The sequence below is a fragment of the Humulus lupulus genome, chromosome 2, assembly GCF_963169125.1.
Source record: "Humulus lupulus chromosome 2, drHumLupu1.1, whole genome shotgun sequence".
In the NCBI taxonomy this organism is placed as follows: Eukaryota; Viridiplantae; Streptophyta; class Magnoliopsida; order Rosales; family Cannabaceae; genus Humulus; species Humulus lupulus.
The window spans coordinates 225469812-225541900 of NC_084794.1; positions in this window are offsets into that span (position 1 = coordinate 225469812).

The following is a 72089-nucleotide window of genomic DNA, read 5'->3' on the forward strand; positions in this document are numbered from 1 at the left end:
GAGAGTATTTGATAAGAGATACTGGATGAATCTCATACTACACCATACTCACTCCATCCGGGCACTACGAAGATGTATCAGGATCTACAGACGTTATATTGGTGGCCTGGAATGAAGAAGGATGTAGTGGAGTACGTGGCCATGTGTTTGACCTGTCAACAGGTGAGCTGAGCATCAGCGACCAACGAGGTTGCTACAGCCTTTGGGTATTCTCGAGTGGAAGTGGGAGGACATGACTATGGATTTTGTAGGAGGTTTACCCAGGACAGTGGGACTACATGACTCAGTGTGGGTGATAGTGGATAAATACACTAAGTCAACTCACTTTCTGCCAGTAAAGACAACCTATACTGTGGATTAGCACGTGGAGTTGTACGTGAGGGAGATTGTACGTCTCCATTGGGTTCCTAAGTCTATAGTATCAGATCGGGATCCCATATTCACCTCCAAGTTTTGGGGTATTTTGCAGAAAGCTATGGGGACTCAGTTGAAGTTTAGTACAACTTTTCATCCTCAGATAGATGGACAGCCTGAGAAAACGATTCAGGTATTGGAAGACATGCTTAGGGTGTGTGTGATAGACTTTGAGGGATCTTGGAGTAAGTATCTCCCGTTGATTGAGTTTTCATACAACAATAGTTATCAATAAACGATTGGAGTAGCTCCATACGAGATGTTATATGGAAGAAGGTGTAAATTGCCCATTCATTGGGATGAGATGGGTGAGAGGAAGTATTTGGGACCGAAGATGGTTCAGAATACTAATGAGTCTATTGAGAAGATTCAAGCTCGAATGCTCGCTTCGCAGAGTAGACAGAAAAGCTATGCTGATCCTAAGCGTAGGGATGTGGAGTTCTAGGTAGGGGACCCCGTGTTTCTGCGAGTCTCACCACTGCGAGGGTTGAGAAGGTTTGGGAAAAAGGGCAAGCTGAGCCCTAGATTCATAGGACCTTTTGAGATCCTAGAGAGGATCAGGCTAGTGGCCTACAGATTGGCACTACCATCGTCCTTATCGAGAGTTCATGATGTATTCCACATTTCTATGCTTCAAAAGTATGTCTCAGATACAACTCATGTATTGAAGTATGAAGATTTAGAGTTGCAGACAGATTTGTCATATGAGGAGCAACTGGTTCAGGTCCTAGACAGGAAAGACAAGGTTCTACGGAAGAAGACGATTCCTAAAGTGCTATGGGGGAATAGCAAGGTCAAGGAAGCAACCTAGGAGCTTGAGTTAGCGATGCAAGATCAGTATCCCGAGTTAGCGTGCCAAAATTGCTAATAGGGCTTAGTGCATTGGTTAGCGTGCCAGGAGGGCCTAATTGGATATATGTATGTTTAATTGGTTAAATGCATGATTATGTGGCATGCATGATTAATATGATTATATGAATGTATTATAATGCATGTTTATGAGTATTAGATATGCATGTGGGTCCTTTATAGCTTATAAGGACATATTTGTTACTTTGGCCCGTTGAGGGCATAAATGTGATTTTACATGGTATATGGTTGAGACCACTTTATTATGTGGATATATTTGCAGCATATGGCTCGAGACGATCCTAGTGAGAGAATTGGCAAAATAGTCACAACAGGGTTTAAATACCCGGCTCGGGGGGAGCCTAGAGGTATTTTGGGAATTTTGAGAATATTTTGGGATTTATTGAGTAATGAATAAATAATTGGTAATTAGTTGGATGATGAGATTTAGTGGATAAATATTAGGAACACTTGAGGAATTAGCGGGAACTGAGGGAAATTACTATTTTAACCTTAGAGCAATTAAATGGCTAAGTAATACAAGGGATGGAATTTTAGTCATTGTATTTGTTAACGATGATATCAACTAAGGTCCTAGAAAAAGTCGGAACCCACTAGACACAAAGGAAGCCTCACTCTCTCTCTCCCTTTCCTTTTATACGATTCCCCATATCTCTCTCTCACTCTTAAAGAAATTTGGATGAACTAAAGCTTTGAAACCAAGGGGATTCAGCTGGGGAAACTTGGAGGTGTAAGCTCAAGGGTAGAAGGCTGGAATCTTGTGAGGATTCAATCATAATTGAGGTTTATTGCTAAGGCTCAGGATGTAGGATCGTGCTCGGGACCGTTCTTAATCCTCCGCTCGAAAATTCAAGGTAAGAAAATTGCACCCTTCTGTGGCTGTGTTGGGACTGAGATTCCCTATAATGGGGTTAGCTAAAAAAACAATGGACTCAGCCTAAGCGAGCCAGAGTCGGTTGAGTAAACAGAGGGCTTGGCCAAAGGGCGCTGACCTTGAGCATTTGTATATTGATTGAGATATATTTATGAACGTACATGTTTACTAATAATACTATGATGCTTATGATTTGCTGAACTTCTGGATGATTGTCTTATGATTGATTTGATGCTACCATTGATTATGTATTTGCTGTTATGGTTTTCTTACTGGGCCTTGGATCACGGGTGATACGTGATGCAGTTAAAGGAAAGGGTAAGCTGGGCCAACCATGAGTTGGAGAGCTCTAGGGGCGAGGTGTACATTGTCAGCTGCTCATCTGCCACGGTCGAGGAAAAGTACAGGGACAGAGCCTAAAATTTGTATTTTTCCATTAGAGTGGCCACTGGTTGTACATAACTTTTGAGAATTGTAAATTGTTTCTTAAATCCTGTTTTTCTGGGATCCCATGTACCAAATATCTATTTTATTGAAAATTAACTGTTTACGACCAAAATCTTTTAAACCTAACTAGATAGTTGACTTTAGGATCACATTTTTATTCAAACGACTTGATTAGCAAGTCTTGCACTATTTCAAATACATAGTGTAACTGTCTTGGTTATCCAGAGCATTACAGGAACCCTCTTTCTTCTCCTCCTCATAATGTTTCAATTGATTTTGCATGTCCTTCTGAACTCCTCTAATAACCTTCTTAAAGAATAACTTCCCCATGGATACTTGAAAAAGTAATCAAGATCCTCAACCATCTTCAGGGAATCACTCCATATGCTCGTTGTCTTCTTTGGGGCATTCAGTACCCCTCAATCAAATAGCATAAACCCAACTTAAATGCATCTTCTGGGTTTGTCGAGGCCTTCAAAGCATCTTCCAACTGACCAAAACTAACCTTCGAATCACCATTAAAATATTCCTAGATGATTCGATCACTTGAAAGATGCTCTCTCAACTCATCTCGGGATGGTGAGTTCCAAAATTTCAGCCTGGTAACTAGGGCAAACTCTGCAATCCCAAATCTACAAAGAGTGTTGCCCAAGTAGAACTAGCCCTCTTTAGGCTTCTTGCTTTCCACCTTACGCAACATCAGCTGATGGAGTAGATCCCCAGAAAAACTAAAGGGCTTCACCTTAAAGAACTGTCCCAACGAGCATGCCTCTGCCCATTCAATAAGCCCATGCCTCATAAATTGCTCTATAAGGGTATCAAAGTAAGCACCACCCCTATAAGTGACACGAGCAGGAAAGTGCTTCTCCAACGGTACAATAAGGTCAGACCTCTGAAAAAATAACAAAAAAAATTGTTTAAAATACAATTTTAAACAATCTGGTAACCATCGAGGACCATCGAGGTAAAAAAATTCAAAGGCTACAAAAATCACCAAGGCATCTTGAGGTTTCACACAATATTAATGTTGACTACTTACATCGAGTACCATCGAGGCTTGTCGAGGCTCATCAAGGCACAAATCCAACTAAAATTTAAAATGCAAACATCGAGACCCATCGAGTACTATCGAGGCTTGTCGAGGCCTCACCCAACTCTATCTTCAATTGAGGCCTATCGAGACCCATCGAGATTTGTCGAGGCCTCACCCAACTCTATCTTCAATAGCTACCTAAACCTATCAAGGCCTACCAAGGCATGTCGAGGGCCTTCAACTCCTACAATTCATAAATTTCACCAGTTTCCATCGAGGCTTGTCAAGACCAGTCGAGGCCTTTCGGGGCCTCAGTAATTGAGGCCTATCAAGGCTTGTTGATTTCTATCGAGTTGACTAAAAAATCTAAAAAAAAAAAAACAGATTTCTTCATTTTCAGGCCCTGATCTATTGTATGAACAAAAAATTAACAAAAAGAAAAAAAATAGATTCAAACAATTTATTCAAGAATAAACATGTAAATTTCTCACCTTTGCCTATTTCGGGGTTTACACGCCTCTCCGTCTACTCTGGTCATCCCCTTTGACGATTTTCTGGGCACTGGTGCGTGGTTGTGGTTGTGGTCGTGGAAGACAAGGCCCAAAGTTACAACAAAGAATGCGAAGGGAGGTGAGGGATTTTGTGGATTTCGGTTGGGATTTTGATTTTTTAAGAATAGAGAGAACAGAGAGTGAGTGAGAGAAAATGGAGAGTTCGAGAGAGTAGAGAGAGAATGAGTCCAACAAATGCCAAAGGTATTTACAGAACTAAGGGAAATAATGGAATCAATTTGACACTTGAATAGTGGGTAGGATATTTTTGTTATGGGACCCCAAATAATGCATAATTACCCAAATTTCTCGTCTTGAGTTCTATTCTCCATTTGTGCTATAAGAATATGTATATGTATATATATATATACTATGTGCAAGCAAAGCAATGTGCTGCACATTTGTTTAGTTTTATAAAAAAAAATTATTAAATATTTATTATGTTTTTATGATTGTCATGTAAATTTTAAATAAATAAATATTATTATTATATATAAAAGAATGACATAAACATATTAAAAGAAAAATTATACATAAACACTGTTTATGGTTTTTTTAAATATATATATATATGATAACATTTTAGATCATAAACTACACTATTTAATGTATAATGTTACGAAAATGAATGCCTTATTTAGATAATCCAATATTTAGATTTCTTAATATAGTTTTACTCAATTAAGAAAATGTTATATTAATTATTATATATAGGATGACTAAATTGTGATAGTCATAATCCCGTGATCCTAAGGGGAAAGACTAGGTAAAAGCTGTGCAATCCCACATCGCCTGGGGAAGGTCAAGTGTGATGATTCTAAGACTATCTAGGTATGGGACTACACAGTTGAAGAGAGATTAAATGGATTGATGGGTACTACCTATGCCAACAAGACGCATCTTCTTTTCGGTAGCCCATCACTTGAGAACTCCAAAGTTAAGCTTGCTTAACCTGAAGTAGTCTCATGATGGGTGACCTCCTTGGAAGTTTTCCCAGGAAGCATGCGAGTGAGGACAAAGCAGGCTGGAAAGATTCATGTTGGTTTGCAGGGCCAGTCATCATTCTAGGAAGCAACCATAGTGATGTGGGGCGTTACAAAATGGTATTAGAGCCTCGACCCAGCCGGAAGTGTGGCCGACGGGCACGTCAGACCCCTATGGTTGAGTGATTGTGACAGTCAGAATCCCGTGATCCCTAGGGGAAAAGACCGGGTAAAAGTTGTGCAATCCCACATCGCCTGGGGAAGGTCAAGTGTGATGATTCTAAGACTGTCTAGGTATGGGACTACACAATTGAAGATGGCTTTAATGGATTGATGGGTACTACTTATGCCAACAAGATGCATCTTCTTTTCGGTAGCCCATCACTTGAGAACTACAAAGTTAAGTGTGCTTGACCTGGAGTAGTCTCATGATGAGTGACCTCCTGGGAAGTTTTCCCAGGTTGCATGCGAGTGAGGACAAAGCACACTAGAAAGACTCGTGTTGGTTTGCAGGGCCAATCGTCATTCCAGGAAGCAACCATAGTGATGTGGGGCGTTACATAAATATTTTGCGGTTTATATGGTTTAGAGAAACCTATAATTTAAGGTATTTTTTTCTTTCTTATATATCCCAAAATAAAAGAGAGAAAGAAAAACTTAAAAAGAGAGAAGCTTTTGAGAGAATTTTTGTGAGAAAAATTCTTGGGTGTAATTTGGGTATGGGTTGTGAGTTGAAAGTGTTGTAAACACTTTGTATATGTTTATCTTTCTAGTAAGAGATTTGCAGCAGATTCAGAGACATAGGCACAAATCTAATTCATAAGGAAAGTTGAGTAACCTTCCTAAGAAATAAAGCATTCATGATATTATTCAAATCACACATATATAATTAGAGAAGAAACTTGTTTATTCTTCATTGAAGATAAATGTTATTCTAATTTCTTATATAGCTACACGGTCATACTATTTGTACACACACGACACATATATATAATGTATTTATAATGTCTGTTGTTATTTAATACAAATATATATTTAGCTAAATTACATTAAGTAATAAATAAATATGTTTTCTTTATAAATATAAATAATAAATTTTTTTAATAAAAATTAAGATCATGTATTATATATTACTATAATAATGATATTTTATAATATTTGAATTGATATTAATATAATTATTAAATATCTAGTCTTGTATTAAATATTATTATAATAATGATATTTTATAATATTTGAATTTATATTAATATAATTAATAAATATCTATTTTTAATAATTTTTAAAGGTATATTTCGTTAAATGTTTGTAATATTCTGTTAAAGTTAAAAAAAGAGTTAGAACCAAGAACTTATGCTATCTACACACTTTTTATATAGAAGAGATATAATGTGTTTCTAGTATTAGGCGATTATTTTAATTAGAAGAATTTCTTTTTTTTTCCCCTTGATATAATATAATCGGATTATCTTCACTGAATACTTTTATTGCTACAAAATATATATATATATATTTGGTAAGGGTGAATATTGAGCGAGTTTGTTGGGTTCGGGTGCATCAGGTTTCGGATTTGGAAAACACATACCGAACCCGCCTAAATGGAAGTCGGATTTAGGTTGGGTTTGGGTTCAGATTTATCGGGTGTGGTCAGTTGGGTTCGGGCTGTGAAAAACTTGGGAATCGGGTTTGGGCCATACATGGGCCTCATTTAACCTCTCCATTGCTTAATGCTTGTTGCCGATCTTGAGAGAGGGAGAATAGAATGCACCTTCTTCTTGTCAAATGCTCACTCACTCACACTAACCTCTCCATTGTCGCCAATCTTGAGAGAGGGAGAAGGTTGTTGCTGCTTGGTGTGCTCACGACTTGCCTCCACGCAGTGGTCCTCATCAGGGTGTCGTGAACTCGTGGTTGTGGAGGTGTGAAGCTCCACCTGCAACTGATGTCGTTGATGTCAGTTCTTAGCGGTGAGTCGATGAGGGAGGGAGAGATCTAGTCCGATAAAGTCAACTTAGGTGAGAGTGAAGAGGAAGAGGGAGGAGGCGATCCGATCGGGTAAGGTAGCAAAAAATTAGGGTTTTGTGTATTTTTAAACATATATTATTAATTTTCTATTTATTAATATTAATAATAACTTAAAAAATGATTTTTTTTTTCAAAATTTTCGAATGCGGTCGCGTGTAACCCGAATCCTAGAAACCCCATTGTCCACATTTGAACTCGAACCGAAATAGGTATCGGGTCTAATCCGACCCGACAGTTTGTGTTTGGGCTTATTTTTGGTCCTTTGGGTGCGGGTTGGGCGAGTTTTTCGGGTCCAAATGTTCACCCATAATATTTGGGACATATGTTCAAAATTACATGCATGTCAAATAAAGTTGGACTAGAAAAATGTATTTAGTATGAATTTTTTAAAAAAAACTTATCAATAAGAAAGTTGAAAAGATAATATGATTGTTTAAAAATGTATAAATTTATGTTTGTTCTTATATGCATTGAAAATTTAGATTAAACTTGTAGAATTTCAATAAAATTAGAGTCAATATATTTGACCCCAAAATTTGATTAAGACATGTCATTTTTACTAAAAATTAATATATAATATATATATTTATCAACTTATGCTCACATTTTTCTAATTTTTTTCTTTTTCATATTCTAAAGAATATATATAAATAATATATATTTTAAATATATATAAAAAATATATATTTTAAATATTTAAATAAAATAAAATTGTAAACAAAAAATATAAAACTTTGTTAAAGTAAGAATTTTGTTTCTAGAAATTATACATTAATTAAAAAAAATATGAAAAAAAATAAAATAAAATTATTGAAATTAACAAAAAAAGAATTTAAAGAATGTCAAAAATAATATTGAGAAAAAGTATTGGTAATATTTTTTTTAATTAATGGGGTGCATATATATATATATATTTGGGGTGCAAATATAATGCCACGAACATTTTTGAGTTGCACATAAATCTTAATAACATTATTAATTGTGTAAGAATTTTATACGATCGATCTCATTGGAATATAAATTAAATCATTATTAGATGGCATATCGTGTAGTTATTATGCTCATAAACTCTTCGACCTATCTTAGCTTATTTGTTACCTAGTTTAGCTTAGCTATTTATGTAAATATTCTTGTTGTACAAAAAATATATAGTTTTAGTTTTGTACATATATCAAAGCTCCGGGCCAAAGTTAATAACATAAATCAGTTCCACAAAACTCTTTATGGTACTAGAGCCACTCAAGAAAATGAGATCTATTGTTTTTTTCAATCGTTTGCCAACGATTGACACCTTTGATCTTCAACCACGAAATCTGACTATCGACACCTCGTAATGGGTGACAACAAGACCACGCATGATGATGACAAGACCATGAAATTATTCAACTCCACCCCTCCATACTACCTCCATAATGCCATACTAATCCATGACTGTTACATCGTGTGTTTAAAATAGTGCTTAACTCGTTAAGCGAGTTATTTGAACTTAAAAGTGTAATACACATGGCGCTGACGTGGCAATGACAAGTGACCAAATAGTCACGTCAATAATTCGTTAGCCACATAGGATAAAACATAATAGAAGTCCATTTTACAATACTGTGAATAGTTCTGGGGTAATTTTTAACGGGTCGAAAAAATCAGGGGGCACAGTAATGTATATGTCATAGTTCGGGGGGCAAAAATCATAAATAGCCTAAAATTAAATAGTGGTGTACGTAATAAAAATTTCGGTAAAAGGAATAGAATTTTCATTAAATCTTTAAAAATTTACATGGGATCCCAAAAAGGTTTATCAAAATATAATTACATTCAGAGTTTACAAAAATAGTCGCCATGGTCGAGGGAGTTTACAAATCCCTTGACCATGGCAGTTGAGCAGGCCGAACATGTAAGTGCTGCTCCAAAGCCCTCCAACTCATTGCTTGTCGACATTTTCGTTGCCCTTACCTACATGATAGAGTACCCGTGAGCCGAGGCCCAGCCAGAAAAGTTCCACAAGACATACACAATAATCTCAGGATGAATATATAACAATTCATATAAATAACAATTCACATAACTCATAAGCTATAGCCACATATATTCAATAATCATATTAGCATTCAATATCAACTATACAAAGTAATTCACATCACCAGCACTATATGTATGGTCGATGCCCAGTAAAGTGCATCTCTCGACACTAAGCTTACGGTAATAACCGCGTAATTTGCATCACCATCACCATTTGTAAGGTCAATGCATAGTAAAGTGTGTCCCTCGGCACTAAGCTTACGGTAATAACTTTATGCCCATAACCAAATGAGTTACTAATAAGCACAATAAACAAAGCATGCAATATGGATACACAACTCTAGCTCATTTCAACATTATATGGTTATAACCCTAGCTAAAGAGAATGCGATCCCTCTTACCGAGCCCACAGAATCCCTAATCACAACATAAATGGTAGGCTTATTAAGGATTAAATTCAAATCATGGGTTTCAAAACTAAATCCTAGCTCATGGGACCTCCAATTTCATTCAACAAGGTTATGGAATGGTGCCTCGAGCCCCCAAGTAGGTCCCTAAATCATATCCACTAAGCCCCGAGCCTAATTCCCATAAATAAATAAAATTGGGTTTTCTGGGCACTTGGTACGGTCGCACCCACATAAATTTTGGGGTTTCTAGACCCATAGTGCAGTCACGCTATTGAAAAGTACTAGGCTTTCTAGGACACTAGTGCGATCGCGCTAGGTCCTTGGAACCTAAAAAATCAAGCCAAGAATTTTAGTTTTTCCCCAATTTCGTACCTTACGAATTCTGCACCTCAAATCCAGCAAAAACAGACTTGAAACTTATATTTTCTTCCAACCCATAGGCCGAAATAACCATAAAACACTTACACCACCAACATACACCCTATAGACATCAATCAAACACATAATTCAAGCCAAAAATTAGAAATAACAAGTTTTGAGTTGTGAACTCAACTTTTGCCTCAAAATTTGAGACTCAAACTCCAAATTCCCTACTTCAATCTAGATTCAAGCCTCAATTATCCTCCTAAATAGGTTTCTAACATCATTATACACATCCTAATGACCTTAAACCCCCAAATTTTGAAACCCAAGTAAAACCCAAATTCTATCAAGAACACCAAGGCAAAGAATTAAGAACATGAAGGAAATCATTTACCTCTTGCTGCAAAAATTGAATTCCTAGCTATGAGGGTGACTTTAATAGTTGTTAACTTCAATTATCCTTAGAGCCTAAAAAATTCAAAGCTTTGATCTTACTTTTTTTTGGTGGTTTCTGCTCATGGGGAGTCTTGAAAGGCACCAAAGAGGAAGGGAGGGATTTCTCTAGAATGTGAAAGGAGAGTCCTTCAACTCTTGGTGATTTTTGGTCTAACTATTGGTCAATTGAGCATTTTACCCCTCCCCTTAACTTTATTCTCAAAGCACCACAAGGGTAAAATGGGCATTTAGCTTAAAATTCCTACTAAACCTCAAATTACACCACTAATTCCCAAATTTAATCCACTAATCTTACAAATACAAATACTTCCCCCAATTTATTTGTTGACGGTAAGAACTCGTCAACTAAGTTAGATCAAGAACTTCGTGAGTTGTAAAAGAAGTAGATTCAAATCAAATGAACTTCAAGCAAACTTTCTTATGATTACAAGAACACAAAATGTAAATGCTGAAATTTTAGAATGAAAAATAGAGAGAATGTAGAGTGTCTATTTCTATTAACAATGAGTGGTTACAAAATTCTCCCCAAAATTCCCCCCTTTCTCAAATGAAGGGAGGTCATATTTATAGTAGAGCACTAATGACTCTTAGTACATTTTGGTCCCTGGGGACACGACCCTGCATATGCAGTTTACAGGTGGTAATGGTGCCATGAGCGTGGTGGTTGGTTCTAGTACATGTAGAGACTTTGTTGGAGCACCTCAACTTCAGTACCTGGATCTACCTCCAACACTTGTTCAGTACGAGTGTCAGAGATTGGCTGATGAGGACCACATCAGGTACCTTACTTGTACGACCACTACTTGTCTAGCATGTACATCGTGTCCGTACTCCAACTTCTCTTGGTTTGTATGTGCAATCTGTATTTGTACGAGCCCCTCAAGTCACAGGTTTTCACCCTTGCAAGGTACGTTATTCCTAAGGGCTTCAAGTGTTAAAATCCTTACATGTTATTCCAAGAAGCTTGGAAATCAAGGACCTCGCGAGAGGGCCCTATGAAAATGAGATGAGAGGGGCCTCTCCACCCTACGCGCACATTCTTGGCGCAGAGTATGGATCCGTAGGTGAGGCATGTGTCTCGCGAGACCCTCGGCGTGAGGCAGTGGTGCGAGGCCCTTGGCGCGAGACCCTTGGCGTGAGGCCGTGGTACGAGGCCCTTGGCGTGAGACCCTCGGCGTGAGGCCGTGGTGCGAGGCCCTTGGCATGAGACCATCATCGTGAGGCTGTGGTGCCACACCCTTGGCGCGAAGCCTTGGTGCGAGGCCCTTGGCATAAGGCTGTGGTGTGACACCCTTGGTGCGAGACCCTCGGTGCGAGGCCCTGGTGCGAGACCCTTGGCGTAAGGCCCTCATCATGAGGTTGTGGTGTGACACCCTTGGCACGAGGCCATGGTACGAGGCCCTTGGTGCGAGACCCTCGGCGTGAGGCGCTTGGCGCGAGACCCTCAACGTGAGGCTGTGGTGCGAGGCCCTTGGCGCGAGACCCTTGGTGTGAGGCCCTTGGCACGAGATGCTCTGATTGAGGCCGTGGTGCGAGGCCCTTGGCGTAAGACCCTCAACGTGAGGCCCTTGGTACGAGACCCTCAGCATGAGGTCATGGTACGAAGCTCTGTCTTGAGGCCATGGTTCGAGGCCCTTGGTGCCAGACCCTCGGCTCGAGGCCCTTGGTACGAGGCCCTTGGTGTGAGACCCTCGGCGTGAGGCCATGGTGCGATACCCTTGGTGTGAGACCCTCAGCGCAAGGCCGTGGCATGAGACCCTGGTGTGAGGCCCTTAGCACGAGACCCTCGGAATGAGGCCATGGTGAGAGGCCCTGGCGTGAGGCCGTGGTGTGAGGGCCTTGGCACGAGACTCTCGGCTTGAGACCGTGGTGCGAGGCCATGGTGCGCTTGGTGCTATTGCGGGGCTTTTAGTGCAAGACGCAAGGTCGGGCTTCGCCGTTTCCATCTCAAGCCTATAGTTTGAATGGCATAAGGCGGGAGCCTCGTGCCTATAATTTTGGCATCAACACTTGATCCCAAGTCTATGGGAGGGCCTTTAGGTGCTCCAGTAGACTCCTTAGGATGATGCCTTCAAACCACTTGCGATGTTAGTGTGATTCTTTTCTCTGGTGGTGTGAAGTAACACACTTTGGAGGTGGTGATGCTCATGATCCTTTGAGATTGAATGTGAGCCTCTCATTTGGCTTCGCGGATCCCAGTGTAGGTGTTTGGCTCCATTTTTGACCATAGATCAAGCATTGGATTCAACGGCTAGGATGAGTTTGAGCTTCATATAAATAGATCTTCATCTTAAGCATAATGACTATACTTTCTTTTCTTAGCTTGGTGGTATTTGTGTCTTCACAACCTCCAAGAGGTAAGTGGTTCCATTCCTCACAAGGTCACTTTGGCTTTCTTTCCTCCTCCTTATTATTATTATATATTTATCTTTTTTATATGTATATATGTAAATGTCTATATAGGTGCTAGGAGATTGAAACACCTTTCTCCTTTCTTTTTGCAGACGTGTACTTTCGACCCTTTGCATTCCTTCGACTACGACGGTGCTTTCAACCCTTGTCATTCCTTCAACCACGACGGTGCTTTCGACCCTTGGCATTCCTTCGACCGCGACTGTGCTAGAATTTACCCGCTCAAGGTAAACTTTCTTCCTTTCTTATGTTCAATAGGTTTAAATTAGCATTACTCGAGATGGGTTGTCTTGGCTGAAGCTCCTCGTGAGCGAATCCACATACATACCCCTGCTTGCACATATACCCTTCCTTGTACCCTGTAGTTGGTCATTTCAAGCACTTGTATCTAGATGTTTTGAGCTTATTCCTTTGTGTTTTATAGCACCCTTTCCACCTACACTTGCACCCCTATTACAAACAAGATGAAGCTTTATGGAATGTGAGGGATCATCTAGCGTTCCTCCATGAGTCGAGTTTGTCGACTTATCTTCAGACTCGGGGTTTCTCGAGAACAACCCTTACCAAGACTATGACACCTTGAGGAGAGCCCGTATAGGTCACCTTGAGCGCATGGTCGAGCTTAGGCATAAAATATGGGTGGGGGAGAGCGAGATAGATTCGGCTTTGAGGGGTGATGGAGTCTCTTTCCCCTTTGACCTTAATGACCACATTACAAGCCTTCAAGTGAGCCTTTTTGAGCTACTAAAGGAATTGGAGTTCATGGAGGGAAACCTCCCTCCCGAACCTCCTGCCCCATTCTCTCCCTATAGTAGCCCTGAGGTCACCCTTGGTCCCCTCAACCCTTGTCTTCAATCCACCCATGTTCGATGCTTCCACACTCAATGCCTCGGTGGAAAACTCTCGCAAGAAGGAAAAAATGGAGGGTGTGCCCTGTTTTGACCTCACATTTTCCCTTGGGTTTTGCCGATATATCAAAGAGAATGCGACGATAGGTGGCTCCTGAGAAGTCAGATTCTGGTTCTCTGTTGGTGTCCACCATTGTGTCCAACGTGTCAGAAAACTGGTTGTTAGAATTATCTGAGAAGTATCACATTGGCAAAGAGTACAAGCTATACGTACCCTCCAAAAAGTGTCAGGTCGATAATCCCCCCAGGGTTACGTGGCCTTGATCGAGCACATCTTGAAGGCGGGTGGAACCATTCCCTTACACCTGTTCTTTGTCATGGTCCTCAACCATTTCGACCTTGCTCCGCTTCAACTGGCACCTAGCAACTGGTTGACTTTAAGCTGCCTATATATGGCATTTGTGGAGCTTAATGATTGTGCTCCTACGACCCAAGAGGTGCATTTTATGTATAATCTCATGCCCACCCCTAAGTCCAAAGGCTTCTATTTCCTGCAAAAATCCAATTCTCAGGTCTCCCTAATAGAGGGTTCCGTGTCCAACCCGGGTTCCTGGAAGCAGGACTTTTTCTTTGTGAGAGGTCCCCTTTCCATCAGTGAACATTTTCTCTCATCACCAAGTAAGTACTTCAAGCTTTTTCTTTTTACATTGAACTTGCTATTTTGGAACTTATACTCATATTGATAACTGAGTTGATTGTTTAGAGAGCTTCAGTATCCCCGACGTTCCTGAGTCGGAGGCAGCACCAGTAGACGTCTTTCTCGATGCTGACCCTGCTATGAAAATGGTTGCCCCTTTCTTTGCTATGGCCAACCTTAACCACTATGGTTTATCCAGGTTTTCGGAGCCCGACCTACTGTGGCATATTTCTGAGCGAAAGAAGAAGGCGACTTTAGCCGAGCCTCACTCGGACGAGGGTGATGTAGAATGGGTGCCTTGGGAGGTTTCCCCAGAATCTAGGCATCCAGCTCGGTAATCTCCGTCCCCCAGGGGGTGCCCTCCTTTTGTCCCTACGGACTGCGATAGGGTTTCTCATTCCCGCAATCCACAGACCTTGCCAGGGTGCTTCGTTGTGCCTTTCTCCGAGGACTATGATAATCTTCCTTACACTCCCACTAATCATGGCCCGTCGAGGCCCCCTTTTTCCGATGTTCTTGTGCCTCCTCCTCCCTCGGTGAGTGGGTCATCTGTCCCTGCTCACCTGGGTGCCACTGATTTGGATGGGACATCCTGGGTGGGTCGCATGACAGCCCCTTACATGCAAAGGTATACCCAAGTCGCCGAGGGTATTCCAGAGACCGAGTGGAGAGGTCTTGGGAATTTTACCATGGTGGAGCTTGGGGAGACCCTTGTGCATGTTAGGAAAAATTGTTTTGCCTCAATGGAAATTGATAATAATATTACAACTCTATGCAATATATTACAAATAAATAATTATTGATTGAATAAGATTTCAACTCTATAACTGAAAATACAAATAAACTAAAGAACAAGAAGAAGAGAAGAAGAATAGAATGGTGAAAATACAACTCAAAGCAAAATGTTACAAGTAAAGTAAAATTTTTGAAATAAAGAAAAGAAGATTACAACTCAAAACAATAAATACAAATAAACAAAAGAGAAGAATATGAAGATGAAGAGAAATAGAATAGAAAGAAAGAACAAACAAACTAAATAGAAGCAACTCTCACTCACACTACCAAAGTGAAGAGTGTTGGGGATCACCAACTTGAACAAGGTTTGAAACCTTTGTCCAAAAACTTATTTCCCCCTAACTCAAGCACTAAGGGATCTCTCACAGATTATAGGAAATGCTTTATGGAATTATCAAGCCTCAAGGTGTTTCTAGCCAAGTGCTCTAATGGATAGAAAATGTTGTGTCTTTCAAGTGAGCTATAGGGTCCTATTTATAGAGTTTAGAGACACCCTTTGAATTTCAAATTCCACCAACCCCCATGGCTGTTACCAATGTTTAATTGGATTAATACGGAATTAAAAATGAGATTTGGGAGTTATTTGGGTTTTTTGAGCCGTTCAACAAAGATTGAAAAAATTGAAAAATTGGTCAGTTTTGGCCTGTGGCCGCAGCCAGAGACATTAGTGGCCGCGACCACTGAATGTTGGTGGCCTTTGCCACCGACCAATTTCAGCACAAAAAATGTGATGTTTTTCCAAACGGTTCCAAACCCTCCCAAATGATTTTGTAATTCCCAAAACACATTATTGGGGTTAAAATCATATCTCTAACAGCCATATCACATATGGCTTTATGAAATTCATCTCAATATTGTGTAACAACAAATTTACACAATAAAGGGTAATATTTGGAAGTTACACATTTGTAACACCAAATATGTTACATTATTTGGATATATCTTATATATCTAAATATTGTAACTCTCTATTATATGTTACAATATGTGACACACTTTGTCACATTTATTTAATCTAAAACATTATATTATAATCTAATATAATATTACATTATATTATAAAATAATATAACAGTGCACTCCACAACCCGGGTGAGTTCATGCGTCTTACATTGGTCTTTCTTATTTTTTTTGTTTTGGGCTCTTTGTTTGCTCATTTTTTTTCTTTTTGCTTCCTTGCAGGCTTCTCTGGTGGCTCAACACTTCGTAGACTCGGCATAGGACCTCTCTTCGTTGAACGCTGAAAGGGACCATCTAGCGGTCAAAGTTTAGAAGCTCGAGGGATAGCTTACTGACACCAACCTTAAGCTGGAGAAGGCCCTGGCAAAGGCCTCTTCGTTGTCAAAAAAGAAGAGGAGAGTGAAAGCCAAGGCTGCGATGTTGAAGGAGAGGGTCACTCGCCTGGAGGCTGGTTTGGGGAGAGCGGAAGCCAAGGATGCAATGCTGTAGGAGAGGGTCACTCTCCTAGAGGCTAATTTGCCCGAGGTCAAGTACAAGTCCATAGAGCACACCCTCTATGGAATGTGGAGGTAGAATCCTAGCTTCAATTTCTCCTCCTTTGGTGACCATGCCATTGCCAAGGTGTCTGAGTGGAATGCTCGCGGCGGGAGGTCTTGAGATTTTGCTTCTACAGCTTTTACCTTTTAATTCGATTTGGTTGTATGCTCATTTGAACCTCATTTTTTTTGGGAACTTTTCTAAGTCCTACTATGGCTGATGCCGATTTTATTTTGCAACATTATTGCAACTTTCCTTTTATATATATGTGATCATTTGTTTTTGCTTCTTTATGCTTGAGGTCCTTTTGAGCCCACCCCTGTATACATGAGCCAAATGGGTTCAATAGGTCTCTCTTTTTCCTAATAACTCATCGATACTTTATTTGGACCGGTAGTGATGGTCTCTTTGGTGCACCTTGATTTTATTTGTAAGGATATGTTGACCATTTGGGTTCTAGCCATCCTTTTATATATTTTTGCACGCGCTGGTTATTTCTTGCGAGAAGCGTCCTTCTCATCATTATGCATAATACTATTTTTATAAGGGTCTCTTTTAGGACCCTTTTTGGCTACATGTGTTGGTGGCCGCTCTAGGATTATTGGTGGATGCTCTTCTTGAGGCCTTTCCCCTGTGGAGGTATCAGCCTTTATTAGGAGGCTCTTCTTGTAGGACCCTTTGACAGATCTCTTTTAGGACCCTTTTTGGCTAGAAGACTTGGTGGCATCTCTAGGCTTATTGGTGGATGCTCTTTGTGAGGCCTTTCCTCTCGTGGAGGTATAAACCTTTATTAGGAGGCTCTTCCTATAGGACCTTTTGACCCTCTTGATGTTCATAAGGGTAGCTAATCCTCGTGAACTCAAGAGATGCCTTGCAAGGTTTTCTTCCTTATTTCCTTTTTTTTATAAGGGTCTCTTCTAGGACCTTTTTTGGCTGTATACCCTGCCCCCCAAGTGGTTGGTGAGATTTATCTCATTGGGCACTTTGTTCATTTTGCTCATGCACTTTGATAATCCCAATTGGTGTTGGGTAATCCAGAGTTAGATATGTGTTCACGTAAATGAGGGGGTGTCATGCCAATAAGAAACATATTAATTAAAAATAAGTAGAGTACATATGTATCTATGGCAACATTATTCTTACTACACATCAGGGCATCTAGGTTACCCTTCTAATCCATAGCTGCTTTTAAGGGGAAGACTCACAACTATGTCGGGGGGCTAACTATGTTAACCCTTTTGATTTATCACACTAAAAGTTGAGCTTTACCTAATGCTCCCTCTCAGGTACGTATGCACAACCATCGATTATGATCTTCTTAGTCACTTTGGGATTGAACTCACACGGGTTTGCGCTCTCATGAACTACCATCGCCATAGGTTCTGGCAGTTTCATGACTGTGTGGAGGGACATGTTATAACATTCCCTTGCTTTTTTCTGTTCCCTTTTCACGCTCGCTACTCCCCCAAGAGTTGGGAAGTTTATGGCCAAGTGGTATACCGAGGTTATCACCTTCAATTCTCTCAGGGAGGGTCTCCCTAATACTGCATTGAAGGCTGAGGAACAGCTTACTATGACAAAGTTTGACATTACAATGGTCTGTCTAGGCAGCTCTCCCATGGTGAGGGCCAACTCGATTCTGCCCAGGGGCTGTATCGAGTCTCTTGTAAACCCATACAGGGAGGTGTTGTAGGGCTTTAAGTTCCTCATGCCCAGTCCCATCTTCTCTAAGGCCGAGCGATATAGGATGTCTACGGAGCTCCCATTGTCTACCAGAACCCGATGTACCTTCATGTTGGCCAGCTATACACTTAACACCAATGGGCCATTGTGTGGAAAATGCACACCCTGCACGTCTTCTTCGGTGAAGGTTATCGAGTCATTTTCCCCTTTAAAGTTTTTTGGGGGTCGTTTTTCTAAGCTTAGCATGCATGGGGGTGGACTTTGTCTGGCTTCCTTGACGTATCTATCTCGCCCCTTTCTCGATTCTCCTCCGAATCATGGTCCTCTGAAGATCATCCTCACCTCTCCTTGCACCTCTGGGGCTACATCTCGTGCTCGTGGTGAGGGTGGTGTATCATCTGGTCTTTCATTTTCTCTTCGGATGTATCTATCCAAGTGCCCCTGCGTATGAGTTCTTCTATTTCCACCTTTAAATGAGTGTATTCCATTGTGGTGTGGCCAATGTCTTTATGATACTGACAGTACTTTCTAGGGTCTCTTTTTGACCAATCTCTCTTCATTGGTGGGGGTCTCCTAAAGGGGACCTGATTCTCGTTTGCTACGAAGATATGCTCCCTAGTATGTGTTAGGTCAGTGTAGAAGGTGTGGGATGTTTGCCTAGGATTACCTCCGTGCTTGTGCTTCCTCTGGTGGCCATCTCTTGGGCCTTCGTACACCTTTTTCTTTTTTGCGTCATTCGAACCTTCAGGGGCTGAGGGCTTGACAATTGATGCCTTCAGGTTCTCATTTCTGTCTTCGACACGAATGTACTTTTGTGCTTGTTCGTAGAAATCGTCTAAGCCAGTGACCTCCCTTTTGAGCATATTATCCCAAAGCTTACTGTCTGGGTGCATTCCAACCGTGATTGCCATCTTGAGTTCTCCCCTGGTCAGGCTTCCCACTTTATCCGCCTCCATGTTGAACCTATGGATGTATCTCTTCAAGCTTTCTCCTTCACCTTGCTTTTATATTAGCGAGGCTAGTGCCCGACATGGTATAATCGCATACACCATGATGTTGTTGGAGAAACTCATCGGAAAGTTGTTGCCATGACCTAATGGTCCCCGGCCTTAGCCTCTTGAACCACTTGTCTGCAGGCCCCTTCAGCATGACATTGAAACAGTGACACCTTGCTCTGCTATTGTTTCCTCTTAGCTTCATTAAATTGTTAAAGGCGTCCAAGTGGTACTTGGGGTCTGAGGTGCCCTCATATGGGGTCATATGAGGTTCTTTAAAGTTAGCCGGGAGTCATTCCAACTGGATTTCTCTTGTGAAGGGTGACTCATAGTCGAACTCTTCATCGGTAATGTGCCCCTAGACGCCGTGATGATCTTGCTCCGAAGGCTCCTCATCTCGGTGTCTATCTTTTGTCGCCTCCTATTCAAGGAGTCCCTCAACTTGGTAGGGTTGGCAGTTCTCTTCTCTCTACCCTTTAGAGGGGCCATAGGAGGTGTCGCCCTTACTTTTGACCTCCTTTCATTGAGCTTTTCTCTTAGGTCAAGTGGCGCCTCCTTAGAGGTGACTTCGGCTTCGTTATGAGGGATAGCATTGTTCTTCTGCTCTGGCCTCTGGGGCTACTTCACTTGTCCGGGATGTCCACGCTGCTTCGTCCGAGGGGTATTACTAGTGGAGGGTTAAGTCCTCCCATCATCGATAGGGACTGTGGTTTCTACACCCTCTTGGCCTTTCTCCCTTCGTCTAGGAAGAGGCATGCTTGATTTCCCCTGTAGCAGGCCATTCAACACCTCTTGCATATTCTCTAAGGTGGTTTCTAGCCTTTGGTTCTTTCGGTGTAACTTGCGTATCTCCTCTTCGTAACATCGAGACCTATAGCTCGAGCTTATGGATGTACTCAGGGACTCTTGTCTGGCCGACGCGTTGATGGACCCAGATCTCGCCGACTGGAGTTCGGCACCTGCGGTGGCCTTGGGGGTGAAAAATCTCTGGTATCTTTCGTGGGAGCAGCCGATGGTCTCAGATGGTTCTCATCAGGCTAGACAGCTGGGGGCAAGGCCTCCCTTTCATCTCCAGAAACCATGGGCTCCTTTGGTGCATCCACATTTTTGGGTGGCGGAGGATTCTTCATGGAGGCCTTCAGCTGATCTCTGTCGTGGTGGACCTCCACCTCTTGTGGTTCTCTCAGTCGCTTAGAGCATCTTGTATCTTTCTCTGGCGGAATCAATGGAAGAATAGTGGCTTGGCACTTATCCTTCCCACAGACGGTGCCAAGTTGTTGACGGTAAGAACATTGCGTGAGGCCCTCGGTATGAGGCCATGGTGCGACACCCTTGGCACGAGGTCATGGTGCGAGGCCCTTGACGCAAGGTCGTGGTGCGAGGCCCTTGGCACGAGATCCTCGGCTTAAGGCCCTTGGTGCGAGACCCTCGGCGTGAGGCCCTTGGCGCAAGGCCTTCGGCGTGAAGTCATGGTGCGAGACCCTTGGCACGAGACCCTCGATGCGAGGCCGTGGCGTGTGGCCATGGTGCGAGGCCCTTGGCGCGAGACCCTCGACGTGAGGTCGTGGTGCGAGGCTCTTGGTCTGAGGCCCTTGGCGCAAAACTCTCGGCGTGAGGCCGTGGTGCGAGGCCCTGGCGTGAGGCCGTAGTGCAAGGCCCTTGGTGCGAGTCCATGGTGCGAGGCCATGGTGCGCTTGGTGCTATTGCGAGGCTCTTAGTGCAAGACGCAAGGTCAAGCTTCGCCGTTTCCATCTCAAGTCTATGGTTTGAAGGGAACAAGGCGGGATCCTCGTGCCTAGAATTTTCGCATCCACACTATTTTATTTACCGAAAATTCCCAAAATACCCCTAGGCTCGACTGAAGCTGGGCATTTATTCCCATTGTGACTCTTCTACTAAACTTGTTTGAAAGGACTTACTCATGCCGAATATCACATATATATCCACATAATAATGTGGTCTCAAGCATATAGAACATAAAATTACAATTATACCCTCAACAGGTCGAAATTACGAAAATGCCTATTTTTAACAAAAGTGGGTCTTTAAACACATTTAACACACATAATAATGCATAATCAATTATATAATAATATAATTCACATAATTACCCCCACGTGCTTTCTTGACACGCTAACCAAAGTAACAAATCCTAGAACTTCAAAGGTAAAATTCTTGTGTTTTGGTAACAGTTTATGTTTAATCTTCTGATTTGTGTTTTTAAGATGCATGGAAGGTTTTTATCTCTTGTTTTGTTGTAATAAGGTGTGTGATAGCATTATACGATGCATGCATGTGTGCTATGTTGATCTTTTAGTGGAAATCAAATGTTTCCATAGGAAATTTATAAAAATTTCTTGCTGCCAGATTTTATGGGTGACTTCCAACGAGTCAAACCCTGATTTTACAATCTGTCCTCATGAATAGGTTTTCACCATTGTTAAATATGGGAAAAGTACATAACTTTAGGTTTTTGAGCCACTGAAAAACGTTTTGTATAACTCAAGTAATGAGCATTTTGGGATTGCATGTGCAATCTGAAATGTTGATTAGCAGTTTTAATACTAAGATTTGAGAAATGATCTGAATGAGTTAAAATAATTATTTGTATGGTTAAAAGTTTAACTGGAAATTCTTGGTATATTTAATATTAAAACTATGAAACACTTTTTAAAAATTCACTATAGTTTGGGAGTTATGAATTTTCTAACTTAGATGCCCAAAACGGTTTGCTGCCAAGATGGTGTTGTTACAATGACTCCCAAACACTAGGTTATTGGTCAAATTTTCAAATGAGACTTTCATAATTTCATTATTTAGGAAGATAACTTGATTTAGCATTTTGAAACACTAAAAAACATTATGTCTAGGTCAAGTTATAACATTTTTGTGATTGATGTGCAAGCTGGAGTGAAAAACTAACAGCTTGAAGAGTGCATGTTTGAACAACGTTTTGGCAAGTTTAAAATCAATATTTTTAGCTGAGTTTATTATGTAGATTCCTTTTATATTAATTAATTTATCTGCAAGATTTGACAAAGAAATAATTCATAGATTGTGAGTTTTGATTTTTCTAAAAATGTTGTCAAATGAAGCTATGTTTTGGACATATTTGGTTTTTAAACTTTAAGTCATAATTCATAAGTCAAATCATGTTTTTTTTTTCTTAAAGTAAATAAAAGATAACTTTCTATGAATTAAGGTTTAAGATTTAAGCGGCTTAAAATATAATGAAGTTTTATATTTTATTGAAAATTCTTAAGATAGTATCCTTGTGTGAGTTAAGACTTTATTTAATAATTTTATTTTATAAGGAAAATAAGAAAGCGACAATGACAGTTTTCTTTAGGCTTAAGAGTGTGGTTTCTTTATGCAATTGAGAATTTATTTCCGGCACCATTATTTGTAGTCATATTTTTATGAATAATGTGATAAGGCTATAAATTCACGAGTTTAGTCTAAGCTTAGAGATTTAAGAACAAGTGCTTTTAATGTATTGAAAATTAGTTAAGTTAAGTTCCTCCCTAATCGCTCAACTTAAAGACTTTAACTTAATTAATCAAACACCATAATTAATCAAGTCACTATATGAATTCCATTACAGTGTTATTTGCACAGGAAAGCTCATTTTTGGACTCAGGAATCCTGCTAATCTGCTAATGAAAAATGGTAAGACAACTTATGAATGTTTGGCTACAATATGACATGACTATTTTTAATTTAAGACTCAAGTACACAGTCGAAAAACTAGTTCTAGAAGGTTACTTAAGACTGTTGTCCTAAGGGGGTTCACATACTCATAAGTAAGGTAAGCAGTTATGATTATGATATCTGGCTAGCTACCGGTATCAAGTAAGAACTGGCTAGCTCTTGATAAGTAAGTAAGCAAGCATCGGACGCCTCCGGTGACTTTTTAAGTAAGCTTGGTTGGCCATCGTTATAGGTAAGACGTTTAGTTTAACACTCACGTCATAAGATTTCGGTTAAACTACGTGACATGTAAGTAAGACGTCCGGTTTAACACCCATGACATAAGAGTCTGGTTAAACTCCATGCCACATATGTAAATTGATTTTGGAATCAAGCCATTAAGATTATGAGAGTATGTTGAATCCTCCTAAGAGTCTTAGTAACCGGTATATTTTAAGTATACACCCGTGTTTGTGCTGAGTAAGTTAAGTATGATAAGATGATAAGTACGATATGTATGATATGAAAGTTAAGTATGATAAGATGATAAGTACGATATGTATGATATGCATGTTAAGTATGATAAGATGATAAGTAAGTTAAGTATGATAAGATGATAAGTACGATATGTATGATAAGTAAGTTAAGTATGATAAGTACAATATGTATGATATTTAAGTTAGTATGATAAGATGATAAGTACGATATGTATGATATGCATGTTAAGTATAATAAGATGATAAGTACGATATGTATGATATGCATGTTAAGTATGATAAGATGATAAATATGATATGTATGATATGCATGTTATGTATGAAAAGTAGGTTATGAGTTGAGATCATATGTAATATACACTTGCTCTGGGATTATCTGCGTGCAGGTTTACTTAGTTACGGAATCTGGTTATTGCGCATGATAATAAGTTTGTGAGGACGTTCACACGTTCTTGAATTGTATGGTATGGTTCGGTCTTCCAAAACCCTATTTATGGTTGAATATTTGTATGATTGTTGTTAGGGCTTCCTGTTTGTCTTCTTTATGCTATGTATATTAAGTTGTTCTTACTAAGCATTTCACTTACCTAGTTGTTTCATGTTGTAGGTATGCAAAAATGCAAGATGGATCAGTGAGCGCTGGAGTCTGTCATACGGAATGTACATGTGGCTCGACTATGTTAGTCGCTATGCTTTTGTCAAGTTTTAAGTTGTGTAAAAATTTTATGTCGTTTATGTTTAGGTTGTTTTAAAGTTTCAAATATTGTAATCTTATTTTAAGCATACACATGCTTCTAAACTAAGTAAGTATTTAAAGGTTTTTTTTATTTGTATTTTTGGGTCTTTTAATTAAATGAAAGTAAGATGCTTTCCACAAATGATGTATTTTTTCGGCAATTATATTGGTCATTTTGACTGGGTTGTTACAATTGGTATCAAAGCTCGAGTTGAGCCGATTTTGTAGACAACCCACATGTACATTCGTAGCGATACACCGACACTCACTATAAGTATTGCTTTTCTTGTATTGTTTGTATTTCTGTATGTTTTTTTACCTACTTAAATACTATAAATTGTAGGTTAAATGGCTGACCTACATGAGTTTAAAAAAACGTATATTAATCAACCCACCCATAAAGTACACCTTGGAGCAAAGGATCAATATTTACATGTCATACAAATGCATGGGTCCTCGTTTATACGCCAGAGAGGTGGGTGACTGCACTTATGATGTCTTGTCTTTTACATAATCCATGGCCCTTATCCTCGAGGAAATTGGTACACCCCTGAGCTTTATGGTTAGGTTAACTGTCCTATGTCTGAGGGGCAGAGCTCTTCGTTGGTATCACATTTTTCTAGCTAACATAGAGTGGCCTTCCTTTCCGTTATCTATGGAGTTGTACTTTGGACCACCTATGGAGAGGTAAAGCGGGTACCTGAGATGTCAAAGATTCTTTGGAGCATGGAATGCTCAGGCAGAGGGCATCAAAAGAAAGGGAGAAGCATGTGGTGAAAGTGAATTAGGAGATTGCGGAGAACCCCATTAGGGTAGAAGATTGGAAAGGCCAGAAAAACGGTGAAGATATAGAAGTCAATGAACACTCCGAGGAAGAAGATCCTGAAGAAGATACAGAAGAGGATCTTGAGGAGGATCCAGGAAATAGGACAGATGACGATGGCATTGTCTGTGAGATACCTGAGGTCTCCGACGAGGACACCAATACCGACAAGGACATACTCCTCTAACTTAGGATGGTAATTTCTCGGTGTTAAATCCTTATGTACATAAGGCTATGTTTACTTTGACTCGATTGCTCACATCTGATCGCGGTTAGGGTGGATCCAAGTAGGAAACCTAGTGGCGGTGTGACATCTAGGTCAAAAACTACGTATTCTAATTACGGGCTTTCTTGGTTTTTACAATTGGATGCTTATGTTAAATTTATGCTTTGTATGAAGAAACCCATTATAGTTGCTATTACAATGTGTATCCCACAATTTACTCCCTATTAAAGTATTGGAGTATACTATAGTAGCTAATGCTATGTCTACTTGGAGTAGAGCGCGTGGGGATAAGCTCTTGGGGCTAGTAACTCAAGTAGGACCGATTGATGGAAAATCAAATCAACGCTGTAAGGCGAGCATCTAGACTAGCAGAATAACTAAAAGAATTATGATGAGTAGTGAAAAGACGAGGTGCTCGGAGTGAAATGTAAAGGAGATGCAGATGGTATGACAACTCACTAGAGAGAGGTGGTTGCAGTTACAAACTTAAAGCAAAGATTGTTGAGCATGCTGTAAACGTTTAAATATTTGACTAGTTGTTCAGGTTTGCATATTACCTAATAAGCACCGAGGCATCTAAGATGTGAAGGTTTATAAACTGACTATAATGGAATATAGTGAAATTTGTGGACTCTTGGAAGATTTGGTCCATAATCTGAAGCAGGTGTTGCGGAGCATGCTATTAACCAAGAGTCATGAGCTGGATTAGAGAAGAAAGAATCATAAAATATTGAGGAGTTGACGAGCAACACCAGTAGCCTTAGGCAGTTCCAATCTGGTTAAAACTAGAACAAGGGAAGTTTTGCTACAAGGACAACTCAAGACTCAGGGAGACAAAGTAATCAAGGTCGCTTGAAGTTAGCCAATTATGGCAATAACAAAGGGAAATGAGGCTTTGCTAACCAGGGATAAGCTAATCCCAACAAGCATCCAGGCTTGAGTTTGAGTACTTGCTAATTTGCAAGAAGTGCAATTGATGAAATCAAGGCAAACATAATGCAAAGGGGTGTTATAGTTCCGCGAAGTCGGGACACTTCTCCAAGGAACACCCAAACTCGAGGAGGAAGGATGGGAACAGTAAGTAAAGGTGGATATGAGTATCATCGCTTGTTTATGCACTCACATGAGGTGACATGAGAGTCATGCCATTTGAGGTGGTGTTAGGTAAAATTCTTATCACCCGAACCTCAATATGTGCATTAATGGATATTTGGGCATCACATTCGTTTGTAGATACTACCTACATTAAGAACTAGATGGAGCACCTGAATATACAAAATATTTGTAGTGTATCATTGCCTTCAAGGAATGTTATGATGGTTCAGTTTTGGCTTAGAGTTGTACCAATTAGGGTAGTTGATCACGAACTAATGGTTGATTTGTTAGTATCGAACTAATGCGAGTACAACATAATTTTTGTATGGATTGGCTATCTATGTATGGTGCAGTGGTCACTTTCAAGAAGAGGAAAATAGTCTATCATCCGGCAGGCGAGGAACTGTGCACTTTTCAAGGAATGTCCAAAGACAAGAAGTTTCCATGGTCTCAACAATGAAGGCAAGTAATATTTTGGAGGACGAAAGTATTGGATATCTAGCTCATGTTGTGGATATGAACCAAGAGGAACATGCGGTGCATCTGGAAATGGTTCTCCAGCATTTGAAGGAACATGAACTTTATGCTAAATTTTCCAAGTGTGAATTTTGGCAGGAAAAGTAAGCTTCATAGGTCATGGGGTGTCGAACGAAGGGATATCCATGGATCCTACCAAGATAAAGGCAGTGAGTCGGTGGAAACCCCTGAAAAATGCCCATGAGGTGGGAGTTTCCTCGGGTTAGCAGGGTATTATAGGTGGTTCATAGAAGGGTTCTCGTAGATAGCTACACCCATGACAGCCCTTACCCATAAAAAAGTTCGTATGGACTGAACAATGTGAAAGGAGTTTCCAAGAGCTGAAAATGAGACAGACCACCGCGTCGACGTTAACTATCCCTAGCGGGATGAAAGGATACATGGTTTATAATGATGCCTTAAGACAAGGAATAGGGGTAGTTCTGATGCAACATGGCATGGTGATCGCTTACGCGTCGCGACAGCTAAAGAATTACGAGAAGAACTACCCAACACATGACCTAGAGCGGGTTGCTGTGGTGTTCGCACTGAAATATCTCGAGGCATTATCTCTATGGAGTACATTGTGATATTTACATCGATCACAAGAGCCTGAAGTACTTCTTCACTCAAAAGGAACTGAACATGAGGCAGCGCTGATGGTTAGAATTATTCAATGATTATGATTGCGATATTCTGTGTCATCCCAAAAAGGCCAATAAGGTGGCAGATTCTCTGAGTCGACAGGCGATGGCATACGTGATGATGGTATGAGAAATATCATCAGAGTTTCCAACTGACATCTCTACGCTGGATCTCAAAGTGACAGTAGGCAGATTAGCAAACCTTTTGGTGCAACCCACCATTATGGAAGACATACAAGGAGGGAAAATAATGGATCGCTAGTATGAGCAAATCAAACACAAAGTGAGGAAGGATATGCTCCCAGCCTTTTTGGATTTCACTAACATATCATCAACATAAACCTCCATGTTATTTCCAATCTGATCCTTGAACATACGGTTTACCAGTCATTGATATGTGGCTCCAACATTTTTGAGACCAAATGACATGACCCTGTAGCAGTACAACCCTACGTTTGTTCAGAAACTGGTGTGCTCCTGGTCAGGGGATGCATGCTGATTTGGTTATACCCCGAGTAGGCATCCATAAACATTAAAATCTCGTGACCGGCTGTAGCATCCACCAGCTGGTCAATTCTTGGAAGTGGGAAGCAGTCTTTTGGGCATGCTTTATTTAAGTCTGTGAAGTCTATATATACCCTCCATTTGCCATTAGATTTTGGCACCTATATGGGGTTGGACACCCATAATGGGTAGAAAGCTTCCTTAATGAAATTGTTATTCTGAAGTTTCTCCACCTCCTTCTTTAACGCCTTAGCCGTATCTTTATCAAGTAACCTCACCTTTTGTTGTACGGGCTTGAAGTGGTCGATATTAAGATTAAGGGTGTGGCTTATAACAGCTGGGCAGATCCCGACCATATCATCATGGGACAAGGCAAAAACATCTTGGTTGTCATGAAGGAACTGGATCAAAGCGGATCTTATGTCCCCAGACAACCCTTTCCCCATCTTGATAACCTTGGTCGGGTACTTTGGGTCAAGTGGGACTTCTAATTCTTTGACTGGGCCTACTTCTGTATCAATATCCCCAAAACAGGGGTCTATGTCCTCCCCCCCTCCCCCATTTTGGGCTGCATCTTATTTCTGGTTACTGGTACCTGCAGGCTACACGGTGGAGACTGTTTTTCTTGCTTTTTTCTACTAAAGAGTTATAGCACTCCCTAGCCACCAATTGATTCCCCTTGAGACATTCGATACCTACCCGAGTTGGAAACTTGACGAGTAGATGGAAGATTCAAGTTACTTCTCAGAGGCCATACAGGGCTGGTCGGCCTATCATGGCATTAAATGGAGAAGGGATGTTGATTACAGCGAACAAAGCCATAATAGTGTTGCTCTTAGGTGTCGCCCCCACCGTTATAAGCAGCCTTATGCTTCTTGGTGGGGCCATGCCACTTCCTGTGAACCTTTATAGAAACTGTTCACATGGCTCCAGATCTTTGATGCTCAAATTCATTCTCTCCATTGTATTGTTGAACAAGATGTTGGAAGATGACCCATGGTCGATCATTATTCAGGCAACAATCATGTTGGCAATCTAGACTTCTACAACCAAAGGGTCATTACGTGGATGACAGACATGACTAGTGTCTTCCTCATGGAATATGACGGGCTCACACTCATAGCGATGTTGTTTGGGAGTACATTCCTTGACAGCCAGTATGTCATCATCCTGATCGCATCTAAGGGAGCGAGCATATTTTTCTTGTGCCTTGCAAGTATTACTGGCCAAATGTGGTCCTCCATAGATCATATCTAGCTGACCAGTGACTGGTGGTGGTAAGAGAGGTTGGTTACCTTGATACTGAGGATGTTGGTCGGAAGTCGGCCGTACATACCTCTTCAGATGAGCATTATTCTGTCGAATGAGGAATTCTATCTCTTCCTTCAGGTGGTTACATTCATTGGTTTCATGACCATATTCATTGTGAAACCTACATAATTTAGTCATATCCCATCTGTTAACATCCTTCCTCATCGGTGGAGGTCTTCTGTAGGGTACAACCGTCTGGGTAGCGTTGAAAAAATCTGCCCAGGTCTCCATCAGGATGGAGTAGGTAGTAAACTTAGGAACATATTCTCGTGGTTTGGGCTGCTCATTAGTTTTAGGCTATTTGCTGTCATTCTGATTATTACTACTTCCAGCCCCGTTACCACGTTTGCAGTTTTTGGCCCCATTTTTACTTTCTTCTGCTGTGTTAGTGGTATTCCCAGCTTCTGTTTTCCCCTCCTCAGCGGCTTCTTGGTTAGGGTTATCCACCTTCAGCTCAGCTTCCTCACGCGTAATAAATTCTTCTACCCAGTCAAGGAATTCTTGGGTGGTATTCGCAGACTTCCTCTTCAAGCTGCTCCAAAATGGACTTTTTACTTTGATTCCCGAGTTGATGGCTATCAATTTACCATCATCGCTCAGAGATTTCACCCTGGTGGCTTCCTACATAAGACTTTGAATGTAGTCCAATAAAGGTTCATTGTCTCTTTGTTTTATGTCCACCAGGTCATTCGACTCGGTTGGAAGGGGCATTGCCGAAGAAAATTAGAAATAGAATATGTGTACAAATCCATCCCAAGATGTAATCGACTCTGGAACCACTGCAAAGCGGTTTCTGATAGGGTGGTCTGGAAGATCCTGCACCTAGCATCATCTCGAACTCTCTGGAGATCAGTTTGTACTTCAAATTTGTGAACATGGGACACTGGGTCTTCCCGCCCAGTGTACATCTTCAATGTTGGCTTCTTGAATTTGACTGGTATGAGCAGCTAGTTAATACGTTTTGAAAATGGGAAACCTCTCTGGCTTTCCATTTCAATATTCGCTAAGTTGGGAGCTGTCAAGTCATTTATCAATCACGTTAACAGATCTAGTTGGGCCTGGACGTTTGGGTCTGCAGCTGCCAGGGGCTGCGCTCTATTGCAGAACTCATGCATTAAGAGCATCTCGGAACTCATTCTCGGGTCCCGAATAGGCTCAGGCGGAGCTATGTTATTCGAGTCCCAGTTTTCCCTACTATGATTAAGAGCATCTCGGAGGTCTTCACCTCCCATGGGGCCCATTCGGTTGAATACAGAGTTTGGCCGAGGCTTTCCCCCAGCATTTTGGCTATCTGCTCGACATGGTACTGGAGGTACTCCCTGAAACCCTCCACCCCAGGGTGGCTGGTTGATCGAGACATTCTGCCCCTGTAGAACAAATGGTCCTTCGGGCTGGTTACCCCTATGATCTTGATTATTCTGTTGGCGGACATAGCTCGTTGCCTCATCATGGTCATATCCATCGACATAGTGAGGTCTATACACACTGCTAACCTCTGGCTCCTCCTTTCTGGATCTCGGTCGGATGTCTTGGTGTTGTCTATAACGACCAGGTTGTTTCTGGTTGTTTTAGGATTGACCACTCCTATTTGGCGCTAGTGCTCGGGGGTTGCCATCCCGTCTTGCAGCATCAAGATTTCTTTCATGACCACTTCCTTGAGATCTCGGCCGAAAGTTTCTTTCTCAATACTGTCCCATGTAGCACTCTGGAAGGACATGTTCGTCAGATGGTAAGGGATGCCTGTTGTTGTTGGCTTGGGCACCCCGACCAGATCGGTGACTCATGGTCGGACCCTCATTCCCATTCTGAGGTCGAGCCTCTGGTCCATTCATGATTCCATTACCAAAACCAAAAACAGGAGTACACTGTTGGTTGTGAGCGGTAGTTCTAGCTGCAGTCCCGATACCCTGAGTCTGCTGCTATTGCATATAATTACCGATGGATTCAACAGCCTCCCTGGTTTGGCATTCCATGTCTTCCTAGTGGGCCTGCATCTCCCGAGCATTCCAATCCATCCATTCTTGGAAATCTCTTCCTCTGCTTTTTGAAAGCCTCATTAATGGCCTCTTGGGCAGTAGCCCACCCCTAGTTCATGGTGGCAAGCTGATCGTGCATCTTTCCAACGACCTCCCTTATCTGCTCAATTTCGGGGTCAAGTCCTTCAATATCCACATGGGGTTCATACCGTCCAAGACCTCCAGCTCTCAGCCCTAGTTGGTCAGTACCCCTTGCAGCACCTCCACCTGAAGTTCCTGTGTTAGTAACTCCTGTATAGGTAGTAGCCTTGTGCCCGACTGTAGTGGGCCCTGTAGCCTGCCCCCCGGCACCAGGCGGGTTTCTGGGTGGCAAATCAGCTCGCCCCCCATTCAGATTGCTCATTGAGGGAACTCAGTGCGACGATTTAGCTTCTCGCTCCAAAGGTTCTTGACCTCATCTTCTTGTTGAAATCACCATCTGTTATCCAAAAAACAGGCACGGATGACATGGCAGACGTTTAGTACACGTGGCTGACATCTGGCAGAATTCTTATTCGACCATCGACCAGAAAGATGTCTATGGCGCAACGCTCAATCTTTATATAGGCTCCCATGATTTCCTGAGTATCCGATTATTTAGGAAAGGATATCTATAACAAATTAATGTAATCTTCCTTGAGCCTATAAATAGAGAAAGATAGCTCAAGGAAGGGACTTTGGGCTTTCTAATTATCTGAGATTAGAGTTTTATGAGTGTATTAGAGCTATCATATTTGATATATTGTTTTGTTCTTCAGAGATTGGTGAAACTCATTGAACCCTAGTTCCTTGATCACTCCTTTGAAATATTATATCAATAACAACTCAAGTGGACGTAGGTTATTACCAGATTCTGGGGCCGAACCACTATAAATTCTTGTGTGCTTTATTGTTTTTGTCATCATTCTCATTTCAACATATCTGTCCACATCAAGCATTTTTGACTCCGTGTCAGTTGACCAAAATCAGGGTCAACACCATCTTTTTAGCAATGAAATCTGAATGTGATTGTTCTTGCTCTCAATGAAAGCACCAAAATGTTGATTGATTTTTTAGTCAACTGACACGGAGTCAAAATAATCAATTCGAGAGATTTCAGTAGAACAATCAATGAGTAAAAAACCTAATAATAATGAGCAATAAATAATAAAGAACACCGAGATTTATAGAGGTTCAGCCCCAAGAATTGGTAATGACCTACTTCCTCTTAGTTTGTATTAATCTTGAAGGTTTACACAAGATCACAAAGGATTACAAGTGGATTTCTATGTGTAAAAGACAATACAGTAAGGCAGAATCACTGTTAAGTGTAAAAATAGGTTGTTTGATATATTTATGAACATTGGTCAGTAGGCGAGTGGAGGGTTTGTATTTATATCGATCTAATGGCCCATAGGTTATGCCCGAGTGTACTGATGGGAAAATATCCATATATTCTCGCAAGCAATTGTTGCCCTATTCTTTAGGAGCTCTGACCTAGTTTTCAGCCTGTTAGGTGCGTGGTGGGTGTAACTGCTTTCCACCGACCAGGGTTTATCTATCTGTCACACTGACCAGTGGGTTTTCTGGTGGTCCTGCCGAGCAGTAATTATTATATATTATGTGAGCATACTCTGACCAGCCTGCCCGGCCTAATGCCATGTGTCTAAATCATAATGCTACGTGTCCAAGACTAGTGCCACGTTAGATATGCCAATTTTTGGTATAACAATAGGTTTAAGGATTCCTTTGGTTATTTAAATTATAAGCATGAAAAAGTTATTATATAAGGAGCATGCTAGAATTTCTTTTGAGATAATAACAAAAACGCATTTGAGTTTAATATTGATTATATTGTAATGCTTTGGTTGTGAATATGTTAAGGATGTATGTTTGAGTTAGGAAGCATGGTAGAAATGTCTTAAATTTTTTTTCATTTTTCATTTGTGCCTATTAGGTGTCTCGACCAAGGTGTAATACTTGGATTTTTTGTTCCTAAAATGATTTAGTTGTTTAATTGCATGCCAATGGTAATATCAAAATACAAATTTGATTAGACACGTGCATAGGGTTCGACCTAGAGCTTTAAAGGGTTGTAAATTTTATTTGGTTTCTTGACTTTACTTTTGAATTTTGGGTAATGATTATGTTGTTAATTAATCAAATATTTAGATCTTGTTTCATAACAACTGAGAATTACTTAGTAGAATTGGTATTATTCTTTTATGAATTTATGTGAACTTGTTGTATGATTTCAAGTTGTGGTGCAACTTGTCCCACGTGTGCATGGCCCATGCACACATGGGGTATGCTTGTACAATATGCTTAGTTTCACTTGATATTGAGACAAGTGCTTGACTGTTATTCTAGGCTCGTTGTGAAGTATCCCGCTCTTTAAATTGCTTGGACTTGAGGTAAGGAAGTTAACTACAATTCTTATGCTATTATGTTGAATTGTATGCGCTATTAGTTATGAGATATATTGTTACATATGTATGTGTTGTATGACTGTATGAAAAGAAGAGTGTTGTTAGCGTGCTGAATGCAACACAACAATAGAGTTATTAAGGTATGACATAACTCATAAGGCAGACCTGTCGAGATTATTCTAGGACCAGAGCTCCTGAATACCTCACAGAAGATGATTTACAGGTTTATGCTTTACTGGTTACCTAATAGAATTGTTTGCTTTATTAGTTATGATGAAATATTCAGATAAAGTGATTGAGAATATAATATGTCTATGATAAGCTATTTTAAGCTTAAGTACGATGGGAATATTTTTGTATTGTACTTATGTGAATTGTTGTTCTTGTTTGTACTTCTTTATTGGGCTTTTAGCTCACCCCCTTACTTTCCCCCTTTTAGAAGGCAATAGGATTTCTCATTGACACACATGGTGATGTAGGGTGTTGTAATGTCCCAAATTTCCTAATGTGGTTTATTGCCTGTATTAGGGGGCCAGGAAGGCCATAATTGATTTATTATGCAATTATATGATTAAATGCATGATTATATGATTATATGATGATAATTGCATGCATGTGGGTCCACTTATTATTAGAAGGGAATTTTCGTAATTTGGCTCGTTGAGGGCATATCTTTATATTTATGTGCATGTTTATGATTTATGGATGAGACCACATTATAATGTGAATATTTTCGAGCTATTCGGCATGAGACGATCTTATAATGCAAATTGGCGGTTTGGTCATGATGGGGTAATTTACCGGGCTCAGGGTGAGCCTGGAGGTAATTTGATGCTTAGTACATTACTGGGAATGAACGGGTAATGAGATATGACTTAATCATTATTTGAGAATATTATGAATAATGAGAATCAGAGGACGTTAATTATAATTAACGGGATTAACGGGAAATGACTGTTTTGCCATTGGGTGGCTATAAAGGAATTAAATGGGCTTAGGGGCATTTTGGTCTTTTGACCATGGGATATGCTTAAGTTAGAAAGTTGTAGAAGGAAGTAGGCTGAAAACTCTTTTCCTTTGGAATTTTGAAGCTTAACCTGAGGATTCAAGCTAGGAGATCAAGGCTTGGAGACTCAGGACCTTAGTTCAACCATTGAAGGGGATTCAATTCTGTGTTAAGGTAAGGTTTCCAGCTGAAGTTTAAGGTTTTTGTTCTGCTTTAAGGTTATGTTTAAGCTTTGAATCTTGATTGTAGAATTGGGAATTTGATGAGGTTTTAAGTGTTATAATACTTGGGTTTTGCTGTTTAAATGTTGGTTGTGTTATGATGATAATTGGTGTTGATTTTGGGATTGTTTTGATGAAGGTTTGATTGAGGTTAAAATTGAGAAATAGGCAGGGGAGCTGGGTTCGCAGGGTCAAGTCACGACCAAGTTCATGCAAGTCGTGACTTGAACCCATTCCAGAGCCTCCCCTGTGCTCTGTTAAGCAGGCGCGCCGCGACCTAATAGGCCAAGTCGCAGCGTGCCCTTGGTACCCCAGACAGATGCCCTTTGTCTTGGGGGCACGCAGCGACTCACTAGGCCAAGTCGCGGTCCACCCCCTACTTTTGTGCCAGGAGGTTTTTTCATAAGGTTTAAGCGCGGGTTTTCATTTCCTAAGGCTCGAGATCGAATCTACTAACCGTTTTAGTATGATTTGAGGCCCCGGGAGCGGAGTTTAGACCATGAACCTTTTATTGATTTATTTTATTAATGGAATTCCGTATTTGGTTATGACTAGGTGACCGCTAAAGGAACTTAAGGACCAATTTTTCTCAAAGGTCGTTCTTTTATTATTTCACGCTCGAACCAGAGGTAAGAAAACTGCACCCAGTATGTGACATGCATGGTTATTCATGAAGCATGTTGAGCGCTCTATATATGGACATCGATTGCATAGTAAATGCATAACAACTTTGCTTATCTATGTATGGCACTGACTTATTAGTCAGGAAACAACAATGGTGTTTAGTATTGATTATGAAGTTGTGACTTATTAGTCAAGTTCAGCGGTAGTATTGAGCAATAGTCGTATAATATTGGCTTAAGAGTCAAGAATGACATTAATGTATTTAGTACATGCCAAAATGATTAGATCTAATCAACATGAACATGAAATGCTTGACCGACCCCAAGTTCGAAGAAAACTAAAAGCGCTTGTCTAGTCTAAAGGCTAATTACGTAGAGTCAGGGCCAACAGGCTCAAGTGACTGAATGTCACATGGCTTAGGGAGCGGATCCCCAGAGATAGACTTAATAGTCATCTATTTAAGGAGCAGATCCCCAGAGATAGACTTATTATTCATCTATTCAGAGAGTTACTTATTAGTCATCTATCTGGTTAGGGTGCGGAGCCCCAGAGTGTGACTCACTATCTGATTAGGGATGCAAGCCCCAATATGATTACCAGAATCATTTATTGATATTACATACATGCAGTAATAAGTTTTCTTGCTGAGCCTTGGCTCACGGGTGCTATGTGGAGCACGTAAAGGGAAAGAAAAGCTCACCCAGCCTTGAGTGGAGAGCTTAGGTGGCAATGTGTACATATGCGACTGCTTGACCACCACAACCAAGGTGTTTCTCAGAGGAACTAGGGGTTAACCCTATTTTTGCCGCTTAGGTCAGCAGGTTGTAATTTTTATACTGTAATGGCCATTTTGGATTGTAAATAACTTTGTAAACACTTTTATGGGCCCATGTACAGTTTAATGTTTTAAATAAAATATATCCATTCCTTTTGATTGAGATTTTCACCTTGGCCTATTAATGACACCTAGATGCACGCTTATAACCAAATGACTCGTTTAGCGAGTTAAGCACTGTTTAAAGTGCATAGTAATGGTCTTGGAGTAACCAGGGCATTACAACTTGGTATCAGAGCGTACCAAGGTTTAGGGTTCCTGTAGACTGGCTGGGTATGTACACTTGCCACTGAAGACAAGCTCGACTCATGGTTTGGTAACTATTTATGTGGGTATGTTATTAACTGCTTAAATAGAAAATAAATGTTTTACCTGCTTACATGGGATACATTGATAAGGCTGGGCCTTGACTGTTGCATCATAAGCAAGAACGTGGTTATTATAACTGATATTGCTAGAACATGCTTATTAGTATTGCTAGTTGTTGAACTACTAACTGATAAGTGTTAAATGCTAAATGTTATGATCATGTCTCAATATGTTTATCTATATGATTGTGGAACATGGATGAATATCTGCTTGATCTTGGACCATGAGGCGACAAGAGGTTTAGTTATCACTTCCTAACTGGCCGCATTGATTGTTTCAGCACAGTATAAGCTATAACTATGATTCCAAGGCAGACAAATTCATCAGCTGGCCAGGAAGATCAGGGCCAGAATGACAGACAGGGTCAGGAAAATGACCAGAGCCAGATTCCTCAGCCAACTCCTGATAACTGGCAGCAGTTGTTTGCTGATTTACAAGTCAGAGTTATGAGGCAGGAAGAAGAAATTCGCCTCCTGAGACAGCAACAGGTTCTTGCAGGGAACGTCTTACCAGAGGCACCACCTGTAGTTGTGCCATTAGTTGAGCAGCTGCCAAAGGCTAGAAGTAAATGGGAACCTCTTTATGAAAGGTTCAGAAAAGAACAACCTCCAGTTTTTTAGGGCATTGCAGATCCAGCTAAGGCATAGCAGTGGATGAGCATGATTACCACCATCATTAACTTTATGAGGGTGTTTGGTAATGAGAGGGTGGCTTGTGCCACGTATATGTTTTGGAAGGATGCCCGAATTTGGTGGGAAGTGATATCCCGGACCAGAAATGTCAATGCCATGAGTTGGGAAGAGTTTCATACTCTGTTTAATGAGAAGTACTATAATGATGTCATCAGGGCTGCAAAATCTGAAGAGTTCAGTAGATTACTTCAGGGGAGTAAGTCAGTGACTGAATATGCTCTGAAGTTTGATAGATTGGCAAAGTTTTCCATGGATTTGGCGCCCACTGATGGGACCAGGAGGGAGAGGTTTCTCCATGGGCTACAACCCAAAATAGCCTGGGATGTTCGTATCACCACTGTGGCTGGAGTTACTACTTATGCGAAGGTGGTTGAGAAGGCACTCACAGCTGAGAGCGTAGAGAACAAGATTTGGCGGGACAATGCAGCCAGAAGAGAGTTTAGGAGGACAGGACCTCCATCTATGGATTCAGGTAGGGGGAGGCCCTAGTGATCAAAAGAGGAAGGCTCCTCATACCTTCCCAGCTCCAGGTCCTGACAGGCGACCACGTGGCATTTCAATGGGCCGCCAGGGTGGCACTGAGGCCTGGAGGACTTATCCAGAGTGCCCTAGGTGCAAGAGGCGCCATATGGGGGAGTGTAGGGAAAAGGGTTGCTTTTTATGTGGGGCAGTGGGACATTTCAAGAAAGATTGCCCGAAAGCAAGAAAGGAAGAACCCATAATGGAACAACTCGGCCTTAGCTTGAGTGTTCGCATTGACTCAGGCAAAGCTGAGGCTTCACCCTTAGTAGTTACAGGTCAGCTTTTTAGTGCTGAAACCCCTTATACTATTTTGATTGATTCTGGTGCTACACATTCTTTTGTTTTTAGTAGAATTATTGATAGACTGCGTAGACCATGTGATTATTATGCTGTGGGGTTCGGGACCTTATTACCCACTGGGGAGCTTGTAGTATCAAGGAGATGGGTCAGATCTTTGCTAGTGACAATATAGGGCAGAGAATTGTCAGTTGATTTGATAGAGTTGGTTATGACTGACTTTGACATGATTCAGGGAATGGATTGGTTAGTGAAGTATGGGGCAACCATAGATTGCAGAAGGAAGATGGTAACCTTTGAGCCTGAAGGTGAGGATCCTTTTGTGTTTGTTGGCACTATGCACTATGCATGGCTGTAAAGGAATTAAATGGGCTTAGGGGCATTTTGGTCTTTTGACCATGGGATATGCTTAAGTTAGAAAGTTGTAGAAGGAAGTAGGCTGAAAACTCTTTTCCTTTGGAATTTTGAAGCTTAACCTGAGGATTCAAGCTAAGAGATCAAGGTTTTGAGACTTAGGACCTTAGTTCAACCATTGAAGGGGATTCAATTCTGTGTTAAGGTAAGCTTTTCAGCTGAATTTTAAGGTTTTTGTTCAGCTTTAACGTTATGTTTAAGCTTTGAATATTGATTGTAGAAGTGTGAAGTTGATGAGGTTTTAAGTGTTATAAAACTTGGGTTTTGCTGTTTAAATGTTGGTTGTGTTATGATGATGATTGGTGTTGATTTTGGGATTGTTTTGATGAAGGTTTGATTGAGGTTTAAATTGAGAAATAGGCAGGGGAGCTGGGTTCGCAGGGTCAAGTCGTGAGCGAGTTCATGCAGGTAGTGACCTGAACCCATTCCAAAGCCTCCCCTGGGCTCTATTAAGCAGGCGCGCCGCAACCCACTAGGCCAAGTTGCGGCCCGCCCTTGGTACCCCAGACAAATGCTCTCTGTCTTGGGGGCGCTCCGCGACTCACTAGGCCAAGTCGCTGCCCGCCCCTTCCTTTTGTGCCAAGAAGGGTTTATCATAAGGTTTAAGCGCGGGTTTTCAATTCCTAAGGCCCGGGATCAAATCTACTAACTATTTTAGTACGATTCTAGGCCCCGAGAGTAGGGTTTAGACCATGAACATTTTATTGATTTATTTTATTAATGGAATTCCATATTTGGTTATGACTAGGTGATCAGTAAAGGAACTTAAGGACCGATCATTCTCAAAGTCGTTCTTTTATTATTTCACACTCGAACCAGAGGTAAGAAAATTGCACCCAGTATGTGACATGCATGGTTATTGTTGAAGCATGTTGAGTGCTCTATTTATGGACATTGATTGCATAGTAAATGCATAGCAGCTTGCTTATCTGTGTATGGCTATGAATTATTAGTCAGAAAACGACAATGTTGTTTAGTATTGATCGTGAAGTTGTGACTTATCAGTCAAGTTCAGCGGTAGTATTGAGCACTGGTCGTATGATATTGGCTTAAGAGTCAAGAACGACATTAATGTATTTAGTATAGGTCGAAATGATTAGATCTAATCAACATGAACATGAAATGCTTGACCGACCCCAAGTTCGAAGAAAACTAAAAGCGCTTGTCTAGTCTAAAGGCTAGTTACGTAGAGTCAGGGCCAAAAGGCTCAGGTGATTGAATGTCACATGGCTTAGGGAGCGGATTCCCAAAGATAGACTTAATAGTCATCTATTCAGGGAGCAGATCCCTAGAGATAGACTTATTAGTCATCTATTCAGAGAGTGACTTATTAGTCATCTATCTGGTTAGGGTGCAGAGCCCTAGAGTGTGACTCACTATCTGATTAGGCATGCAAGCCCCAGAATGATTACCAAAATCATTTATTGATATTACATATATGCAGTAATAAGTTTTCTTGCTGAGCCTTGGCTCACGGGTGCTATATGGTGCAGGTAAAGGGAAAGAAAAGCTCACCCAGCCTTGAGTGGAGAGCTTAGGTGGCGATGTATACATATGCGGCTACTTAACCACCATGACCAAGGTGTTTCTCAGAGGAACTAGGAGTTAACCCTATTTTTGCTGCTTAGGTCGGCGGGTTGTAATTTTTATACTATAATGACCTTTTTGGATTGTAAATAACTTTGTAAACACTTTTATGGGCCCATTTATAGTTTAATGTTTTAAATAAAATATATCCATTCCTTTTGATCGAGATTTTCATCCTGGCCTATTAATGACACCTAGATGCACGTTTATAACCAAGTGACTCGTTTAGCGAATTAAGCAATGTTTAAAGTTCATAGTAACGGTCTTGGAGTAACCCGGGCGTTACAAGTGTTCTTTGGTCTGAATATGTATGTCGTGGGGCTCTGATGAACGAAAAATGATCTAGCAACGCCTAAGAACATTTTTATGAGTTATCATGTTTAATCATGTTATTAGTGGGACTTTAACATTTTATTTTTAAATTGCATGAAAGACATTATGTTTTTTTATTTTAAAAAATGGGCCCATATTGAATGAATTGATAAGGCCCCACAGAACCCTTTTTCAGATTATGATATTTTTCTAAATAAATTATCAAGTTGTCATCGTTTGCAAAGATAGTAGTATAGGGTGTTTGTGTGTCTCTCTTTCTCTCTCTAGGTCTAGTGCACCAGCCCTAGTCTTCTTCATCAAGGTTACAGGTCACTTGCTATGCTCTTCTCTCAATGAGAGTCACTACTGTTGCCATGGAGTGTCTAGTGTGTTTTGGTTGAGAGGGGATGTTGTTTATTTCTCTGGCTTTGCCTTTTTTTCCTCTTCTTTAGTGTGCTAGGTTGATGGAGGAATGAGCCATCTTTTTTGGTCTTCTTCTCAAGCAGCGACGACTCTGGGGCTTACGTTGTGGGGACTTAGGAGGTCTGGGGGATTGGGGGTTTCAAATGCGGTGGACCTAGGTCCTCAGATCTGGTGGGTTGGCGGGGAGTCGAGCCTAACCTTATGACGTTTAGATTTGGGGCTTAGAGTGAGGGAGGTTCTTTTGGGAAAAGGGGTGATGATGGTCATTTCTATTTGGGTCGGGGAGGGCTAGATTTGTGATGGGTTTGGTGGTTTGATGGGGGGTTGGGGGAGTCATCTCCAACACTGGTAGAAGATAGGGGTTCAAAGAAAATGCCTTTTACTATGTTTAATTTTGTTATTTTTTGTTTTTATGCAGTTATTTTATTTGTGTGTTTTGTTTGTGTCATTCTACAGTAAAGAACCTCACAGATAGGATTCATGGCTTTCGTGGCGGTACTTTCATGTTCACGTTCTAGTCATCTCTTAATGTGGATGAACAAGATATTGATCCCTTAGTTTGTGATGGTTCATCACTCGATATTAGTCTGCATGGATATGGTAGATCGTTGTTTATTTTCCAATAATAAAGCATTTATTCTTATGATTGATTTTAGGTGTTATCTCAATATTGGAGTTGTTATGTTTTATTGTCATTCAGAATGGAAGCTTTGTCTACTTCACATTTGTTAGATGTTCAATTACTGACACCTTTTAGACTTAGTTGAAGTTTCTATATGAGTTTTCCTTCCTTTGAAAATTATAACTGATTGTCAGTGATATTGCGCTATATGTGCTTGTAATGACTTATGTCATATTGATTTTGTTAATAAAGATTACCAATTTTTTTTAAAAAAAAAAATTTAGCATACAATGTATATATGTATTATTTATTAATCACATTCCAGATTTGTAATACAATATAGAAAGGAAAAGCAATAAAATTATGAGATTTATTTAATCAAAATAACTAACTTATAAGATGTCAAATGGATTTACTCCCTAAAATAAGCACTCACATGAAGATCTCATAATAATAATAATAATAATAAGAGTTATTAGCACCAAAAGTCTCTAATATTTTGATATAGTAGCATTTAAGTCTATAATATTTTTTTAAGGCAAAAATCTCTTACGTTAACATATTGATTCACTTGTTCCCTAAAGACTCATTAATTATTTTTAAAAATAAAAGAAAAACAAGAACACTTACTGATTTTCAAATAGGTTGTCCACTATATTTTTAGTAATAACATCAACCTCAAGTTGAAACCCAGGAATGATTATGTTGTTCTTCTTAGAGCACAGTCTCGATCGATTAAAAATAAAATAAACAAGATACAATTAGAAAATCGAAAGAAATAACCAAAATAGAGAAGAAGAAACTAAATCAAACATATCACATGCTTGTTATTACTTTTCATTCCTTTATCAAGTCATTTGTAGAAATCTTGAACAACGATAAAGTCGGGCAATTCACCAATTTTTTCATCCAATGGGCAAAGTCCTTTGACAACCTTGATCCCTCTTGTAGATTGATTCATACTAATTTGCCTAGAAGAAGAACAAAAAGTTTTTAAATTAAAATTATTTGATTGGTGTGAGTATGAACTAATACAATAACATAATTTTAATTTAATTAATAAGTAAAAAATATTTTACTAAATATGTGGTAATGAATAAAATTATATTTTAGTACTTTTAAGTAATATATATTTTTTCTTTTAAAAAAGTAATATATATTTTTTAATTTATTATTTAAATTAATTTACATTTTTTATTAATTAAATACAATTTTATTTGACTTTTATAATTTTAAAATCAATTAAAATAATTAATAAGTATTTAGGGAACAAGTGCACTAACATGTTAACGTAAGCGAATTTTGTCTTAAAAAAAAATTAAAGACTTAAATGCTACTATAATAAAAGAACATGAACTTTTGCTAATAATAATAATAATAAGAAGAAGAAGGGCATGAGATAAAAATATTACCAAGTCATGGATGCACTTACAAAGAAGTAGGCAATATAGAATTGAAAAATAAAAAAAGTCAAATCAAACCTTTTTTTTTTCTAACACTCAATTGCACATGTTCAATTAAGGATAGCATTGGCTTGCCTTTCTTTTTCTATTGTCTATTTGCCCTTTTTTTAACAATATAAATTTAACGTCAATTGCATCCCATATTACAAAACAACTTTTTTTTCCCTTAATTTTCTTTTTAGTATTTTTATTGATAATGCATAGTGTAAGTGATGACATCTTTGGTCTTATACATACAATACAATACACAATCAGATTTGCTTTGAAAATTATTAATAGCATCACTTAAGAGGTTTGAATACTATGTATTTACCCATCAACTTTTTTAGGTTGGTATTTGTCTACTACAATAATAATTAGAGAATTTTTCATAAATATGGAATTTATACTATTAGTGTGCAAATATACGAGGATTTTACTTTCTCCAAATTTATGGGAAAAATTAAACCAAAATTAGAACATTTATGGGAAAACACATATTGACTAACCAAAATAAGGAAACCCAAAATTCAAAAAAAGCACCATAAATAAACAGTGGCAAAATCAGAATTACTGTTTCGATTAACTCCACAAACACAAGTCGACAAAAATTCTCCTAAAAAATAGATCGATCAAACCAAAATTCTCCACTTCCGATCAATCCTCAAACTTTTGACCACCTGCGCAAGAGCAACTTGAAGCTTCGGAACAAGTTTGGCAACTCGCTGACCACTTCCGATCAAATCTGCAGCAACTTCTTCAAGATTCAAGAACAACTTGAAGCTTCAGAACAACTTTCGGCAACTCTCCGACAACCTGCACTTTAGCAAAAGCCGATCAACTTAGTTTAAAAACTCATCAATCACAGATCAAAACCACTTCTCCTATCTGTTCAATCTCTGGAAACATTGTGAATGGTTGAAATCTACTCAACTTTCTAGCCACCAACAACTCAAGAAGATGAAAAATAACAGAGAAAAATGAAAATATACAAGAAATTATATCAACTAGAGCAAATATCTATCAAGAGCAGTCAACTCTAGATACTATATCACCAATTTTGAAAAGAAAACCCAATTATCAACGAAAAAGAAAAGGTAAGAAAATTAGGATAAACATTTCTTTATTCTTAAAATTTTATAAAAGCATGCTTTAAATTTATATAAAATGAATATATATAATTTGTTCTGAATAAAGAAAAAGAACTAGAAATGAATATTTGCATTTTGTGTTTTGAATAAAAATCATTTCATTCCAAAAGTTCATTTCAGCAAAACGAATAACTATTTTAAAAAACCATTAAGAAAAAGGTAACTAGTTACCATGTCGACCTGCACCATAATAACTCCTTAATTGTTGCCAAAATTTGCAGAAATGGACAATACTACTTCATTTGTTCAATTTGGAGGCAAGTAGAATGAAATCAATGAGTACCAAGGGTACACAATAACTGGAATATTAATTCCACCAAATTGTTCTCTTGACAACTTGGCGAATTTGATAAAAAATGAGATAAAGGAAATAATGAATACTATTGAAGTTCCTCATCAAGTAACCAAAGGAACACCACCCATGAAGTTGGAAACTGACAACTCAGTGTTGTTCTACATAAAAATAAAGAAAAAAGTTGTTGCAAATATAACAGACTTACCATCGAGTGTCACTATAGTTCAAGAATCATGCAATGAAAATAACATTCTACTAGCAAATCACATATCTATAGTAGAAGAAATTGAGGTGGGGACATTATTAATACAAGCCAACCAAGCTTCTATCAATGAATAAATATTACTTGAAGAAGGAATGTCAAGCACAACCAATGAACACAACAATGTGCCATACAAACCTCAACTTGATGAAGAAGTAGCAGAATTCATAATTGAAGACAAAAAGAAAAAAGAAGTTGGAGGAAATCGAAATAGTAATATCTGATAACAGAGTCAACACAATAGAGCAAGGCCAAATTTACAAGGACAAGAGCACAATCAAATTAACTCTTAGCTACTATGCCATGTTGCATAGCTTCCAATTCAAAACAAAAAGATCAGAAACAAGAGAGTACCTGGTTACCTGCGCAGATGACACATACAACTGGTTTGTGAGAGCATCTAAGTACAGAGACCAAGATCTATTCAAGGTACAAAAATGCATTTCAAATCACATTTTCTCTATTGAAATTGTTATGGAGGACCATACGCAAGCAAAAAGCATTGTAATTGAGGAATTAATAAAGAACAAGTACAAGTCAATCAAAAGAAATTTCCCTCCAAATGACATCATGAATGATGATTTTAGAGTAACCATGGGATACACAAAAGCATGGAGATCAAGAGAGAAAGTCGCCTAATAAGAGGGAACCCCGATGATTCATATCAAAAGTTTCCAATGTATCTTCACATGTTGAAGCAAGCGAATCCAGGAACAATAACACACCTACTCATAGACAAGGAAGATAGATTCAAATACCTATACATAGTTTTCTCTAACTCAATAAAGGGCTGGAGATACTTGAGGCCTATAATTGTTGTTGATAGAACTTTCTTGAAAATATGCACATGGCGGTACCCTATTTTCAGCATGAATGTTAGATTCAAACAACAATAATTTTGTCTTGGGTTTGGAATAGCACACTCTAAAAATGACAACTCATGGCTTTGGTTCTTCTCCAAACTGAGAGACACCTATGGAGAACCCGAAGGTATGGTAGCTTCAAATTATATTAAACGCGAAATACAAAAAAATAAACAAGAAACTGGTTACTTTGCTCTAACAATTGCCACAAAAAAAAAATAACAAAAACATCAAGCACCAAAGGTAACCAGTTACCCCTTTGTATATAAGATGAGACCAAGATGGGTACCTAGTTACCATTAAAATATCCCTGAAAACTGAGTAAATAAATACAAAACAAAACATATAAAACAACCCAGTTTCTTTAAAAAGTGGAATATATAATATATATATATATTAAAAATGAAATAAAAAAAGAAAATTGTTACTTTCATATAATATTTCCACAAAAAAATATAGGAATAAGAAAAACATCAAGCATCAAAGGTAACCAGCTACCGCTTGGTATATAAGATGAACACAAAGCAGGGTACCTGGTTACCATTAAAACATTCCTAAAATTAGACAAAACATAACATATAAACTACTCAAATTATATATTAGTAACTGAATCAAAACAACACTAACAAAAAGAAAATACAAACAATACATGGAGAACACAAAAAAGATCAAATGATATATAAAATAATCTTAAGTAACCAATATCTTACAATAGTAGCAATTTAACATAGATAAGTATGCAACTAACTAAACAAAATATCATTTCCATAAGCTGAACTGGTCTAGAACATAAACAAAATAAAAAACGTCAAATATCATTTCAAAAAGCTTCCTAAGTAACCTATGAAATAGTCTTAAGTAATACTATGCAGTAGTCTTCCTCCTCTTCTGCCTCCTCTCCAAAAGCTTTTCACTGAACTCATCGCTAGTCAAATATCAATCTTCTTGTTTCTTCTTCCCAAGAAAATACAAGATAACAACAATGTCTTGGCAAAGCAACTGAGCATCAAGTTCTTTTGACATCTCATTTTCATTGCAATATTACAAACACTAATAAAAACTCAAAACATAAAAACAAAACTAGAAACAAACAAGATAAACAAACTTAAAAAAAAAAAAAACTCACCACTAATTTGTTGAGTAATGCCTCTAGCAATAGTCAATTGCAAAGCATCATTCGCAGTGACATCATAAGGACTAAGATCAATATTTATATTAGGACAATCATGACAACTAATCTTTTCCAATAAAAGAGGAAGCATTACAGCAAATGCTTCAATCACAGGTAAACTCAAATTTTCATGTCTCGCCCCCGACATGGAATCATAAACAATGAGCCACCTCCTTTTTATATCAAAATGCAGCAAAAGCCAATAAAGAAGAGCATTCACATTAACAGGCACAAGAACATGATCAAGTAGATTCTAGTGAGTGCTGCAAAACAATGACTCACCTCTCATAATCTTCAAAGGAACACAACTATCATCAATGTTAAATGTACCACTGTCTAATTTCTTAAACTTCTCGTACATGAACATAGTATTTTGGCCAAAACAACTATCAGTAGAGACTCTCCTCTTCAAACCTTTGCATAACTCAACCTTTCTCCTCAAAAAATACATCATGACATCAGTATGCTGCATTTTAAAAAATAAATTCTTATAAGAAAAACCATCAAGAAACCTATTAGCCATTATAGTATAACAAATTTGGAAAACAAAGGGTAACCAGTTACCATTAGCTACACATCAAATTATAAAGTTTGGTTAACTAGTTACCATTAGCTAAACATCAAAATTATACATTTGGGTAACCAGTTACACAAAGCATTGCAACATAAAAAATGATTGTGGTAACTAGTTACCCCATCACAACATAATATAGAATTGAACTAGATCAATGTAATTTTTTTTTTTTAAATTGAAAAATGATAAACACAGCATAAAAGGAAAGAAACTCACCGATGAACCAACAAACTGCCCAGGATAATACAAACAGTAGAACCAAGTCTTTTATCAATAAAAATGACAGTGAAATCAATTGATGGCTCAACCTTGTTATCATCATATTTCTTAAGCCTAAAATACAAATAAACCAAATAATTTTTAGAAAATCAAACAAACAATTTCAGCAAAGCAAAAATTAAAAAAAAAACTAATTGTACATACTTGTTATTGTGCTTGACTTTAGTTTTGATCCAACTATGAAACTCAGAAGCTTGTTCTTCATTGTGATCCAAGATCATTAGAAAAAGACATATATTATCCAATAAAGTCTTCTTTCTTTTTTGTTTACATTCATCTTCAGAAGACCCAAACTTTGTCATGAAAGGAGACTTGACCACAGCGCTCGGCTTCGCCTATCTTTTCTTAGGCAGAATCACCCCACCATCAACTACTCTTGAAGAATCATAAACAACAATCGACCAATTAATTTTATCGTCCACATATCTGCTCTCTTTTAATGGTCTCTTAACAGATTCATTTATAACCTTCCACATTTCATTTGACACATGAAATGTAGGAGTTGAAGGAGTCGAGCATAACAATGATGCTTCTTTAGATTGGCTCTGCATAAACAAAAGAGAAAAAACAAATTTTAAAAAAATATATATAAAAAAACAAAGTACTTAATAATACAATACATGATTAAAACAATATACCTTAATAGGAGTAACAAAATCTGAAGCAATCTTCACAAAATGCTCCAAATCAACCCCCAACTTTTCACCAAGTTCAACATCTTAGTACCCTCCCACACAAACATCATCAAAATAATCCTAAAGAAAGGAATAAAAAATTTAAATAAGATAGACAAAATATATTTTATGAAAAGATTATTACACAATAAACCTGTTACTTGAGAAACATGGTCAAAGTCCATTTGATTTTGTGAATCTAAATCTCCACCATTAGTTTTGACAAACGCAACAGTCTTAATGTCAACAAGCAAACCGATCACTTTTGCAAAATTAACTTCAAAACTTTTCTTCAAAGAACCAACTTTACCAAGAATCAACTCTTGGGAAGCTTGGACTTCTATCAGCTTTACATGTAACTCCTTGATTTGATCTTGGAACCCATTGTTATAATGTAACTACATACAAGTAAACAAGAAGACAAAAACATTAAAACAGAATCATATATACAAAGCGTACGCCCTAATTTTCCAACGGGCTATTAATGAGTTGAGATATGGCCTAATTATATCAGCCACGTGGATCCCCCATGACCGGAGCTGTTGTCGTCAGGTCCTACCTCGTTAGCTCGGGGTATCCAAAGGTTCGCCAAGATTACTTAAGGACCGAGTCAGGACTGTGAAGGCCACAGGTCGAGGAGGCATCCAGCTCGTGGTACGAGCTGGAGTTGGAAGCTATGACCTCTTATAAAGTCAACCACGCAAGGTAAACGTGCATATATCAGACATCACGTGTCTGATATATCCCTGACTTCTCAGACACGCAGCATGAACGTGCGTATTCAGGCACCCACGACTGGGTTGGGCCGTGCAGCCCATTATCCCCCTTACCTATTGATTAGACCACACTTCATTTGTCAGGTTTTAGGAATTAATCATGAATGTCACAAAAGTAACATGATGGGTAAGAAGGTCACGGGATGACCCCCCTTTTACCAACTCCCAGGTGCCCTCTCCTATAAATATGGAGACCCTGAGAGTTGGAAGGGGTTGGATTCTCTTGTGTAAGGAAATACCCTGTAAAGAATACCAGGCATATAGCAATAATATCGGCTGGTGGAGTAGAAGGATTTTAACCTTTGAACCACCTAAAAACATAATTGTGTCACTAGTCCATAAAAAGATCATTCATCTATTTCGGTTCATTGTTACGCACTAATCTCATCCTCTTATTCTCTTAATTACATGTTGGCGAAGAACCGCGTCAACAGTTTGATGCTTTCATTGAGAGCTAGTTCGATTGGCGCTATCGCAGACATCCAACTATGGTGACCACTCGATCAAGACACGGTAACGAGGCGGAACAACATGATGGGCAGGAGGCTCATCATGCCGCCATCTCCGATGACCAAAATCCTGAGGTCCAGCAGCGCCCGAGCAAGCAGTCGGTAGGCCAGGATGACACTGGAAGTTTGGCGCCCCGACCACCTAATCCAAACCCAGATTTTTACACTGCGGTAGAAATGGAGAACGCTCAGCTGAGGAGCCAACTAGCGAAAGCTAGTCAGCAGATTAAGGAGGTGTTGGCCCGACTACCCCCTCTTACAACCGACGCTAACGTCAGAAAGAGGCAAGGCGAGACTCATAAGTCCCGCCGGGGTAATCAGTCCAGGCCTAGCCGCTCGGACAAACCTCCGACATCCAACTCTATTCCCTCGTCACACCGTCGAGAGGCAAACTTCGAAGAAATACCTAGAGCCGAACAACAGTATAGTCGCTCGGTCTGAACTTCAACTCCAAGCTCACAGCCAGCCTCAAGCGCGTCCAGGAGGGCTCAAGGGAATTCTAGAAGGAGATCCGGGGAGGGCTCACAGCACTAGCCCATCCCCACCAACCGTCCTGCGCCTCGTCCGGATCGCCGGGCATGGGGCCCACAGGTTGGCAGGGCCGAAAGGCCCCCACCTAACTTGATCCGCCCTGACGGGACCAGGATTGCATCTCCGGTCAAGCATCCTCCGTCACCAATAAGATATCCGTCTCCTCCTCGACCTATCCAAGATATTCCAGCTTATGGAAGCAGTAGGAGAAATCCACCATCCGCAGGACCTTCCCGACGTAGCAGGGTGCCCAGAGGGAGCCCGGCTCCTCACCCCCAGAGGCGGACTCCGAGCTTCTCTAACGGGAGCTACTGGACCGGCAGTCGCTGGAGTGACTAGCGGAGACCTGCGTCAACGCTTAAGCTCAGCACAAAGTCCTCAAGCCACCCAGAGGGGCGACCTGCGAGATTGCCTTAACTCTCATAGGGGGGAACCAGTAGGAGGTGGCAGCCATGCTCGCTCAGGGAGATACCTATCCGAGGTACGTAACGGCGGGAATGCCCCAAATAACCTATCTCAAGATAGGAGGGGAAATCACCCACCAAACATATACAATGGATCCGGAGCTGTCGAGCAGCCTCAGAATAACCAAGGAAATCAGGACAAAACCCTTGAGCGCCTGGCTCAGATGGAGGAGCTAATGAGGAAGCTCCTGTCGGAGAAAGAGAAAGACGAATATGATTCAGGGGACGAGCTTGAGCTCTTCGCCCCCAGCATAGCAGCAACGGCATACCCACCCGGTTTCCGTATGCCGCACCTGTCCAAATTCAACGGAGACGGAGATCCGTTGGATCATCTGGGGATGTTCAATACCTTGATGATGGCCCACAACATTGGCCCTGAGCTGAGATGTCTGATATTTCCCTCCACACTGACAAGGCCAGCCAGACAGTGGTTCAAACAAAGCAAGAAACAATCAATCAGCTCCTGGAAAACTTTCTCTGCTGACTTCAAAAGGGCATTCCGATCCTCCCAGGTTGCCCGCGTCAAGGCCGACTCCCTGACTAACGTGAGGCAGCAACCCGACGAGCCTTTGAAGGCATACCTGAGCAGGTTCGTGAACGTCACTGCTAGGGCCAGAGACGCAGATGACAGCTCCAAGCTCATGGCTTTGAGAACTGGAATCCTCGTCGGAGGGGGAATCTGCAATGAAATACAAAGGAAGGGAGTCAGCTCAGTGAACGAGTTCCTAAATAGGGCCCAAGGGTGGATCAACTTGGAGGAGGCCCAAGCCTCAGCTGCAAGAACCAGCCAAGTCCCTGAGCAGCCCGCTGGAGTGGGAACGGAGGTCGCGACAGCGACCCAGAACGTTACACAGAATAACCAGTTCGGTGGAGGCAAAAGAAAGGGGAACGGCGAGGGCAACCAGCACGGCCCAAAGAAGAATAAGTCCGTAGACAAATTTAAGCCGGTCTACGCGACTTATACAGAGCTCACCCACTCTAGGGAGAACATCTTCCTAGCGAACTCTGCTTGCCTCCCCTGGAAGAAGCCGCAGCCGTTAAAGCACCAGAAAGGGAAGAGAGACACCTCCAAGTTTTTCCATTTCCACAACGACGTTGGCCACAATACCGATGATTGTAGGCATTTGAAAGATGAGATCGAAACTCTCATCAGAGTCGGCCCCTTGGCTCAGTACGCGCGGAACAGGGCTCTGACAGGCCGACCTGCTTCGGAAGTCCCGGTCAGTCAGCCCGGGTCTCGGGTAGATCAAGACGTCCCTCCCCCAGTGAGAGGAGGAGTGATATCCACAATCTCGGGAGGTCCGCATTTGGCTAGCGCGAGCAAGGGTGCCCAAAAGAGGTACGTAAACGAACTCAAGGCGCATAATGGAGTAGAGTTCGTCCCGGAGCAGCGTCTGCCAAAGCAGCAACGATTGGAGAGGCAACCAATCATTTTTACTAAAGAAGATTCCAACCGCGTTCAATTCCCTCATAACAACCCCCTGGTCGTAGCAGTACAGCTCGCGAATCGGAGGGTTAGGAGAGTACTGATCAATAATGGGAGCTCGGTAAACCTTTTATTCCGGTCCACGCTGGAGAAGATGGGTTTGACTGTCGCCGAGCTGAAGGCGACCTCCATGATGCTGTATGGTTTTTCGGGAGAAGGATCAGCGGCTATAGGGATGATCGAGCTGGTGATCACCTTAGGAGAGGGACCTCGGACAGTCTCCAAACTCCTCGAGTTCGTGGTCATCGACTGCCCCGCTGCGTACAATGCTATTTTGGGCCGACCCACACTCATAGCTTTTGAGGCCATCACCTCTGTTCGCCACCTCGCGCTGAAATTCCCTTCTTCCATGGGGATATGCACGGTCCATGGAGATCAGCTTGCTGCCAGGGAATGCTACAGCATTTCCATGAAGGGAAAATAACGATGGCCATCCAAGGTGGAGGAGAGGAATCTCAGGAACCTTTGACTAATCCTGAGATTGAAAAACCTCAGAGCGCCGAGGGGGAAAGTATTATCCCAAGTGAGGATATCGACCCCCGAATAGGCGAGGACAGGTCCGAGCTCCAAGCTATTGAGGAGCTCGAGGAAGTAAACACCGATCCACAAAATCCTACACGGATGGTCAAGCTCGGTAAAAACCTCTGCGGCAAGAGGAAAGCGGAGCTAATCAAATTTTTGCAGGATAACCTGGATGTGTTTGCATGGTCACACGAGGACATGGTGGGAATCAGTCCAAATGTCACCATGCACACCCTTCATTTGGATATGAGCGTTCCTGCAAAGTCCCAGAAGCAGAGGCGCCTGGGAACAACTCAGGCTGAGGCCTTAGAGGAAGAAGAAGCCCGGCTCAAGAAATGTGACTTTATCCGTGAAGCCAAGTTTCTGGTTTGGGTCGCCAACCCCGTGCTGGTCCCGAAGCCCAACGGGAAGTGGCGGACCTGCATCGACTTCTCCGACCTGAATAAAGCATGTCCCAAAGATTGTTTTCCCTTGCCAAGGATTGACCAATTGGTGGATGCCACGGCAGGGCACGAGCTCATGTCCTTTATGGAAGCGTACTCAGGCTATAACCAGATCGCCATGAGTCCAGCGAACTAGGAGCACACTAGCTTCATGACCCCGACTAACGTCTATTGTTACAAGGTCATGCCATTCGGACTGAAGAACGCCGGTGCTACATACCAGAGGTTAATAAATAGAATGTTAGCCAACCAGATCGGGAAGAACATGGAAGTATACGTTGATGACATGCTGGTCAAGTTAAAAACTATCGATAACCATGTTTCTAACCTGGAGGAATGCTTCAAGATACTAAGAGAATACGGCATGAGGCTTAACCCTCAGAAGTGCACTTTCGGGGTCGCATCTGGAAAATTCCTGGGTTTCATCGTCAACACTAGAGGAATCGAGGCCAATCCCGATAAGATCAGGTCATTGCTCAAGCTTCCTTCACCCAGGTCGCGTAAAGACGTCCAAGGCCTGACAGGAAGGGTGGCAGCCCTAAATTGGTTTGTTTCAAAATCCACCAACAAGTGCCTGCCATTCTACAACCTGCTCTGAGGAAATAAGAAGTTCGAGTGGACCAAGGAGTGCAAGGGCGCTTTCCTCGACCTGAAGGCACATCTGGCCGAGCCGCCCGTATTGTCCAAACCAAAAGCAGGGGAGCCCCTTTTCCTCTACCTAGCTGTCACGGAGGATGCAGCTAGTGCCGTATTGGTTCGGGAAGAAGACCGGTTCAGAAACCGGCCTATTACATCAATAAGAGACTTCTCGGGGCTGAATCTCGATATCCGTTGATGGAGAAATTTGCATTCTGTCTTATCACGACCTCCCGAAAGCTTAGGCCGTATTTCCAATCCCACTCAATACATGTCATGACAGATCAGCCTCGGGATTTCTAAGGCAGGTTTTGCAAAAACCTGAAGCATCGGGACGCTTGTTAAAGTGGGCTATCGAACTCAGCCAGTTCGAGATTTTGTACACCCCACAAACTGCTATAAAAAGTCAGGCCCTGGCCGATTTTGTGGCCGAATGCACAGGATTCGGGGAGGATCCTGTGGAAGACTCACCCCAGGTCACCTCGGCCCAGATGTCGTGGAAGATCTTCGTGGATGGCTCATCCAATGAGAACGGCTCCGGGGCTGGAATCATTTTGATATCCCCTGAGGGACATAGATTCCACTCGGCGCTGAGATTCGGATTCAAGGCCTCCAACAACGAGGTTGAATACGAAGCTTTGCTGGTCGGGCTAAGAGTAGCCCAGGAGCTGAAGGCGAGCTCCGTTCAGTGCTTCAGTGACTCCCAGCTCGTGGTAAACCAGGTGCTAGGTGAATACCAAGCATGGGGAGCCAAGATGGCCGCTTACCTGGCCAAGGTAAAATTCAAACTGTCCGCGTTCGGGCGGAGCTCAATCGAGCAAATGCCTCGGGAGCAAAACGCCAACGCAGATGCCCTCGCCAAGCTCGCTACCTCCGGGGAGACGGAGACACTAGGGTTAGTACCGGTGGAGTTCTTGGAAAAACCAAGTATAGAAGAGGTCGGGGCGGAGGTCGAGATGATTGACGCCAGACCGACCTGGATGACTCCCATCCTCGAGTACCTCACCGAGGGGAAGTTACCCGAAGGACGTAATGACGCACGGCGAGTACTGTACCAGGCTCCAAGGTATACGATGGTAGATGGGGTTTTGTACCGACGTGGGCACTCCCTACCTCTCCTACGATGTGTTCCGCCAGGCGAAGCAAAGGTCATCCTGCAGGAAGTGCACGAAGGTTTTTGCAGGGATCACACTGGGGGCAAAGCCTGGCCCTAAAAGTTTTAAGGCAAAGGTATTACTGGCCCACTCTGTCAAAGGACTCGATCTCGTATGTTAAGAAGTGCGACAAGTGCCAGCGATTCGCCACAGTTGCCCGAGCTCCCCTCGTCGAGCTGACGATGATCTCCTCCCCATGGCCATTTCCAGTGTGGGGAATCGACTTGGTTGGCGCCCTCCCTACTAGAAAGGGCGGGGTCCGCTACGCCATGGTGGCTATTGACTACTTCACAAAGTGGGCTGAGGCAGAGCCTTTGGCAACAATCACATCCAAGAAAGTCCTCGACTTCGTAGTCAAGAGCATTATCTGCCGATTCGGGTTGTCGAAGAAAATCATTTCCGACAACGGGACTCAGTTCCACAGCGAACTCTTCACCGAATTTTGTGAAAGGTACGACATCATGAAAAGTTTCTCCTTCGTGGCCTATCCTTAGGCGAACGGCCAGGTCGAGGCTGTCAACAAGACGCTAAAGGCGAGCCTTAAGAAAAGACTAGATGAAGCCAAGGGGGTCTGGCCGGAGCAACTCCCCCAGGTTCTGTGGGCATACCGGACCTCGCATCGGACCTCTACGGTTCATACTCCTTTCTCCCTGGCTTTTGGGAGCGAGGAAGTCCTTCATGTTGAGTTAAAAGTATATTCTCATAGAGTCCAGGCATATGACCAGGATCGCAATCATGAACTACTTTGCTCATCTCTCGACCTGATTGATGAAAGGCGAGAAGAGTCACAGCTCCAGCTCACGCATTACCAACAAAAAAATTACGCATTATTTCAACTCAAAGGTTCGAAAACGTGCTTTTAGCATTGGCGACCTGGTCCTTGGGAGAGTTTTCCTAGCCAGCAAGGATCCCAAAGACGGAGTACTGGGACCAAACTGGGAAGGACCTCATCAAATTGCCGAGGTCATAAAGGAAGGAACCTACAAGCTAGCCCGACTTAGTGGAGAAACGGTCCCACGGGCTTGGAACGCCACCCACTTGAAAAAGTATTATCAGTAACACCCTTGTAAGGCTTACTCAGAAAGGCCATTTTTTATGTATTGAGCAATGAGAATTAACTTTTCGTTCATGATTGAATATATTTGCAAGTGTAATCTAAAGTAACCACGAAAGACCCTTTCCTAGTTACTTGGGGGCATATGGTGCCTGGATATAACCAGGTCGCCTTAAAGGCTTAGAAGTTAATTCAAATCGATTGATCGTTGTTTTTCTTAAAAAGCACGAGATATTGATAAAAATTAACGCGAACTAAGTTTTCAAACTAAGGTCCTGGACATAACCAGGTCATAAAACTTAGAAGTTAATTCAAATTGATTGATCGTTGTTTTTCTTAAAAAGCACGAGATATTGATAAAAATTAACGTGAACTAAGTTTTCAAACTAAGGTCCTGGACATAACCAGGTCATAAAACTTAGAAGTTAATTCAAATTGATTGATCGTTGTTTTTCTTAAAAAGCACGAGATATTGATAAAAATTAACGCGAACTAAGTTTTCAAACTAAGGTCTTAGACATAACCAGGTCATAAAACTTAGAAGTTAATTCAAATTGATTGATCATTGTTTTTCTTAAAAAGCACGAGATATTGATAAAAATTAACGCGAACTAAGTTTTCAAACTAAGGTCCTAGACATAACCAGGTCATAAAGCTTAGAAGTTAATTCAAATTGATTAATTGGTGTTTTTCTTAAAAAGCACAAAATATTAGTCAAGAATTAACGCGAACTAAGTTTTTCAAAGCAATGACCAAAATGCGTAGAGGCAAAAGGAAATAAACCAATTAAAAGTAAAAATTGATAAAACCAATTGTCTCGAGGTGGAAAAACCTCATGCAAAGTTACAAAAAAAAAATGATAATAATAAATGAGTCGGTGCGAAAAAGAAAGGCCCTAGGCTCCACCGGGCTGCCCCGTGGAGGTCACTGTCTCGCCCTCCTGCTTGGCCACTGCGGATGCCTCCCCGGTCTCAGAAGGTGCCTCTTGCTGGAGGTGAGCTTTGAACCCTTCCTGGAAGACCTCCCAGTCCGCTCCTAAGAAGGAGAAGTCGCCGTCCGAGTTATAGACCCAGCAGTGGTAGAGCATGTCCTCCATGATGGAGCTGGAAGCTGCCTTCTCCGTTTCCAAGGCGGCCTTAGCCTCCTCAGCCCCAGTCTTCGCAGAGTCTAGCTCGACTAGTGCGGCAGCAAGGGCGACCTTGGTGGCCTCGACCTCTTGAAGCTTAGGACGGGCTTCATCCAGCTTAGCCTGCGCGGCCGCCAAAGCATCCTTGGCTTCTTTCTCCTTCTGTTGGGCCGTCTACAGGGCGCCCAAGGCAGTTTGATGGGCGGCCAAAACCATCTGATGCTCGCCCCTCATCTCCTCGAGCCGAGCCCTAGACCTGGATATGCTCTGGTGGAGGGCCAAGACACTCTACAAAAACAAAGAGGCAACTGCCTTAGAAAAAAAAAGAGAAACAGGGCAAGGCATGGTAATCAAAGATTATAAATGGTAAAGTCAGCTTACAGTTAGGGCCATTCTCAATGAAGAATCCATTACATTCTTTGGGCTCCTTGTTTCGATGGCCCGCAGGTCTCTCTCAATGGCGCGGTAGAAGTGGTCGATGGCGTAGCTCGCCGTCTCATACACCGTCCCCCGGAAGACGTCCGGAATCTTCTCCAAGGCCTGGGGATCCACGGGGATGCGTACATCTAGGACTACGGCCGTCAGAGTCCCAGCCTCCGCCTCCATGTCCCAAGCAGGGGACGGAACTCGTGGAGGGGGCGGGGACATCTTCTCCACTGGCAGAGGAGGAGGTACCTTAGCCAGGGCAGCCGGGCCCTGGTCTTGCCCCTTTGCAGGGGATTTGGATGATGTCCCGACGGCTTTCCTTGCCATCCGGAGTTTCTTCACCATGGGCCCGGAAGCCCCAGCGGAGGAGCTCCCTCCGGCGAACTTAGCCCGCAAATCTTTGTTCCCGGGCTGAGACATCTCCTCTGGCAAAACAAAGACATTATTAGTACACAAGTTAGCATTTATGCAAAAACAACAAAGATAAGGAGAACAGAATTCAAAAACATATATCGTAAGGGATCCTACCCCCCGAGCTAGGAGAGGAATCTATGGTCATGACCATCGGCCCCGGAGCTTCTGCTGGGGAATCTAAGTCAATGATTACATGAGCTGGCTCGGGCTCTGGGTCCGAATTTGGCTCAGGACTAGACTCTTCTACATATTGCCTAAGACCTCGAGCTACGGTACCCTCCCGAAGTGATGGCCATGACCGAAGGTTGGTCCCATACTCCTCAAATAAGGCTGACCTAAAGGCTAAGGTGTTGTCTATGACTACAGTACCCCTAGGGCGGCTACTTTCATAATCTAGCACGAGCTAGTCGACACAATGAAGCAGGGTCATGTCAAGGTCAGTGTTGCTTCGGTGGCGCTGGAGGGGCTGGCTGGGATTAAACCTAGCTAGCCGGGGGTCTGCAATGGCCCTATCTAAGTTCCTAAACAGATATGGGTTACCTTGGCCGGAGGGACTTGCAGCTGCTCCGGACCGGATCCTCTCCTCGTCCGTTCTTTGGGAGACCTCCAGCGCCCGCTTCCTCCTCACAAGGGGCACCTCGTCCTCCTCGTCCTCATCCCCTGTGGCCTCCTCCTCGGGGATGGGCCTCATCTCGCGAGCTGGGGGAGCCACCCGGGGTCTCCTCAGGTTCAAAGTCTGGCCTGGAGAGATCAGCTTGCATGCCAGCATCGTCTTGTCTGTCACGAGCTGGCAATAGTCCTTTTCACTGGGGGGCATACCCGCCAGTGTCTCGTACTGACTCCCGAGGATCACAGACTTGTCTGTCCTCGCGAAAATGGCTGCAGAGTTATTCTAAGTCAGGAACGGATAAAGGGGGAGCTAACCAATACTTAACTTACAAGCTAAGAGTGAAGGGAACTTACGAGGACGGTTGAAGTAGTGCAGTTCGCACTTGCGAAACCCCTTGGACATAAAGAACTGGTCTTTGAAGTCGTTGGGGTGGCTGGGCAGCTCGATGACCGCAGCCGTATTTGGAAACCGGGTCAAGTAATAGAACCTGTCGCCTCGCCCGCGCTGCTCTGGGCTGGCCTTGAGGCAGAAAAAATATAGGATATCTGCCGGAGTGGGGACCTCCCACTCCTGTTTCAAGAACAGATATCTCAACCCCGCCAACAAACGATAGGAGTTGGGGGAGAGCTGGAAAGGAACCAACCTCATGTAGTTGAGGAAGTCGGCGAAGCATTGGTCCAGCGAGAGGAAAGCCCCAGCCTTGAAGTGCTCGTCACTCCAGGCCGCGAACTCCTCGTCGAGCGGCGTGCAGCTCCACTCACCCTCTGCGGGAGGTCGGGCGATCAGAGCGCCCCTCCCCAGTTCGATGTTGTGGGAAAGGAATATCTTATTCACTTTCCCCTGGTCAGTGATCTTCGAGACGATCCTCTTGGCCTCGAAGAAAGCATCGGGCGCCACCTCGAGCTCCTGCTCCACGGCCGGCCCGATGACAGGGATTGGGGAGTCTGTCATCACCTCTTTTCCTTTGGATTGTTGGGAGGACGAGCTGCCTGCGATCCTCTTAGGAGCGTTCTTCTTGGGTCTCATCTGGTCGCCTAGCGAACAAAAGAAGAAATTTCAGAAAAGGCGACCTAAGCATAAGGGGGAATCAGAAGAGGTGTTTCCTTTGCACGAGCTGAGGTAATCTCAGCCCGTGGAGAGTGAGACCACGCAGTTCTATGAACATGCGCCTGTGCTCCCAATAGATCCCCGATTACTCAGAATTCGTGTGTCAGGAAGATCACGATAAAATTTTCCTTGGAAGGAAAGTTTCAGTAGGCAAGAAGTGCAAAACCACCTGTGAAGCGTGTCCCCTAAGCTACCCGGTTTTGCACCCAAAGTACTGGATATTTTAAACAAGCATACCAAAAATCCTACCCAGAAGAATTCCCCAGAAAATGTACCCTATAAGCCATGCTCCTTAATGGTTTTCTTCTACAATCGATGCCCTAAAGTAAAACCTACACCCTTCATCCCCACAAAAAACCCACAGAATATTGCATGCAGATACAGGAACTATTTACCTAGGCTACAGTGAAAGGAAAATTTAAAACATGCACAGTCAAAGAACTTACGAAGTAGTTTGCTGTGGGAGGGATGAAGGGGTCGTCTGGGTTGGGGCCTCGATGGAATGACTGGTTCCAAAACCTCAAAGGAACCCTTGCGCCTGACCTTCTGGAGTGCTGGGAATGGTGGCCGGGAGGAAGAGGGTTTTTCTTTTGAGGATGAGAAGAGAGAAGGAAATGGAAAGTTCAGAAAATTTTCAAATAAACGGGTGGCCCATGCGTAAGGTGGCCACCCCTTTTATATACGTGAAAGGCCACGTGAGGAGGGTCGTTGGATTGCCCTGATGTGGGATCCAAGGCTCTCCACTCGAAAGGCGAAGCGATGGCTGAGTATAGGCTAGGCCATTTAATGCGGTTCTCGGAAGACGTGCCGTCACCAACCACGATGTTCCACGTATTCAGCGCCTGCGTAAAAGGTGGAATATGGAGAGTCCATGGAGAAGCCTAAAAGCCCCTACTGTGGCCCTACACGGCGTCGTGTACCATGAGCAGGGGCTTGGGGGGCAAATGTATGCCCTAATTTTCCAACGGGCTATTAACGAGCTGAGATATGGCCTAATTATATCAGCCACGTGGATCCCCCATGACCGGAGCTGTTGTCGTCAGGTCCTACCTCATTAGCTCGGGGTATCCAAAGGTTCACCAAGATTACTTAAGGACCGAGTCAGGACTGTGAAGGCCACAGGTCGAGGAGGCATCCAGCTCGTGGTACGAGCTGGAGTTGGAAGCTATGACCTCGTATAAAGTCAACCACGCAAGGTAAACGTGCATATATCAGACATCACGTGTCTGATATATCCCTGACTTCTCGAACACGCAGCATGAACATGCGTATTCAGGCACCTACGACTGGGTTGGGCCGTGCGGCCCATTATCCCCCTTACCTATTGATTAGACCACACTTCATTTGTCAGGTTTTAGGAATTAATCATGAATGTCACAGAAGTGACATGATGGGTAAGAAGGTCACGGGATGACCCCCCTTTTACCAACTCCCAGGTGCCCTCTCCTATAAATATGGAGACCCTGAGAGTTGGAAGGGGTTGGATTCTATTGTGTAAGGAAATACCCTGTAAATAATACCAGGCATATAGCAATAATATCGGCTGGTGGAGTAGAAGGATTTTAACCTTTGAACCACCTAAAAATGTAATTGTGTCACCAGTCCATAAAAAGATCATTCATCTATTTTGGTTCATTGTTATGCACTAATCTCATCATCTTATTCTCTTAATTACCTGTTGGCGAAGAACCACGTCAACACAAAGTGTTTTAAAAAAAATTTATAAAAAATGAAAAAACAAACCTCCAACCACTTCTTTGGTAGAAAAAGTCCAGGCCTCAACAAAGGCATCTCCGATAGTGTAATGTCCTCGTCGATAGGTGGTGGTGTTGGGAAAAATCCACATATAAATGATAAATGTTTCAAAATTCCCAATTTCTTTTCCTTCGCATTAGGAATGACAATATTGACATCAAACTGCATTAAATAAAAAACAAAGAGAATCAAATAAAAAGAACACAGATAGCAACTAGTTACTTCAATAATTAAATATGAAATAAAAAAAAACCCATTAAAATGACAAGTAACCAACTACTTACAAATATAAAAGAAGTATAACAAACACAAAAAAAGGAAAAAAATTACCTTCTCATCTATAAAGACTTTCTCAAGAACTTCTTGATAACTCATACTATCCTTGCTATGCCAATTCAATATCCTTGGAAATGAATAACTAACTCCCCGACATAAAAATGATGAACGAATTGGACGTGTCTCGTAAATCCATATAAGAAATGCAAGAGGAAAACCAAAACACTTGTAACTCCAATTTTCAAGAGACTCATCTGCTATCCTAGGAATCTTCGTATAAAGAACATTCATCTCTTTTAAAGCTGAGCGCATATAACACCTAGTTCTTTGCCACAAAAGTTTGCCAAATGCAAACTTATTCAACATGAAAAGTTAACAATCAACCATACCAAAAATCTTGTTGTCTACCCTTGTCTCATTCTAGGTCCCAAACAAAAAACCATCCAAAAAGTGAACAATCCCCAACTTCACAACAATGTCATCCTCCATAGCATTAAAATCCTCTGAATTAAACAGATTACTAACTTCATTTTTGCTAACTTTGTCATTCGCTTTAACACGAGGGAAAAATTATTTCCTAAGACCTTTTTACCATCAGGAAACATACTTAAATCAACACTACCAGCACAATCTAGCCCAGTAATTAATCCAAACTCACTAATAAAAAACATCACTACCTTATCACCAAGCTTAAACAAAAACTCAAATTCTTCTTTTTCCTAATCAACTTCTCTCTTTAAAATACTATGTACAATCTGTGTCGCCATGCAATACTTGGTAAATCCAAAAAATGACCAAAATGAGTTCTTCTAAACATAACCTTATGCTTCTTGGTGAAAACTTTTTTCAAATCAGCTACAACCTCTTGTTTATTCCATTTTTGAACCTTACTTCCAAATCGAAACTCTGGTTTGATCATATAATGCACAGCCTGTAAAAAGAAGATAGAACACAGTTACCATGAAAAGGAAAATTAAAATAAATAATAACTACATCATTAAAAAACCATACACATCTAAGGAAACCAATTATTTTAGTAGTTATCCAGCTACATTACAACATATACAAGACAAAAACAAATCAAATATAAAACAAGAACACTTAAAAATCACAAATAAAAATTATTACGTAGCAAAATTAGAAACATGCACTCACAAAAAGAAACCAATTACTTACCAAAGTAACCAGTTACCTTGAAAATTAAACAACACATGAAAAAACATACATAGCTAAGGTAACCAGTTACCTGTAGATTTAACATGCTACATTACAACCTATACAAGGAAAAAAAAAAAAAAAAACTATAAAACAGTAACACCTAAAACTCACAATTAAAAATGATTACTTACAATCATTATAAACAAACACTCACAAAAGAAACCAGTTACTTGCCAAAAGTAACTAGTTACCTTGAAAATTAAACAACACATGAAAAAAACATACACAATGGTAACCAGTTACTTGTAAACTTAGCAAGCTATGTAACAACCTATACAAAGCAAAAACATATCAAATATAGAAAACACTTAAAAATCACAAATAAATGATTAGTTAGCATCATTAAAAACGGACACTCTAAAAAAGGAACCAATTACTTACCAAAGTAACCAATTACCTTAACAATTAAACAACACATTTAAAATACGAATAATCTCAAAATAACTAGTTACCTATAACCAAAAAAGGTATAAATAAAGCACAATAAACAAAAATATAGTAACCGGTTACTGAGCATATAAAAATTTGTTAATTATAAATAAACTAAACAACCTACTAAGTAAAAAAAAACAACATTAAAAGCATGAAAAATAAGAAACTAAAATACATGATTGTTAGTCTCGTCGATAATCATAGGTCCACAGGGCTTCAATCCTCCCCAGGACTTCGAGGAGAACGTCGCAATTTAATGGATGGTCCAACCTCATCAGTGGACTTAGAAGGGCAATCATTCACCCCCTTTTGAACAATTTCTACACAAAAACAAAAACATAGCATTAAAACCACACACTAAGGAGACAAACTACTGCAATCAACTAAAATACTAAAATAGACCAATAAAGTAACAAAAATCACAAAAAAAAAAAAGCAAAAAACAAAAACCAAGCAAAATTAATTAATATAAATCAAACTAATTCATAATAACTAAATATGAAAATGGACTATAACGCTTCTTGCAAAATATTTGAAATGCCAGAAAGGAACTACACCCATCAAACCTACTTAGTGGAGTATGATGAGATACTGTTAAAAGTTGCATGTTCATAAATCATATAAAATGTCAAAAGAAAATGTCATCCCAAACCAATTGGTCTGGAATACCCTTCATCAATAAAAGCCTTTATTTTCTTGATGCTTCTATGAAATAAATTTTAATAACTTTATATAAAAGCCTATAGCATAATGATAGACATCAGTAGGTATATTTAATAGAAATTTTTTTACAACTATCATTTTAGTAATAAGTCAAGGCACATAACAAGTTAGAACAAGTTTTTAGCTCACACAACAAGGTGAATCAAATTTGAGGACTAAACAAATTTCACTAACTCTTAAAAACTCCTATCCCTATATCTTGTAATTATTTCATTTTTATGAGGGTGAATAGGGAAAAACCTTGATCCAACTATAAGAAGTTTCTTTTCTTACTCTTTCCTCCCTTGTCAACTTTCTCACTGCCTTAACATAAGTTGCATACATGTTAGAAATAATAATGTAGGCATAACCCTTGTCACTCTCCAACTCTATCACTTTTGTAGCTGCATTAAACTAAGAGACTAAAATAGAGCAATACAATAACAAAACATCCAAGCCATAGACAATTCAATATCTCAAAATCCAAACAAAATGCAGTTACTCTAAAAAATGTATCTAATTATTCAAAATAAAAAAAGAACAATAGAGAATCACAGTAATAGTAAAGCATAGCAATATTAAACAGAAAACCCAAACCATAAATAGAACAATACCTCACAATCCAACCAAATGCAACCGACGATCACTGTGTAAATAATCTGACAAATCAAAATCCATACAACAAAATGAAAAAAATAAGTCAGAGGTCGACATTACACACAATATAGAAAAAAAACACAAAAGAAAAAAAACCAAATAAACATTAGTGAATGATCGGAACAACATTAAACAAAAAGAGAAATACCTCCGCCAAATATAATACTAGTCATGCTGCACTCATCCAAACTTGTCGTCGTCCCACTCCGTTCGCCAAGTTCTAGCTGATCACCTCCATTTGGCTAGTTGCAGAGAAAAGCAACAAAAAAAAGTAGGGCTTAAAGACGAAAAACATACAAACAATGTTCCTAACCACGCCGCACTTGCCATCGATCACCTATGTTCGACAAGTTCCAACCAATCACCTCCGTTAAGTAAGTTGTAGAAGACAACAAGAAAAAAAAAGGACAAAGAAGAAGAACAATTAGCCAGCCAAAAATTGCTCTCAATTTGGTTGAGTAAAACTGAAAATCTAAAGTAAAAGTAAAACGAAAAATAGTTAATATAAATAAATAAAATTATAAAAATACCCTTCCAATTTAACAAAATATCATTAATAATAATATGACATAATCAGGCTTACTTACTAAAATATGGAAGAAAAAAAAACTCATACAAGTGATTAAAATTTATAAAAAGCCATAAAATAATTGCTGTGAAAAAAAGTCATATTTTTGTAAATTTCAATAAAAAACTCATATAAAATCTAATTTCCTCTAATATTAATATGCTTACCACTTTTTTTTTGTTTTAAAAAAAATATATATATTTTAGGCTGTATCAATTAAGAATATGTCAATGTTTGCCTACTACCACTAATTGATTTTCTAAAAATATCAGTGTTTTGCCATAATATAGTTTTTTTAATACATATTCATAAATGACTTTAAATGTGAATTTTAATTAAATAAATATAAAAAATATATTTTATTTCAATTTAATTTGTATTAAAAAATATATGCATTTTGAAGACGCTAATTGTAATTTAATTAGAGATATACGTATTAATTACATAGATTTATAATTTCAAAATGCTATTTTGGTAAAATTATGCTCAAAATTAACGTGTTACTAAAAAATGATATAAATTTATCACAAATTTTAAATCTATAAGAGAATATTGAGAAATTTCAAATTATAAAGAATAAAATGAATAATATACTTTTGTTAAAAAAATGAATAATATACAGTATTGTAGTCTTGCCCAAAAATATAATTAACTTTAAGATTTACCTAAGAATAATCTTATTCATACGTAAAATGTACAAAAAAATTTATATGTAAAAATTAAATTTAGAAATTAACAATATAATTTTCAATTTAATGTTTTGTATTACCAAATATATGTTAACCAACAATTACTACCAGAGGGACCATTTCGGTGCAACCAATTTTTTGGCTACAACGATGCAACTATTTTTGTGTTTCGGCACTTAAATAATTTTTTTATGATTGTATATATTGTAGTCATTTAAGACATCTTGTAAATTTTGAAGAAATTTAGAATAATTTACAGTGCCAAAAATAAAGTTTAAACAATTTGTTGTGCTCGTATCTATTTTTTTATATGCGTGTTTAAAATTCAATTGTTTGAACATTGTTTTCAGTATTGTAAATTATTCCGAATTTCTTAAAAAAATTGTAGGTTGTCTTTAATGATTATAATGTACACCGTCATAAAAAAATTGAAAAAAATATTTTAAGTGTCGAAATACAAAAATAGTTGCACAATAATCGCCCCTATATATAATATAGTTAATGAATGAAAATGTAGCCATATTATTATTTTTAATTCTAAATTGTCAAAATTTATTATAAATTCAAAGATGCATATAATAAAAAAAATATATTTGTGACAAAAATATTAAAATTTTACAAATAGTTATACTTAATTATTAAAATTTTATTGAAAAATTATAGTAAATGACCTAAAGTAATGACAGCAAGAAGGCCATTCTCCTCATTTTAAAAATGAGAAATTTACATTTGATATCTTATTTAGAATTTTATTTAAAAAAATAATGTGTATTATTTTATTTACAAATTTACGGTATTGGTATACCATTTAAACACTTTTTTTTTTACATTATTCTCTACTCTATACATATTTTTTTTGTCTTATATGAATTTTTATATGTTTTTTTTAATATATAGTATAGATAACTACATATATATATATAATATTATATTATTTTTTTCTCTATCTAGTTTTTCTACTTTCTTTACAATTTTAAATAAAAATTCCGCCCACACAACTGATTATTTTGACTCAAGAGTGGTACCATCGCGACCTACTCTTCAAGATGGTTATTTTATTAATATGTGAGAATCATATGGTTTTTCCTCGTCGCTAGAGAAGAAGACCAGAATTAAAAGAAATATTTTAGTTGTTTTTATATATGGTTAACCAAAAAGTTTTTTTTATGCTTTATTTATAAAAAAACGGAAAGATATCTTCAATAGTTGTAATAAGTAACATTTGTGTTGTATTTAAAAAGTAATTATGTAGTTGCTTTTTAAGTTGTTTAAATGAAAATTCATAATAAAAAAAATCAAAAATATGAATTTTTTATTATAATTTGAAAGTAATTTCTAAATTTCTTTTTTTGTTTGATTAATAAAAGAAATACTATTAAAAAAAGTTAATTAAAATTTTTCATTAAAAAAAATTAATATATAGTATACTGTAACGCCTCGATTTCCTAAGATGTTACTTAGGGAGTTTGTTTAAAATAATAAACAAATAAATACTTTAACACACTAAAGGAAAATATTTATTTAAAATTTAAATAGACAATGAGATCTAATTATTTAAAAATAAAAATATTGGACGCTAAGTTTAATAATAACAACATAAAGAAATAACTGTTCAAGTCTGAAAATTAAAAACATGATATTTATTTCTAAAACCATAAAATAATTGGAGCCCGGCCTCTAACATGTTCCATCCATGACTCGAGCCCGCACCACTCACTGCTTTGCTTTGCATTTACCTGCACACAGAGTACCCGGAAAATATGGTTGCTTAGATAGCAAATCTCGAGATTTTTATTGTTATCATAGACTATAGTTGTGTCTATACCTACCTCTAAATAAATAGTTAAAATAAGAGGACTATAGTGGTTTTTATCACATACTACGATAATGAGTTAATGACCATTAATATTGAAGTCTATTTTATGTTTTATGTTTGAGTAGTTTTTCCTTAGTGGGCATTAGGCTCATTTCTTTTTATTTAGATTGTGCAGGAAAATGAACATGGAAGGCGGGACGGCTCCGAGGAAACTTTGTCTTGTGTATTGGGCGAGGAACTAAAGAAATGAACTGATGGGATCGATCGATGATGACATTGTTATTTTTGAGTCTTTTGAATTATGTCTTTAAAGTTTCCGCACTTAGTACTTTGAAATATTTAAATTTTAATTAAGGATTTTGTTCTCTTTATCATTTTAGGTATGAACTATGGGATCCTGTATTTTCGAAATTTTCTAAGTACTAATATTAAAGCTTGATTATTTTATCCAAAAGATAGTAGTTATGCTTAGTAGTTTTAAAGGTCTGAGGTCTTTAACTTAGTTGGGTTCTTACAATTTGTACCAGAGCCACAATTCATATGCATAAAGTTTTCCTTGATACACACGCAAAAGCTCCGGATCTAATCGTCAATGCAAGTGTTTATGTTATAAACATTATGCTTATGCTAAAACTAACGTTTTAGTTAATATGTTGTCAGTCAAAATGAATGGAGCCATGACTTATCAGGATATCCGTCCCATTAAGGCATTGAAAATGATTAGAGAGCCAAATGATACAATAAATGTACTAGAACGAATCACTCAAAGATTGATCAGATTTCATAAGGAGATAGCTCACCTTCAAATCACTAGGCAAATTATGATGAGAGCCATGGATCAATATGTCCTAGTAATTAGGCTTTTCAAAGATATGCTTTTTGTAGTTTCAAAATTGAAAGAAATATGGGAAGCTCTAGAAAATGAGGATAACTTACCGATAACCATTAGATATTATTTCCTTATACTTAGGTATACCTATAAATTTGAGATTCGATTCACCAATGAACAAAAGAATAATATCCTAATAGATATTTCCCATAGTAGATTCGAGGCTTATGATAATGATGATTATGAGGAAATAACTTGTAAATCCTAAAATTGGAAAATTTATAGAAATATCTTTTTATTTAAAAGATAATTTTAATTTCCCATTATTGTGATTTTCGGAATATTAATGGCTTGAATTAGTTTGTAAGGTTTTCATATAATTCCTTATTTAGCTTGATTTTATGACAATATGTTTATAAAGGGAAGTTGTATCTTTGTTATATAAAGCAAATATTCCGTACTTACTCAAAATCATTTCTAGAATATTTGTCTTTTATTTTTCGTGCTACTCAAGGTAATAAACTTCAGGAAACTAAATATTTGAAGCAATTAATATTATTTCTATCTCGAGTAATTTGATCTGACACAGATAATAGATGTCTCTGCCAAATCCATATCTGTCGGATTAGAATCATCTAAACATGGAAAATCATCATTAATCAAGAATATCTTCAAATATTCATGCTTTTATTAGGAGATTCTTTCTCAGCCTTTCTGAGCACAAAATAGACTCTATAAATAGGCTTCTAAGGCCTTGAGAAAAAGGGAACTCTTTGGTGCATATTTTGTGACTTAATTGTAATATTTGTGAGAGTTCTTGTTTGTATTCAAGATCATAGTATTCACTTGATCTTGTAGTAAAATGAGTGTTTAGTTTTTGTGGTGAGTTTATACAACTTTCATGAGTGAATACATGTTGTAATTTGAACACAATTATTATAGTCTTCAGGGAGAGGATTTTTACAAGCCTTGTGTCGCGAGGATGCAAGCACTCGTTGGTGATTGAAGGGAGTTCAAGTGGTTAGATGTTTCAATCAAGATCAGATTAGTGAAGAGAAGTACAACAAACTTGCGGCAAATCTCAAGAGGGAGTCTTAGTTTGTTTACGTCAATATTTTGTACGTGTGATTCTTTATTAATTGGTTTTATTCTCTGGGAGTGGTCCCAAGGAGTAGGTTATCCGAAAGAGTTTCTGAACCTTGTAAAAAGTCATTGTGTTCTTTATTGTTTTTGCAGTGTCTTTTTATTGTGTTAAGTTTTTGTCGTGACAAGGTTGTGTTCTGTCCCGACAGATCTGAAGTCTGTTTCAACATTTAATTACTATTCCACACCTTAATTAATTTACTTGATTTAATTAATTTGGTAATTACTAAAAACAGAATCACTAACTGATGATATTTTAGATGTAGAAGATCCTGCTTTTTAGAAATTTTTTTCTTAGTTATTATTAGTATTATTTCTTTATTTATTTGGAATTATTATTGTAATAAGTGAATTTTTTTTCCAAATGAATAAAATTATTTTTACTTTTGACTGGTATGAATGAAATTTGAATTATTTTTTAAAATCATAATTAATTTAGAATAACTCAATAAATAATGACTGAGATCCGTGAGGGTGGCTACAAATCAATGAACTAGGTTTTGTATTGAGAGTTTAGGGGGCTATAGTGCTGGGAGCGATTTTACTGATCCCAGCCCTCCCTTAATATAGTTAACTTCGGAACAGCGATAAGTTTTGAGCCTGAGAATAAAGTCATATAGGGTGGTTAGAAACAGACTAAGAAAATAATAAAGATGCCCTAATAGTCTAAGTATAGAAACACACCGTATTTTTATAAATATGACTTACATAAATTTTCATAAGAAATCAAACTGGTAGGTTTGAGTTATGTTTGCTTAGACTAAGTTTTTCCTTAGAAACTATTAGGGTAAGTTCTAACATGTTTCTCTTGATTGTTAGAACTCTGCCGAAGATGTCGCTTTGAAGGTCTGCACGCTCTAACGGCAATGCCCCCAGCACCGCCAACAAGACACTCGAGACCCCTCCAGTCCGAAGAAGGGGAAGACCTGCTGCCACTGCTATTGCTAATAGGAACGCACCACCTCTGGTTGACAATGACGCTGAAGTTATCCGGTTACGACGACAAGTAGAAGAACAATAGCAGCAACAATGACAACCTCAACCGCAGCCTCAGCCAGCGGCTCAAGCACCCCAGCCAGAGCAGAATAGAGGATATCCAAATGGCAACTATCCGAATGGAGGATATCCGTACGAGGGATGGCTGATAGAAAATTTTGCACCCTATCCAGCTCAGTACATGGAGCTAGTCTATGAGCATTTTTGAAAGCAGCACACTTCAAATTTTGAAGGGACAACCGACCCCTTTGAGGCTAAGGAATGGCTCAGGAATGTAGAGCCGATTCTGATGCACATGAACCTCGGCAACGCGGATCGTATATCTTGTGTTTCTTCTTTACTGAAAAAGGATGCTAGAATATGGTGGGATCTAGTGCAACAGTCTCACGATATCATCACCATAACCTGGGGCAGATTTGTGGAGCTGTTTCACAAGAAGTACTACAATTAGGCAGTCATCGCTACAAGGGTGGAAGAATTTGTTAGCCTTAAACAAGGAAATTTGTCGTTAGTCGATTACGCCTGACAGTTTGATTGACTAGAAAAGTTCGCACTAGAGTTAGTCCCGAACGACTACTTGCGAGTAACCAAGTTTTTCCAGAGGGCTCAGACCAAAGATCACTTTAGGGGTTAAGCTGGCAAACCCTGGAACCACTTCTTACGCTAATGTCCTGGAAATGGCTATAGAGGTGGAAATGCTCCAGGGAAATATTAGCAAGGAGGAGGCGAGCAAGTCAGACCCCAAGCAATATAATCAAACTCAGAATGGTCGAAACCACAACAACCAACATAACAATAATGGACAGAAAAGGAAGTATCCTGATAATAAGCAGACCGACGCTGACAAAAGAGCACGAACCAATAACGACAATAACAAGCCGAGTTTTGTGGAATATGCTCAATGCTCCAAGTGCCAGAAGAGACATACTGGGGAGTGTCGTGCAAACATCTAGGGTTGCTACAAGTGTGGTTAGGAAGGTCATCTGAAAAGAGAATTTCCTCAGCTCAAAGGAGAAGAGATGAAAGATAACAAGATGGTTCCAACCAGAGTCTTTGCTTTGACCTAGGGAGAAGCCGAAACCAGTAACAAGGTGGTCTCAGGTCAGCTTCCTATCCTCGATAATATATGTTTAGTAATTTTTTATTCGGGAGCAACACACTCGTATATCTAGTTAGGAGTGATAGAGAAACTAGACAAACCTTGTGAAAGATTTAGAAATAGGTTTGTTACAGAACTACCTTCAAGCAAAATCGTTCTATCATCACGGATAGTACGAGGAA